Genomic DNA, 72,089 nt, shown 5'->3' with positions numbered 1-72,089 from the left:
ATATACTTCTGCTTCATTGATTATGCTAAAACTTTTCATTGTGTGGACCACAGCAAACTGGAGAAAATGTCCATCTTTTCAAAGGATGGTAATACCAGACCACCATACATGCCTCCTGAGAAGTCTGTCTGCAGGTCAAGAAGCAACAGTTAGAACTGAATGTGAAACAATGGACTGGTTTCAAATTGGGAAAGGAGTACATCAAGGCTGTATATTGTCATCTTGCTTATTTAACTTATATGCAGAGTATATCATGTGAAATGCTAGACTGGATGAAGCACAAGTTGAAATCAAGATTTCAAGAAGAAATATCAATAACCTCAGATATGCAGATGACACCACCCATATGGCAGAAAGTGAAGAAGAATTAAAGAGCCTCTTGATAAAAGTTAAAGAGGAGAGTGATAAAGCTGGCTTAAAACTCAACATTCAAAAAACGAAGATCATGGCAAATAGATGGGGAAACAATGGAAACACTTTACATTGAGGGGCTCCAAAATCACTGCAGATGGTGATTGCAGCCATGAAATTAAAAGATGCATGCTCCTTGGAAAAAAAGCTATGACAAACCTAGACAGTGTATTAAAAAGCAGAGACATACTTTATCGACAAGGTCCATGTATTCAAAGCTATGGATTTTCCAGTAGTAATGTATGGATGTGAAAGTTGAACTATAAAGAAAGCTGAGCACCAAAGAAGTGATGCTTTTGCACTGTGGTGAAGTTTGGAGAAGACTCTTGAGGGTCCCTTGGACTGCAAGGAGATCCAACCAATCAATCGTAAAGGAAATCAGTCTTGAATATTCATTGGAAGGGTTGATGCTGAAGATAAAGTTCCCATACTTTGGCCACCTGATGGGAACAATCAACTCATTGGAAAAGACCCTGATGCTGGGAAAGCTTGAAGGCAGGAGGAGAAGTGGATGACAGAGGATGAAATGGCTGGATGGCATCACCGACTCAATGGCCATGAGTTTGAGCAAGCTCTGGGAGTTGAGGATGGACAAGGAAGCCTGGCATGCTGCAGTCCATGGGGTCACAAAGAGTTGGACAGGAATTAGCGACTGAACTGAACTGATCCATAATGCAGGACACTCTACAATAAAATGGACCTAGACTCTTTAATAAATGAATGCAGTGATAAAACAAGGAAGAGTAGATGGACAATTCTTTAATAAAAGACACCAAAATAATGTTAAAAACAAGTAAACAAGACTCCAAATGGATTCACTTGCGCTAAGTCCTATGTCACTAAACCAAGATTTAATTACACTTTAGTCTCTCTCGGAATTGAAGTTTTAAACAAGTTAATCAGAAACTTTTTGATCAGCACTAATAAGGTCATCTGCCTGAGAGTTGCCTGTCATCCATTAAAGCTAAGTAGCTTTCAATAACCAATCGGCTTTTATGCCTACAACAAATTCCTTGTTCCCGCTCCCTTCTGCCTAATAAAAATTATTCATTTTGCAAAGCACGCAGGAGTTCCTTTCTATTCGCTAGATTGGAAACTGCCTGATTTGAATCAATTTTTGCTCAAATTAACTCTTAAGGATTTTTAAATATTCCTCATTTTCTCTTTAAACAAGGACAGTAACTCAATGAAATGTGCAAACTTTCATTAGCTCCTGCATTGGGGAGGCAAGGGATTTTAAACATTTTGGGAAGACTTGTCAAATATATCTTCAGTTCAGTTGTTCAGTCGTGTCTGACTCTTTGTGATCCCATGTATCACAGCACACCAGGCCTCTCGGTCCATCAACATCTCCCAGAGTTCACTCAGACTCACGTCCATCGAGTTGGTGATGCCATCCAGCCATCTCATCCTCTGTTGTCCCCTTCTCCTCCTGCCCCCAATCCCTCCCAGCATCAGAGTCCTTTCCAATGAGTCAACTCTTCGCATGAGGTTGCCAAAGTACTGGAGTTTCAGCTTTAGCATCATTCTTTTCAAAGAACACCCAGGGCTGATCTCCTTCAGAATGGACTGGTTGGATCTCCTTGCAGTCCAAGGGACTCTGAAGAGTCTTCTCCAACACCGCAGTTCAAAAGCATCAATTCTTCGGCACTCAGCTTTCTTCACAGTCCAACTCTCACATCCATACATGACTACTGGAAAAAACATGGCCTTGGCTAGATGGACCTTTGTTTGTAAAGTAATGTCTCCACTTTTGAATATGCTATCTAGGTTGGTTATAACTTTCCTTCCAAGGAGTAAGCGTCTTTTAATTTCATGGCTGCAGTCACCATCTACCATGATTTGGGAGCCCCCCAAAATAAAGTCTGACACTGTTTCCCCTGTTTCCCCATCAATTTCCCATGAAAGGATGGAACCGGATGCCATGATCTTAATTTTCTGAATGTTGAGCATTAAGCCAACATTTTCACTCTCCACTTTCACTTTCATCAAGAGGCTTTTTAGCTCCTCTTCACTTTCTGCCATAAGGGTGGTGTCATCTGCATATCTGAGGTTATTGATATTTCTCCTAGCAATCTTGATACCAGCTTGTGCTTCTTTCAGCCCAGTGTTTCTCATGATGTACTCTGCATAGAAGTTAAATAAGCAGGGTGACAATACACAGCCTTGGCGTACTCCTTTTCCTATTTGGTACCAGTCTGTTGTTCCATGTCTAGTTCTAACTGTTGCTTCCTTCCTTGCATATACGTTTCTCAAGAGGCAGGTCAGGTGGTCTGGTATTCCCATCTCTTTCAGAATTTTCCACAGTTTATTGTGATTCACACAGTCAAAGTCTTTGGCATAGTCAATAAAGCAGAAATTGACGTATTTCTGGAACTCTCTTACTTTTTCAAGAATCCAGCGGATGTTGGCAATTTAATCTCTGGTTCCTCTGCCTTTTCTAAAACCAGCTTGAACATCTAGAAGTTCATTGTTCACATACTGCTGAAGCCTGGCTTGGAGAATTTTATGCATTAGTTTATTAGCGTGTGAGATGAGTGCAATTGTGCGGTAGTTTGAGTACTCTTTGGTATTGCCTTTCTTTGGGATTGGAATGGAAACTGATCTTTTCCAGTCCTGTGGCCACTGCTGAGTTTTCCGAATTTGCTGGCCTATTGAGTGAAGCACTTTCACAGCATCATCTTTCACAATTTGAAATAGCTCCACTGGAATTCCATCACCTCCACTGGGTTTGTTCATAGCGGGCTTTCTAAGGCCCACTTGACTTCACATTCCACGATGTCTGGCTCTAGGTGAGTGATCACACCATCGTGATTATCTGGGTCGTGAAGCTCTTTTTTGTACAGTTCTTCTGTGTATTCTTGCCACCTCTTCTTAATATCGCCTGCTTCTGTTAGGTCCATACCATTTCTGTCCCTTATCAGCCCATCTTTGCATGAAATGTTCCCTTGGTATCTCTAAATTTCTTGAAGAGATCTCTAGTCTTTCCCATTGTTTTGTTTGCCTCCTGTTTACATGACCACATGAAAATCTATAGCCTTAACTAGTTGGCAAAGTAATGTCTCTGCTTTTGAATATACTATCTAGGTTGGTCATAACTTTTCTTCCTAGGAGTAAGCGTCTTTTAATTTCATGGCTGCAATCACCATCTGCAAGTTATCCCATTTGCAAAACAGAAATAGAGACACAGACATAGAGAACAAATGTAAGGATAGGAAAGGAGAAATGGGGTGGTGGGAGAAATTGGGGGATTTGATTGGTACATATAGACTATTGATACTATGTACAGATATATAAAATAGATAACTAATGAGAACATACTGTATAACATGGGTCCCCAATTTCCCATATCTAATGCCTGATGATCTGAGATGGAGCTGATATAATGATAATAGAAATAAATGAACAAATGTGCAATGAATGTAATGCGCTTGAATCATCCTGAAACCATAAGCCCCTCCCTGATTGGTGGAAAAATTGTCCTCCCGAAATTGATCACGTATGGATGTGAGAGCTGGACTGTGAAGAAGGCTGAGCACCGAAGAATTGATGCTTTTGAACTGTGGTGTTGGAGAAGACTCTTGAGAGTCCCTTGGACTGCAAGGAGATCCAACCAGTCCATTCTGAAGGAGATCAGCCCTGGGATTTGTTTGGAAGGAATGATGCTAAAGCTGAAACTACAGTACTTTGGCAACCTCATGTGAAGAGTTGACTCATTGAAAAAGACTCTGATGCTGGGAGGGATTGGGGGCAGGAGGAGAAGGGGACGACAGAGGATGAGATGGCTGGATGGCATCACTGACTCGATGGACGCGAGTCTGAGTGAACTCCAGGAGTTAGTGATGGACAGGGAGGCCTGGTGTGCTGCAATTCATGGGGTCACAAAGAGTCAGACACGACTGAGCGACTGAACTGAACTGAATGCCCCAAAGAAATTGGTACCTGGTGCCCAGTGCATATAGCACATGGAACACTAATTAATGCACTATGGGAAGGAAGTCCTAAAGGGAGGAGATGCATGCATATGTAAGACTGGTTCAATTCGCTGTACAGTAGAAACTAACACAACATTATAAGGCAATTTTATGCCAATAAAATTAATTTTTGAAGAACCAAGGATACAATTAAAATGGGAAGAACTTTACAATGATGGGGAAGAGTTAAGTTCCCTTCCTCAAATTCCTTTAGTAATGAAGCTCTGATATAAGAATCAAGAGAATGGAGTTTAATCAATGCTCTGCCACAAAGCATAGAAACAAAAAGAATAGAGGCTGTGGAAGAAGCAGAAAACTTTAGAAATGTTGACTAAAAGGTTTTGGAGTTGAGATAAGGCACAGAGGGGGGATGGATGAGAGCTGCAGGATTAGAAACCATTCCCCTTAGCTGGTCTGGACTTTTATACATAGTGCACCACTGTCTCTTAAAATGAGACTTTTCATTAGAGTATAGCTATTTAACAGTGTTGTGTTAGCTTCTGCTGTACAATGAAATGAATCAGCTATAAGTACACATATATCCCCTCCTTCCTGAGCCTCCCGCCTGCCTCCTTACCCATCCAACTCCTCTAGGTCATCACAGAGCACTGAGATCAGTTCCCTGTGCTATATAGCAGCTTCCCACTAGCTATCCACTTTACATATGGTCGTGTATTTATGTCAAAGCTAACACATCCGTCAGAATGATCATCATGAAAAAATCTACAAACAAGAAATGCTGGAGAGGGTGTAGAGGAAAGGGAGCCCTCCTACACTATTGGTGGGAATGTAAATTGATACAGCCACTATGGAGAATGGTATGGCAGTTCTATAAAAAAACTAAAAAATAGGACTATCATATGATACAGCGATCCGACTCCTGGGCACATGCCCTGAGATATCTTTTCTTTAGGTATATGTTTTCTCAACATGCCCTGAGACATCTTTTTTTAGGTATATAATTTATCAGTTACTCAGTGAGGGGCTTAGACATGAACTTATATAAAATTCACAAAAATTAGAATTCTCAGTGTGTGTTCACAAAATGTGCATGGAGCCACTATGCCAATATATACGGTTAAAATGACAGAAATCTGAAGTGGAAATTAAAGAGATGGAGAGGATGGCTAGTCAACTGGAAAAACATACTACTTTATTTCTGACAGGTATTAGTTCTTTTTGGCAGATCAGTCTATTCTCTGCAGCACAGGTTTCAGAAATAAATTGTGTCCTTGATATGCAAACGCAGCTATCTTCTTTAGAATCACCAGAAACTGGTAATCTGCAGAGCAAAAGAAAAGACTCTTTTTAGAGTTCATGATTTTCTCACATAATTCTCCTCATCCAGCCAGTATTTTCTGTAGCTCTCAGGAAACAACGAGATGCTCAGTTATTAAGCATTGGGTAAGTAAACAGTCTGTGGCAGAAAGAGAAGAGGAACTAAAAACCGTCTGAAGGAGGGTGAAAGAGGAGAGTGAAAAAGCTGGCTTGAAACTCAACATTCGAAAACTAAGATTTTAGCATCTGGTCCTATCACTTCATGGCAAATAGAAGGGGAAAAAATGCAAGCAGTGACAGACTTTGTTTGCTCGGGCTCCAAAATCTCTACAGACAATGACTAATGCCCTGAAATTAAAAGACACTTGCTCGTGGGAATGGCTACCCACTCCAGTATTCTTGTCTGGAGAAATTCCATTTCCGTGGACAGAGGAACCTGGCAGGATACAGTCCATAGGGTGGGAAAGAATCAGACAGGACTGAGGGAGTAACACTTTCACTTTTTGTCACTGCTCCTTGGAAAGAAAGCTATGACAAACCTAGACAACATATTCAAAAGCAAAGACATCACTTTGTCAGCAAATGTCAGTATAGTCAAAGCTATGGCTTTTCCATTACTCATGCACTGATGTGAAATTTATACCATAAAGAGAGTAAGTGCCGAAGAATTGATGCTTTCAAATTGTGGTGCTGGAGACGATTCTTGAGAGTCCCTTGGACTGCATGCAAATCAGGCCAGTCAATCCTAAAAGAAATCAATCCTGAATATTCCTTGGAAGGACTGATGCTCCAATACTTTGACCACCTGATGGGAAAAGCCAACTCATTGGAAAAGACCCTGATGCTGGGAAAGACTGAGGCCAAAGGAGAAGGCGGGGCGGGGGGTGGCGGCAGAGGATGACATAGTTAGATAGCATCACTGCCTCAAATGGACATGAACTTGAGCAAACTGGGAGACACTGGAGGACAGAGGAACCTGGGGAGCTTCAGTCCCTGGGGGTCACAAAGGGTTGGACATGACTTAGCAACTGAACAATGATAACTACACAGTCAGTCACAAATATAAACTTTTAATAGGAAGCTAATATAAACATCTGGAACTTGCAAGTTCATCTTCACCGGAAGAGAAGCATTCTAAACAGAAATGTTATCATGATATATACAAAATGAAGCTTTGAAAATTGGAAACTGAATCTCCTATTAACATGTCACATGAAAAACTTCTTCCTTTCATTGAACTTTAATTTTCTTAAATATTTAGGATATAATGACCTAGTATTTGGGGAGGTATTGAGATGATACCTATAGAAGTGTGATCAGGCTTAAAAAGAGTATGTGCTCCGGAAATATAGCAAGTAAGAATAGATACACAGGGTCTCAGAATTTGAATGTGGCCAGAAAAGGAGGCTCAGTTCATGTTGTGTGTAGTAGAAGGTTCCTTTTTTCCCATTCCAAATAGTTTATGAGTGATCAGTGTTTTATTAGTTCCAAAGACGCAGGAGTCTTGTGGCTTATTGCAAATGTGGTGTGAGTAGCAGTCAAAGAATGGGATGGCAATGCAGAGCTGGCATGCTAGGAAGGGATATGCGTAAGACGTTCACTTGCTTGTCCTAAACTGAAAGTGAAGTAGTACAGTGGGCAGGACTCCATCACAGATTCTCTTTGTTCCTTTGTTCCAGTTCTTCATAAGGGCCCTTGACCCTGAGAAGTCCACCTGATTCCCTCCTAGTGCCTGACACTCTAGTCACATCAGCATTTCTTTCAAGCGAGTAATAGCAAAAGTCCCCTGTGTTTTATCTCTTCCACCCTTCTGGTCCCCTTCTTGAACTTTCAAAGTAACTTTTTTAATGCTCAACTGACCAAGCCCATTTCCAAAAGGCCCTTGGGTGACTTGTCAGGCTCGCTTTGACCAGATCTCTGCCTAGTTCCTTAGTGTTATCTTCTTTAACCCCAAAGGGGTTTTGTTAAAAAATTATTATCCCTCTTTATGTTTTTCTTTACTTGAAAACCAGGGTTCAGTTCAGTTCAGTTCAGTCACTCAGTCATGTCTGACTCTTTCTGAACTCATGGACTGCAGCATGCCAGGCCTCTCTGTCCAGCACCAACTCCCAGAGTTTACTGAAACTCATGTCCACTGAGTTGGTGATGCCATCCATCCATGTCATCCTCTGTCATCCTTCTCCTCCGGCCTTCGATCTTTCCCAGCATCAGGGTCTTTTCAAATTAGTCAGTTCTTCACATCAGATGGACAAAATATTGGAGTTTCAGCTTCAACATCAGTCCTACCAATGAACACCCAGGACTGATTTCCTTTAGGATGGACTGGTTGGATCTCCTTGCAGTCCAAGGGATTCTCAAGAGTCTTTTCCAACACCACGGCTCAAAACCTTCAATTCTTTGGTGCTCAGCTTTCTTTATAGTCCAACTCTCACATCCACACATGACCACTGGAAAAATCATAGCCTTGACTAGACGGACCTTTGTTGGCAAAGTAATGTCTCTGCTTTATAATATGCTGTCTAGTTTAGAGCACTAAATAAAAGTGGTATCTAACTGCTGCTCTTTTCACTATCATATGATACCTTCCAGACTTACCTGATCACAGTCTTAATAAAACCATTACTCTTCAGAATAAAGTAGAATGTTCACTCACATTTAATCTGTCAACTATGCCTGTATTTCTTGTCATAAACATCTCAGAGATTTCCAACTTTATAATAAACCTTAATAAAATAAACATAATGCCCCAGTAAGAAACATACACACAGGTAACCAAAATTAACCTTTCCTAATGACAAAGAAATAAAAGTAAGCTAATATCAGAGTTGCATTTATATGTCAATGAAGTATAGATAATAATCCCTGTGAAACAAATAAAAATTCAGAATAAATTTTATTTAACAAAATACATTTGCCATTTAATATGTTTATTCTAGTTCAGAACACTTTATTTAAAAATAATATTCATGTGTGGCAAAACCAATACAGTATTGTAAAGTAAAATAAAAAAATAACATTCGTTTTAAAATACTTAAAAAAATACTGTATTTTAGAATGAGTCAAATAAATGAAAACTTGGTCATTAAACCAACATATCTCAAGTTTGGTAACTTTCCACACAAGAAAGTAATACTATATTTTGGATGAACTTGAATATGCTCCTGCGTCTTAAACTTCAATGTCTTGGTGTTTTGAATGAGAGAAAGAATTGATTTTAACTGTAATTTATACAAATGTCAATAAATCTTTTGCAGACTCCAAAAAGCATAACACAATGTCATGTGTGCTGAAAAACTGAACAAAAATTCTTTTCAGAAGCTGGGTTGGATGCCTGCACACTTTCATTTTCTAGGGAAAAATAGTGCCCTGCCCTTTGATGTACAAAAATGATGAAGTCCATTAAAGATTTGTAATTTAATTTGTAACATCAATCCTAAAACACTCACGGTTATCCTGACCATGTTGCAGTAAGAGACTATAGTGAGACAACCAGAAAGAAATTGCAAGGGCTTCCCTAACGACTCAGTGAAGAAGCCACCTGCCAAAGCAGGAGACACAGGTTCGATCCCTAATCTGTGAAGATCCTACATGCTGTGGAGCAACTAATCCTGTGCAACACAACTGTCGTGTCTGTGTTCTAGAGCCCGTACACCGCAACTACTGAAGCCCGAGTGCCCTAGAAGCTGTGCTCTGCAGCAAGAGCAACTACCACAGTGAGAAGCCCGCACACCACAGCTAGACAGTGGCCCCCACTCTGAGCCACTAAAGAAAACTCTGAGCAGCAATGAACACCCAGCACAGACAAAAATAAATCAATAAAATGGAAGAAAAAGCAATGGCAAATAGCTCTGTTGTGGCTTATGCAGGTTTATTACATCTCCTCAAACAACTCTTTTTCTACACTACTGGTTAAAATAGGCTCCAATATTTATCACAGTTTGGCTAGTTCCCAAATATCTGGATTCCACATACTCTGATATGTGCTGTATTTTTCTTCTTGTATTTATCATTCTAGCATGGCCCACTAAGGTATGTGGTCCCACGGGTTGAAAAACTATTTAACAATTCTTTGTGTCAGTATCTTCTAGCTAGAAATTTCTTTATTTTTAAATTTTATTCTTTGAAAAACTTTTTTGTGTGTGCCCCTCCCAAAGGAATTGGTCTATTCCTCCTTGTCTCCTAAAACTCCATTTCAGATAAAATATATGTTGTGACACAAAGTGTTGCTGTGTTTTCATATATAGAACTTTTTAACCAACTTCAGAATCATTCTTCTTTCAGGCTGTTAACTATAAATCTCAGTCTTCAATAGCAATGTTACTATCTTGCCAATTGATGTAAATGCTGTGAATTGAATATTAAAGTTAGCTTATCTAATACTCACATATTAGAGTTTAAAAGGATCCATTTATCCACTTCCAGTTCTTCTTTGATAATGTAAAGTTTAATCCAATCCAAAACAGAATTGCTTCTTTGTTTATCAGGTTTTGTATGAGTCTCTGTAAATGAAACAGAAGAAATGACTGAATATTGAATCTGTTTATCTGTTGCTGGTTTGCATTCTTATGCTCATCCTCTGAAACCCAGTTCAAGTATCACCTCTTCTATGAGGCCTTTTCTGACTCCCTGTTGGCGTTAATTAATCCTTATTTGTGATATTTCTATTTGTTCATTTATATATTAATATATACAATGTTTATGTTTATAATATTGTATCCATTAAATTATATTTATTTTGTTTACATGTCTATTTGGTCTCTCAGATTGTGAGCTGCTTGAAGTCAAGGTTGATATTTTCATCTGCATAGAACCCTTAAGGCTAAAGCACAAAGATCTTGATGTGGCTAGAAGTCAGTGCTAAGTTGTATTAAAGTATTTTACTTAATTATTTACCAGTTCTTCCTTATCTTGAATAAGCAGCAGACTGGATTCTCTTGTGGAATAGTCAGCTTGACTGTCATTCCAAGGTTTGGAAGTTTCATGAAAATACAAGCATTTATCTCAGATTTGTTGCCAATGCATTGGGCACGTTAACAGAACTGGTCTCTCTAAAGTAAGAAAGAAGGGGAACAATTAAGTAAGAAAGAGGAAGAAGAAATAAATGTTATGTTTTAACCTGTCCCCACCCCACTAACACTAACCATGCATGCACTAGTCATCATAAATTCAGGAAAGACTTTGCTCATCACTGTGAGGACAATTATGTATTTAGATTTTAATATAACTGTGAGGCTTTTGAGACCATTGTTCATTCTACTACTAAGATTTGAGAAATAGTGACCCATTAAAACACTAACAGACAGAATAACTTGTTCAAGTCCACACAAGCAGATGGTGATAGACACAATACTCTTTTTAGGATTCCTTAAATTCCTCACCAGTGCTCTTTCTACTGCATGGACAACAATATCAAAATCATCTTAAAAATACACTTGAAACAATATACTTGGAAACAAATAATAATTCATAAGTTAATGACAAATACCATGGAGAAAAATCATGAAAAAATTTCCGGTGCTAAATTATATATTTGCCTGTTCAGTTCAACTCAGTTACTCAATCTTGTCCAACTCTGTGAACCTATGGATGGCAGCATGGGGCTTCCTTGTCCATCACCAACTCCCAGAGCTAGCTCAAATTCATGTCCATCAAGTTGGTGATGCCATCCAACCATCTCAACCTCCGTCATCCCCTTCTCCTCCTGCCTTCAATCTTTCCCAGCATCAGGGTCTTTTCCAATGAGTCAGCTCTTTGCATCACTTGGCCAAAGTATTGGAGCTTCAGCTTCAGCATCAGTTCTTTCAATGAATATTCAGGATTGATTTCCTTTGGATTGACTGGTTTGATATTCTTGCAGTCTAAGAGATTCTCAGGAGTCTTCTCCAACACCATAGTTCAAAAACATCAATTCTGAAGCACTCAGCTATCTTTATGGTTTGAGTCTCACATCCATACAACACCACTGGAAAAACCATAGATTTGATTAGAAGGACCTCTGTTGGCAAAGTAATGTCTTGGATTTTTAATATGTTGTCTAAGATGGTCACAGCTTTTCTTCCAAGAGGCACATGTCTTAATTTCATGGCTGTAGTCACCATCTGCAGTGATTTGGGAGCCCTAGAAAATAAAGTCTGTCACTGTTCCCATTGTCTCCCCATCTATTTGCCATGAAGTCACCTCATGCGAAGAGCTGACTCATTGGAAATGACTCTGATGCTGGGAGGGATTGGGGGCAGGAGGGAAGGGGATGACAGAGGATGAGATGGCTGGATTGCATCACTGACTCGATGGACATGAGTCTGAGTGAATTCCAGCAGCTTGTGATGGACAGGGAAGCCTGGCGTGCTGCGATTCACGGGGTCACAAAGAGTTGGACACGACTGAGTGACTGAACTGAACTGAAATGATGGGACCAGATGCCAAGATCTTAATTTTTTGAATGTTGAGTTTTAAGCCAACTTTTTCGCTCTCCTCTTTCACTTTCATCAAGAGGCTCTTTAGTTCTTCTTCACTTTTTGCCATAAGGGTGGTGTCATCTGCATATCTAAGATTACTGATATCTCTCCCAGTAATCTTGATTCCAGCTTGTGCTTCATCTAGCCCGGCATTCACATGATGTACTCTGCACATAAGTTAAATAAGCAGAATGACAACATACAGCCTTGATGTACTCCTTTCCCAAATTGGAATCAGTCCATTGTTTTTTGCATTTCTGCTTCTTAGGGATGGGTTATTAACAGGATCTATTGGATAGCATTTCCTGAAGGATTTCCCAAGTTTCTTAACATTTCTGTTCTGTACAAGGTATATAATAAATGATCACTTTCTGCTGCAGTCACTCATCAATAGTGTATTAACACATACTACTTAGAAACTATAAGAACATGATCAATGTCTTAATGATTAATACAATAAATTTAAAGAATTCATTTCACATTTGTGTTTCATTAATTAACTTCAGGCAAAAGTTAACTGCTTGACATATTCATTGAAATCACCAAATAGCCCATGTAAGTGAATATTTGACTATAGCTCGGTTTTTGACTATTTAATAATTCTTGACTCTCCTGGCAGGAGCATTCATTAAGACAGTATTATCTGGTTAAGATCATAGGCTCTGAATACAGACCACCAAAGTCTCAGTGTCACCTCGTAGGACCTGTATGACTCTGATGAGTGGCTTAATCTTTCCATGTCTCAGTTTAGTCAAAAGTAAATTCAGAGTGATAATACTAACTTTATGTATTGGTTGCTACTTGTCTTAACTAAGATAAGGCAATGGTATCTGTCAAAATTTAGCCATTATTCTTAGGAAATTCAAGGCACAAAATATACCTGTTGTTTCCTTCCTGTTTTCTTGGGAATCCACACTGCTTTTTTCCTTTGGTGAGTTTAGTATTAAGGATATCATTGGTAAATAAAGAGAAACTATTAAAAACATTAATGCTAAAAGCTGCAGTGAAATGGATACACTATGTTTATCATTCTGGAAATGATTTCAGCAAGCTTGAAATGAACAGAAGATAAAAGTAATAGTAATGTAGTAACAGAGAGTGCACTTAGAAAACAATGTAAACAAACACATAACAAGTAAACCCACAGAAAGATTGAGTTACTTGCTTCTACTATAAATAAGACTTTACTTATTTACTGAAACTTTCTTTGCTTGCTTATCAGCCTGCAATGCAGGGGCCCCGATTGGATTCCAGGGTGGCAAAGATCCGCTGGAGAAGGGATAGGCTACCTACTCCAGTATTCTTGGGCTTCCCTGTGGCTCAGCTGGCAAAGAATCCAAGAGGCCCTGGAGAAGGAAAAGGCTACTCATTCCAGTATTCTGACCTGGAGAATTCCATGGACTATATAGGCCATGGGGTTCCAAAGAGTCAGACACCGCTGAGCGACTTTCACTTTCACATGTTTTTACTTGCTTTCAGTAACCCGGTGTTACTTAAACTTTTGTATTGCTTCCACTCGGGTCTGCATGCTCCATCTTCAGAATGAGTATAATTGTGCCTATCCTATATGAGACATTGCCCAGGATAATCTGAAATTTCGTAGGCACTTAAGAAACTGTAGGGACTTCCTAAGCCATCCAGTGTTAAGCCTGCCTTCCAGTGCATGGGCAGTAGGTGTGATCCCTGGTTGGAAAACTGAGATCCCACAAGCGTCTTGGCCAAAAACAAAGAACAAAAAGAAGTACCCAGAACATAGGAACAACAGAAGCAATATTGTAACAAGTTCAATAAAGACTTTAAAACTGTAAGCTTTACAAAATCTAAGTACAAATCAAGTATTTCTGATGAATCAGTTCAGTTCAGTTCAGTCGCTCAGTAGTGTCTAACTCTTCTAACTCTTTGCAACCCCATGAATCACAGCACTCCAGGCCTCCCTGTCCATCACCAACTCCCGGAGTTCACTCAAACTCATGTCCATCAGGTCAGTGATGCCATGAGCCATCTCATCCTCTGTCGTCCCCTTCTCCTCCCATCCCCAGTCCCTCCCAGCATCAGGGTCTTTTCCAAAGATCAACTCTTTGCATGAGGTGGCCAAATTATTGGAGTTTCAGCTTCAGCATCAGTCCTTTCAAAGAACATCCAGGACTGATCCCCTTTAGGATGGACTGGTTGGACCTCCTTGCAGCCCAAGGAACTCTCAAGAGTCTTCTCCAACACCACAGTTCAAAAGCATCAAGTCTTCAGTGCTCAGATTTCTTTATAGTCCAACTCACATCCATACATGACTACTGGAAAAACCATAGCTTTGACTAGAAGGAGCTTTGTTGGCAAAGTAATATCTCTGCTTTTTAATATGCTATCTAGGTTGGTCATAAGTTTCCTTCCAAGGAGTAAGCGTCTTTTAATTTCATGGCTGCAATGACCATCTGAAGTGATTTTGGAGCCCCAAAAAACAAAGCCTGACACTGTTTCCACCGTTTCCACATCTATTTCCAATGAAGTGATGGGACCAGATGCCATGATCTCAGTTTTCTGAATGTTGAGCTTTAAGCCAACTTTTTCACTCTCCTCTTTCACTTTCATCAAGAGGCTTTTTAGTTCCTCTTCACTTTCTGCCATAAGGGTGGTGTCGTCTGCATATCTGAGGTTATTGATATTAGTGGCTAATTTGAAATGTACTGTAGATAATAAAAAATACACACTAGATTTCAAAGATCTAAAACAATCTGTAAAAATAATGTAAAATAGCTCAATAATTTTTGTATTAGTATGCATTGAAAAACTTGGTGTAGTACATAAAATATATTTTAAAATAAAAAATCTGTAAATAATTCTTTGTTATTGTCACCTTTTTATCGTAATTACAATTAAAAAAAAATTCTTGGAGCACATGTGAAATCTCTCGTGATGACTTCGAACAATTAGGAAGAGAAATACCAAAGGCAAAGCTTGCAGAATAAATATGGGCTGAGCACTGAGCACTGTTTTGTGACTTTTTTTATTTCACTGGTCTTCCAGTAAGTTTGGGGTAGTCATATTGATGGTACAAGTAGAATAAATGGAAAAATAAAAATAAATGATCTTGTACCACTTACCTGAAATTTTTAACCCAATCAGAGTCAAGGCAAGAAGAATAATCCCAGCACATCCAAGTTTCTGAGCAAATATATGCTGGCATGGACCCGGACAAACATCTGAGAGGTTAAGAAAATATACCAGGTTAGTTCAGTTGAGTTCATTTGGTACAAAACACAAAGGTTGTTAGGATCACATAAGAAAGAGCTAGATTTCAGATGAGGGCTAGGGGCAGGAAAGAACATTTACCAATCATCTTAAAGTAGGATTCTGAAGACTTACCTCGTGGTCCAGTGGTTAAGAATTTGCCTGCCAGTGCAAGGCCTGGGGTTGGATATCTGGTCCAGGAAGATTTCACGTGCCACAGCACAACTAAGTCCATGCTCCACAACAAGAGAAGCCACCAGAGTGAGAAGCCCACACATTGCAAGTGAAGAATAGCCCCCTCTCCACAACCAGAGAAAGGCTGCATGCAGCAACAAAGCCCTAGTGCAGCTAAAATAAACAAGCCAGAGACCAAGGGGTTGGAAATGATAAATACATATAGTTTTCTCTTTTGCACTTCATAGCATCCAAGACATAATATACTTATTCATTTATATGTATGTCTTCCTAGCAGTATAATATAAACACAAGAATAGAAAAAAATTTTTCACTATTTTGTTCACTTACAGTCGCCCCGACACCAGGGCACATCTGCCTCAGGTGCTTATTTTTGGATGAAAAGATAAACACTAGAGGCATTTTGCCAACACTTAGCTAGTTTTATAAGAAATTATAAACTAAATAATTCACAACTCACATCGCTGTCTGGTTTTCCCGAATGTTTTTTTTTTTTTTAATTTTTTATTTTTTTTTTTAAATTTTAAAATCTTTAATTCTTACATGCATTCCCAAACATGAACCCCCCTCCCACCTTCCTCCCCACAACATCTCTCTGGGTCATCCCCATGCACCAGCCCCAAGCAAGCTGCACCCTACGTCAGACATGGACTGGCGATTCAATTCTTACATGACAGTATACATGTTAGAATTCCCATTCTCCCAAATCATCCTACCCTCTCCCTCTCCCTCTGAGTCCAAAAGTCTGGTATACACATCTGTGTCTTTTTTCCTGTCTTGCATACAGGGTCGTCATTGCCATCTTCCTAAATTCCATATATATGTGTTAGTATACTGTATTGGTGTTTTTCTTTCTGGCTTACTTCACTCTGTATAATTGGCTCCAGTTTCACCCATCTCATCAGAACTGATTCAAATGAATTCTTTTTAATGGCTGAGTAATACTCCATTGTGTATATGTACCACAGCTTTCTTATCCATTCATCTGCTGATGGACATCTAGGTTGTTTCCATGTCCTGGCTATTATAAACAGTGCTGCGATGAACATTGGGGTACATGTGTCTCTTTCAATTCTGGTTTCCTCAGTGTGTATGCCCAGAAGTGGGATTGCTGGGTCATAAGGTAGTTCTATTTGCAATTTTTTAAGGAATCTCCACACTGTTCTCCATAGTGGCTGTACTAGTTTATCCCAGAGATGCAAGGATTCTTCAATATCCGCAAATCAATCAATGTAATTCACCACATTAACAAATTGAAAAATAAAAACCATATGATTATCTCAATAGATGCAGAGAAGGCCTTTGACAAAATTCAACATCCATTTATGATAAAAACTCTCCAGAAAGCAGGAATAGAAGGAACATACCTCAACATAATAAAAGCTATATATGACAAACCCACAGCAAACATTATCCTCAATGGTGAAAAATTGAAAGCATTTCCCCTAAAGTCAGGAACAAGACAAGGGTGTCCACTTTCACCGCTACTATTCAACATAGTTCTGGAAGTTTTGGCCACAGCAATCAGAGCAGAAAAAGAAATCAAAGGAATCCAAATGGGAAAAGAAGAAGTAAAACTCTCACTGTTTGCAGATGACATGATCCTCTACATGGAAAACCCTAAAGACTCCACCAGAAAATTACTAGAGCTAATCAATGAATATAGTAAAGTTGCAGGATATAAAATCAACACTCAGAAATCCCTTGCATTCCTATACACGAATAATGAGAAAGTAGAAAAAGAAATTAAGGAAACAATTCCATTCACCATTGCAACGAAAAGAATAAAATACTTAGGAATATATCTACCTAAAGAAACTAAAGACCTATATATAGAAAACTATAAAACACTGATGAAAGAAATCAAAGAGGACACTAATAGATGGAGAAATAGACCATGTTCATGGATCGGAAGAATCAATATAGTGAAAATGAGTATACTACCCAAAGCAATTTACAAATTCAATGCAATCCCTATCAAGCTACCAGCCACATTTTTCACAGAACTAGAACAAATAATTTCAAGATTTGTATGGAAATACAAAAAACCTCGAATAGCCAAAGCAATCTTGAGAAAGAAGAATGGAACTGGAGGAATCAACTTGCCTGACTTCAGGCTCTACTACAAAGCCACAGTCATCAAGACAGTATGGTACTGGCACAAAGACAGACATATAGATCAATGGAACAAAATAGAAAGCCCAGAGATAAATCCACACACATATGGACACCTTATCTTTGACAAAGGAGGCAAGAATATACAATGGAGTAAAGACAATCTCTTTAACAAGTGGTGCTGGGAAAACTGGTCAACCACTTGTAAAAGAATGAAACTAGATCACTTTCTATCACCGTACACAAAAATAAACTCAAAAGGGATTAAAGATCTAAATGTAAGATCAGAAACTATAAAACTCCTAGAGGAGAACATAGGCAAAACACTCTCAGACATAAATCACAGCAGGATCCTCTATGATCCACCTCCCAGAATTCTGGAAATAAAAGCAAAAATAAACAAATGAGATCTAATTAAAATTAAAAGCTTCCGAATGTCTTTAATATAATCACTATTCCACAGTTCCAACAGCCTGAACAGTTCAGCCAAAGGGCTCAGGGTTAGTTTCACAATAACTGTAATACTAGGTCAATGTGTGGAGAAAGAATGTCACCTGCCATTTCAAGAAACAAGAGATGTTGCGACCATAAAGCCATCAACCCGGGCAGCTGCCCTGATGGTGAAGCCTGAGGTGAATTCAGGATAGAGGAAAAACAGGAAAAAAGCCTGGGTATTTAAAATACATGTGGATGATTAATTTCAATAAGAATGATTGATATCTTGTGTCTTCCCACATGTAGAAAAGCACTAAAATCATTAACACTTGAGATATCTGTTTTTGTGATCAGCAGTTGTCTTTTGGTAGTCAACTACATGTCTTTCATTTTGTTTTAAGCAAAAACTCCTACAAATCCTGGCTCCTCCATCACCTTTTGGGAAAGTTCCTTTCAGTTTTCCAAGAGGCTACCTTCTTGGCTATGGTTCTCAGTAAAGTCGCCAAATATGTAATTCTCAACTTTTAGGTTGTGCATTTTTTTCAGTCAAGTGTTTTATAATCATGCATTTTGTTCTGACTTTTTTCTATTTTGTTTTTCAAATTTACTTTTAGAATGATATGTTGTGTAATAATGATTGCAATCAAAAGAGACATATTTTATGGCCCCATTGATTTGGGATCATAGATAGCAGCTTTTGAGGAAAACCTTGCCATCTTTCTGTATACTCATTCTCCAAAATGTCCTTTCAACACCATCCGCCTTTCCTGCACTTTTGCTTGATTTGAATAGGGAACAGAAAGCCTTGCTCTTTCACATCAAAAAATACCCGTAGCTTAACCAAATTCTCATTGTAGTTATCAAAATTCCGCAAATTTCCATTATTCCATGTGAAAGGATCATCAAACTCTTTGGTAACCCTAAGACTTTTTAATCTCCAATTTAGAATGTTGATAATTTAACAGTTTCATATTATACCAAATGATCTTAAAAAGATACAACCCATGTGCTAAGTACACTATGAAATGAATATCATGTGGGATAAAAATTGCAATATTAGAAAATTTGGTTAGACATCAGAAGGCAGTCCTATATTATGATAATTTTATACATTTTTCTTCTTAGTTTCTAGTTTCTTTTCATCCATCCCCAGCCCACGGAATCCATTACCTCATGTTAGAATCCCTATCTCCTCCACTCAGAATACTAGATCACACTCACACAAAATTGCCAACTTCAGCAAATGTCAAATAGTTTCATCAGTGATATTCTCCCATGTCCTGTGGCTTACCTCCTTCTAAGCGGATATACATTTTAATTTAAAAAACATCAGATTGTGATTATATTCAAGTCTTTGATCTTGAATATCATTTTTTTTCAGAACATTTTTTCCCTTCCTGTTGTAGAGTGAAAGATGTCAATCATTATGACTACACTCCAGTGTTTTGAAGGGAACATCATGGATGCAAATGCATTGGAACTTACAGTAATTATATAAAGGAATTTGGAATAAAGTAGGTTACTATTACAGCAAGGTAGTAAAGTATCTCTAAACATACTCCTTTGTTAAAAAACAAACAAACTAAAAAACAAAAGAGGACTTTCTGGTGGTTCAGTGGTTAAGCCTCCAAGCTTCCTCTGCAGGGAGCATAGATTTGAACCCTGGTCTGGGAACAGAGATCATGCATCGTGCATGGTGAAGCAAAAAAAAAAAAAAAAAAAAAAAAAGACAAAGAAAAATACTTCTTTGTTCATATATTCATAGATGTAGAATATTTCTTAAAGAATCTTTTTGCCAAGGTTCAGTGATAAGAGTGAGGTTCACTTTTCACAAAATTAGCTTGATAAAAAGCAAACCTACAAGATGTGGGTTTTTTCCCATATCTGTGATTACCTATAGACAGGCCATGCTATATTTATTTAACATTAGCATACGACTGCTGCTCATCTTCAAAGTCATGATTTAAAACTACAAATCTAAGAGAAAAATATAAGTATTGGAAGATATACCAATGCCAGACGGAAAATTAAAGTCACTTACTCTGATGAAGAGAAGAGGGTGATGACCTTTCCATGGCAGAATCCCTGGGTAGGATTGAATTTACATAAATCGACTGATTGTCCATTGCAAATGGCAAAATGTGGCACTAATGTTGTATAAAAGAAAAAAACTCTAAGTTCTATGAGGCAAGATCAGCTAAAAGAAGTGCGCCCATTCTTGAAAAGCTCTATTGTCTTCCTATGTTATCACCTACTCACACCTACCCACACAGCTGTGGGTTTTCTATGAATTAGTGAGAAAACCCACTTACTGGGTGTCAAGCATACTTAGACACGCGATATTGGGATAGCCAAAAAGTTCATTTGAGTTAAAATGCAAATGAATTTTTTGGCCAACCCAATATCTACTTTTTTTTTAATTAACTGTCCTGTTTGACAAATTCTAAGAAGGTTTGCTGTTGTCTTCACAGCCATCTTTTTGAATACCTTTCTCTGTGCTGGGACCAGAGTGAAGGAAATGAAGCACTCTAATTTGGCTCAAAAAAAGTTAGAATTAAGATTAATAATATTTAATACAAGGTTGTAAAACCTAAACACTAATGCAAAAACCAAATCAAACCAAAACCCTGCAGGACACCTTTCAAAATCTCTAAAATCTTCTTTAAATATTTGTCCTCTGCCCTCCAGGATGTGAAATGTGGAAAATGAAGTTATAATCGTGGAAAGGCCACTGAGTAATAGAACAGAGAAAACAAAGAGCCAAACATCCAGACTATGCTTAGCTTAAAAGCATGCTGTGTTTCAATGCCATCGTCCCAAATCATCCCGCCCTCTCCCTCTCCCACAGAGTCAAAAAGTCTGTTCTGTACATGGGAACTTATGTACACACGTGGTGGATTCATGTTGATGTATGGCAAAACCAATACAGTATTGCAAAATAAAAAAAATAAAAATATTTTTAAAAAAAGACAGAAGAAAAAAGAATGCTGTGCACTGAAGTTTAATTTCAAGTTATGTAGGATGACTATGACCGCATGGAATCCACAATGGCCACATTAAAAAGAGTTGATGAGGAAAAAGTATTCTTTTGATCGAGAATCTTGCAAAATTATGTGAGCTTCAAAAGTATAAACTGGCCAGAAATATAAACCAAAGGAGAGTCTTCATTTGTCCATATGTAGTGTGAAGCATATTGATGGATCTTTCTGTTTCACCATTTTCACAACTATGTAATTGAAAAGACCCTTATTATTCAATTACCTTTATATACATATAAAATAAATTCCTCAAGAGAACTTACATTTGGAGACTTTTTTAGTTGTGATATTGAATTCATTGATCATCTAATCTCCTCTGTAACCCTTTCCACAGCTTCTTAGAAATTAGAAATTTACTGCCACTAGTAGAGGTAGAAAGATAAATGCAGATCACACACACACACACAGCAGAGAACCATGACCAAAATGACAAAACATAGCACATAAAGCAAGAAAAGAGAAACTCCAGGAGCTGATTCCAAAAGAGTCAGATCAATGAGCTACCCGGCAAAGAATTTAAAATAATTGATGAGGATATAGGGATATATTAAAGAAGAGAATATTATGAATAATTGAATACCAACAAGTTGGATAATCTAGAAGAAATGGATATAGCTCTAGAAATGTACTAAGATGAAAACAGGAAGAAACTGAAAATGTCAACAATTCAACAATGGGTAAGATTTAAACACTATTTAAGAAGTAAATAGTATTTTTAAATCTCATAGCAAAGAAAAGATCAATTGGTTGGAAACGTCTACCTAACATTTAAATAAAAATTAACACTAATTCTCATGAAATCTGAAGATGATGGAACACGTCCAGCTCTAGGAGAACAGCATTGCCCTGATACCAAAGCCATATAAAGACACTAGAGGAAGACTATACTAATATTCCTGATGAACATTGATAAAAATTGCAGCAACCTACAAATGCACCGAGTTCAACAGCACAATGAAAAGATTATATATCATGACTAAGTGGATTTATTTCTGGGATAGTTGAATGGTTTAACATAGGAAAATCAGCCAATGTAATAAACCATATTAATAAAATGAGGGACAAAAACCACATGAATTTTTTAATTGATGGAGAAAAAACCATTTGAAAAATTCCATACGTGTTTATGACAAAAACACTCAACAAACTAGGAACAGAACAGAATAAAGATCACTTATGAAAAGGCCACAGCTGACAGCACAAGAATACATAGAAGAACTGTACAAAAAAGGATCTCCTAACCCAGATAACCATGATGCTGTGATCTCTCACCTAGAGCCAGACATCCTGGAGTGTGAAGTAAAGAGGGCCTTAGGAAGTATTACTTCAAACAAAGCTAGTACAGGTGATGGGATTCCAGTTGAGCTATTTCAAATCCTAAAAGATGATGCTGTGAAAGTGCTGCACTCAATATGCCAGCAAATTTGGAAAACTCAGCAGTGGCCACAGGACTGAAAAATATCTGTTTTCATTCCAATCCCAAAGAAAGGTAATGCCAAAGAATGTCCAAACCACACAATTGCACTCATTTCACATGCTAGCAAGGTTACTCTCAAAATCATCCAAGTTAGGCTTTGGCAGTATGCAAACAGAATTTTCAGGTATACAGGCTGGATTTAGAAAAGGCAGAGGAGGGGTGCTCCTAAAATGACTGAGGAATAGGACGGGAAGACCACTTTCTCCCTCACAAATTCCTCAAAAGAACATTTCGACGCCGAGCAAACTCCACAAAACAACTTCTGTAGGCTGGCAGAGGACATCAGGCAACCAGAAAAGCAGACCATTGTCTTCAAAAACAGCTAGGAAAAAATATAAAAGATGAGAATGGAGACAAAGGAGGTGGGGAGGGAGCTCCGTCCTGGGAAGGGAAGCCCGTCCTAGGAAGGGAATTTTAAGAAGAGAGGTTTCCAAACACCAGGAAACACTCTCCCTGCCGAGTCTGTGGCGAGCCTTGGAAACACAGAGGGCAACATAACAGGAAGGAAAAATAAATAAATAATTAATTAAAACCAACAGATTACAAGCCCAACAGTAACTACCCCAGCGGAAAAGCAGCACAGACGCCTGCATCCGCCACTAGGAAGTGGGGGCAGGGCAGGGAAGCGCGGGAGGCGCAGGCTGCAGTGCTTTGTAAGAATCAGGCAGGAACGCCCCACACTCAACCAGAATGATCTAACTTGGGCTAGCAAACCAGACCGTGGGATAGCTACCACGCGAAAAGCTCGAGTGTAAAACACCGCCAGGACCGCGCACAGAACAAAGAATAGAACTGAAAAAGCCGGCTGCAGACCATCCCCTGCCAGGGACAGGCAGCCAGAGCCATAAGGGCTGGAAAGGGGCAATTGCAGACCCGGAGAGACTCTACCTACCAAACTGCAAGCAGGCTTCTTTGCTAAGATTTCTGAGGGTGCTGGACAGTCACCATCTGCCTCACAAGGGGCACCAGCGGTCCACCCAGAAAATTGAGCAGCAGCGGCAGAAAAGGCGACAAGTCCTAGCGATCGCGCTCGCCAAACACCTGAGCTACTCGGACCTGGGAAGGGCACAAAGCACAGTCCCAACTGAATCTGTGCCTCTGAGGGCTACCTGAGCGCCAAACCTGAGTGGCTTAGACCGGGGAAGTGCACACAGCCTAGGGCCTGCCTCAGACAGTTCCCGGCTGAGCATCGTAGAGTTGGAGCAGTTTGTGTGCCGTGAGAAGGGACAGGTCCAGCGGGGCTGAGACACTGTGTGCACACGACAATGCTATTTGTTTGCAGCATCCCCCCTCCCCACAGCGCGACTGAACTAGTGAGCCTGAAAAACCAGCAAACAGAAGAAGTTAAACAGAGGTAACCGCCTTGGAAGTGACCCCACACTGCCCACAACGTCAGAGGAGGGTCAGAAATATTTTTACTATTTTTAAAATCATTCCTATTTTTTTTCCTTTTTTTTTTGTTTTTCTAACTCTTTTTTTAAATTGTTAAGTCTTCTATTTCTCCTCTAAGTTTTATTTATATAACCTGCTATTACTATTCAAAAAAAAAAAAGACTTTTTTTTTTAAGGCAAACACCATATATAGTCTTTGGGTGGTTGTTGGTGTTTTTTTTTAAATAATTCTTGTGACTTTTTTTTTCCCCTTTTTTCCTTTTTCCTTCTTCTTCTTTTCTTTAATATTGTATTTTTGAAAATCCAACCTCTTCTCTAGATTTTTAATCTTTGCTTTTTGTTTTTTGTTGGCAATTTTGTACTTTTAAAAACCCAAACTTCACTCCCCAATTTTACCTGAGAGTGAGATTACTGGCTTGACCAGTCTCTCCTCCTTTGGACTCTCCTTTTTCTCCACCAGGTGGCCTCTGTCTCTTTCCTCCCCCATCTCTTCACTATCCAACTCTGTGAATCTCTGTGTGTTCCAGGTGTGGAGAACACTTAAGGAACTGGTTACTGGCAGGATTTGTCTCACTCCTTCTCATTCCTCTCTCTTATCCTCCTGGCCACCTCTATCTACTTCCTCCCTCTCCTCTTCCCTGTATAACTCCGTAAATACCTCTGAGCAGTCCAGACTATGGAGCGCACATAAGGAAGTGACTACTGGCTAGCTTGCTCTCTCCTCTTTTGATCTCACCACATCTCATTCCTGTCACCTCTAACTACCCCCTCCCTCTTCTCTTCTCCTTGGAACTCAGTGAACCTCTCTGGGTGTCCCTCAATGTGGAGAAACTTTTCATCTTTAACCTAAATGTTTTATCATCAGTGCTGGATAGATGCAGAAGTCTAGAGGCTACTGTAAAAGTAAAACTGAAAACCAGAAGCAGGAGGCTTAAGTCCAAAGCCTGAAAACATCAGAGAACTCCTGAATTCAGGGAACATTAAGCAATAGGAGCTCATCAAATGCCTCCATACCTACACTGAAACCAAGCTCCACCCAAAGGGCCAACAAGTTCCAGAACAAGACATACCACGCAAATTCTCCAGCAATACAGGAACACACCCCTGAGCTTCAATATACAGGCAACTCAAAGTTACTCTGAAACCTTTGACGTCTCATAACCCGTTACTGGTCACTCCACTGCACTCCAGAGAAGAAACCCAGCTCCACCCACCAGAACTCCAACACAAGCCTTCCTAACCAGGAAACCTTGACAAGCCACTGATACAACCCCACCCACAGTGAGGAAGCTCCATAATAAAGAGAACTCCACAAATTACCAGAATATTAAAAGGCCACCCCAAACGCAGCAATATAACCAAGATGAAGAGACAGAGGAATACTCAGCAGGTAAAGGAACAGGAGAGTTGCCCACCAAGCCAAACAAAAGAGGAAGAGGTAGGGAATCTACCTGAGAAAGAATTCCGAATATTGATAGTGAAAATGATCCAAAATCTTGAAATCAAAATGGAATCACAGATAAATAGCCTAGAGACAAGCATTGAGAAGATGCAAGAAAGGTTTAACAAGGACCTAGAAGAATTAAAAAAGAGTCAATATATAATGAATAATGCAATAAATGAGATCAGAAACACTCTGGAGGCAACAAATAGTAGAATAACGGAGGCAGAAGATAGGATTAGTGAAATAGAAGATAGAATGGTAGAAATAAATGAATCAGAGAGGAAACAAGAAAAATGAATTAAAAGAAATGAGGACAATCTCAGAGACCTCCAGGACAATACGAAACGCTCCAACATTCTAATTATAGGAGTCCCAGAAAAAGAAGACAAAAAGAAAGATCATGAGAAAATCCTTGAGGAGATAATAGTTGAAAACGTCCCTAAAATGGGGAAGGAAATAATCACCCAAGTGCAAGAAACACAGAGAGTTCCAAATAGGATAAACCCAAGGCGAAACACCCCAAGACACATATTAATCCAATTAACAAAGATCAAACACAAAGAACAAATATTAAAAGCAGCAAGGGAAAAACAACAAATAACACACAAGGGGATTCCCATAAGGATAATAGCTGATCTTTCAATAGAAACTCTTCAGGCCAGGAGGGAATGGCAAGACATACTTAAAGTGATGAAAGAAAATAAACTACAGCCCAGATTACTGTACCCAGCAAGGATCTCATTCAAATTCGAAGGAGAAATCAAAAGCTTTACAGACAAGCAAAAGCTGAGAGAATTCAGCACCACCAAACCAGCTCTCCAACAAATTCTAAAGGATATTCTCTAGACAGGAAACAAAAAAAAGGGTGTATAAACCCAAACCCCAAACAATAAAGTAAATGGTAACGGGATTATACTTATCAATAATTACCTTAAACGCAAATGGGTTGAATGCCCCAACCAAAAGGCAAAGACTGGCCAAAGGGATACAAAAACAAGACCCCTCTATATGTTGCTTACAAGAGACCCACCTCAAAACAAGGGACACATACAGACTGAAAGTGAAGGGCTGGAAAAAGATATACCACGCAAATAGAGACCAAAAGAAAGCAAGAGTGGCAATACTCATATCCGATAAAATAGACTTTAAAACAAAGGCTGTGAAAAGAGACAAAGAAGGTCACTACATAATGATCAAGGGATCAATCCAAGAGGAAGATATAACAATTATAAATATATATGCACTCAAAATAGGAGCACCGCAATATGTAAGACAAATGCTAACAAGTATGAAAGGGGAAATTAACAATAACACAATAATAGTGGGAGACATTAATATCCAACTCACACCTATGGACAGATCAACTAAACAGAAAATTAACAAAGAAACGCAAACTTTAAATGATACATTAGACCAGTTAGACCTAATTGATATCTATAGGACATTTCACCCCAAAACAATGAATTTCACCTTTTTCTCAAGTGCTCATGGAACCTTCTCCAGGATAGATCACATCCTGGGCCATAAATCTAAACTTGATAAATTCAAAAAAATCGAAATCATTCCAAGCATCTTTTCTGACCATAATGCATTAAGATTAGATCTCAATTACAGGAGAAAAACTATTAAAAATTCCAACATATGGAGGTTGAACAACACATTTCTGAATGACCAACAAATCACAGAAGAAATCAAAAAAGAAATCAAAATATGCATAGAAACTAATGAAAATGAAAACACAACAATCCAAAACCTGTGGGACACTATAAAAGCAGTGCTAAGAGGAAAGTTCATAGCAATACAGGCATACCTCAAGAAACAAGAAAAAAGTCAAATAAATAACCTAACTCTACACCTAAAGCAACTAGAAAAGGAAGAATTGGAGAACCCCAGAGTTAGTAGAAGGAAAGAAATCTTAAAAATTAGGGCAGAAAAAATGCAAAAGAAACAAAAGAGACCATAGCAAAAATCAACAAAGCCAAAAGCTGGTTCTTTGAAAGGATAAATAAAATTGACAAACCATTAGCCAGACTCATCAAAAAGCAAAGAGAAAAAAATCAATTCAATAAAATTAGAAATGAAAATGGAGAGATCACAACAGACAACACAGAAATACAAAGGATCATAAGAGACTACTATCAGCAATTATATGCCAATAAAATGGACAACGTGGAAGAAATGGACAAATTCTTAGAAAAGTGCAATTTTCCAAAACTAAGTGAGGAAGAAATAGAAAATCTTAACAGACCCATCACAAGCACGGAAATTGAAACTGTAATCAGAAATCTTCCAGCAAACAAAAGCCCAGGTCCAGACGGCTTCACAGCTGAATTCTACCAAAAATTTTGAGAAGAGCTAACACCTATCCTCCTCAAACTCTTCCAGAAAATTGCAGAGAAAGGTAAACCTCCAAACTCATTCTATGAGGCCACCATTACCCTAATACCAAAACCTGACAAAGATACTACAAAAAAAGAAAACTACAGGCCAATATCACTGATGAACATAGATGCAAAAATCCTCAATAAAATTCTAGCAATCAGAATCCAACAACACATTAAAAAGATCATACACCATGACCAAGTGGGCTTTATCCCAGGGATGCAAGGATTCTTCAATATCCACAAATCAATCAATGTAATTCACGACATTAACAAAGTGAAAAATAAAAGGCATATGATTATCTCAATAGATGCAGAGAAAGTCTTTGACAAAATTCAACATCCATTTATGATAAAAACTCTCCAGAAAGCAGGAATAGAAGGAACATACCTCAACATAATAAAAGCTATATATGACAAACCCACAGCATACATTATCCACAATGGTGAAAAATTGAAAGCATTTCCCCTAAAGTCAGAAACAGGAAAAGGGTGCCCACTTTCACCGCTACTATTCAACATAGTTCTGGAAGTTTTGGCCACAGCAATCAGAACAGAAAAAGAAATAAAAGGAATCCAAATTGGTAAAGAAGTAAAACTCTCACTGTTTGCAGATGACATGATCCTCTACATAGAAAACCCTAAAGACTCCACCAGAAAATTACTAGAGCTAATCAATGAATATAGTAAAGTTGCAGGATATAAAATCAACACTCAGAAATCCCTTGCATTCCTATACACTAATAATGAGAAAGTAGAAAAAGAAATTAAGGAAACAATTCCATTCACCATTGCAACGAAAAGAATAAAATACTTAGGAATATATCTACCTAAAGAAACTTAAGACCTATATATAGAAAACTATAAAACACTGATGAAAGAGATCAAACAGGACACTAATAGATGGAGAAATATACCATGTTCATGGATTGGAAGAATCAATATAGTGAAAATGAGTATACTACCCAAAGCAATTTACAAATTCAATGCAATCCCTATCAAGCTACCAGCAATATTTTTCACAGAACTAGAACAAATAATTTCAAGATTTGTATGGAAATTAAAAAAAAAAAAAAAACCTCGAATAGCCAAAGCAATCTTGAGAAAGAAGAATGGAACTGGAGGAATCAACTTGCCTGACTTCAGGCTCTACTACAAAGCCACAGTCATCAAGATAGCATGGTACTGGCACAAAGACAGAAATATAGATCAATGGAAAAAAATAGAAAGCCCAGAGATAAATCCACACACATATGTCTTCTCCAACACCACAGTTCAAAAGCATCAATTCTTTGGCACTCAGCCTTCTTCACAGTCCAACTCTCACATCCATACATGACCACAGGAAAAACCAGAGCCTTGACTAGATGGACCTTAGTCTGCAAAGTAATGTCTCTGCTTCTGAATATGCTATCTAGGTTGGCCATAATTTTTCTTCCAAAGAGTAAGTGTGTTTTAATTTCATGGCTGCAATCACCATCTGCAGTGATTTTGGAGCCCCCCAAAATAGAGTTTAACACTGTTTCCACTGTTTCCCCATCTATTTCCCATGAAGTGATGGGACCGGATGCCATGATCTTCGTTTTCTGAATGTTGAGCTTTAAGCCAACTTTTTCACTCTCCTCTTTCACTTTCATCAAGAGGCTTTTTAGCTCCTCTTCACTTTCTGCCATAAGGTTGGTGTCATCTGCATATCTGAGGTTATTGATATTTCTCTGGCAATCTTGATTCCAGCTTGTGTTTCTTCCAGTCCAGCCTTTCTCATGATGTACTCTGCATAGAAGCTAAATAAGCAGGGTGACAATATACAGCCTTGACATACTCCTTTTCCTTTTGGAACCAGTCTGTTGTTCTATGTCCAGTTCTAACTGTTGCTTCCTGACCTGCATACAGATTTCTCAAGAGGCAGGTCAGATGGTCTGGTATTCCCATCTCTTGAAGAATTTTCCACAGTTTATTGTGATCCACACAGTCAAAGGCTTTGGCATAGTCAAGAAAGCAGAGATCGATGTTTTTCTGGAACTCACTTGCTTTTTCGATGATCCAGTATATGTTGGCAATTTGATCTCTGGTTCCTCTGCGTTTTCTAAAACCAGCATGAACATCAGGGAGTTCACGGTTCACGTATTGCTGAAGCCTGGCTTGGAGAATTTTGAGCATTGCTTTACTAGCATGTGAGATGAGTGTAATTGTGTGGTAGTTTGAGCATTCTTTGGCATTGCCTTTCTTTGGGATTGGAATGAAAACTGACCTTTTCCAGACCTGTGGCCACTGCTGAGCTTTCCAAATATGCTGGCATATTGAGTGCAGCACTTTCAAAGCATCATCTTTCAGGATTTGAAATAGCTCCACTGGAATTCCATCACCTCCACTAGCTTTGTTTGTAGTGATGCTTTCTAAGGCCCACTTGACTTCACATTCCAGGATGTCTGGCTCTAGATGACTGATCACACTGTCGTGATTATTTGGGTCATGAAGATATTTTTTGTACAGTTCTTCTGTGTATTCTTGCCACCTCTTCTTAATAGCTTCTGCTTCTGTTAGGTCCATACCATTTCTGTCCTTTATCGAGCCCATCTTTGCATGAAATTTTCCCTTGGTAGCTCTAATTTCCTTGAAGAGATCTCTAGTCTTTTCCATAGTTATGGTCAATAAATGTGTCAGGGAACAGAGTCCTAATTTAACATTTGTCTAAAGTTCAATCACTAAAATGTGTATCAATATTCCTAAATATAACTTTCATAGTCTAGAATTGCATTTGTTTTGATGATAATACTCTAATGGCAGAAAGTGAAGAGGAACGAAAGAGCCTCTTAATGAGGGTGAAAGAGGAGAGTGGAAAAAGTTGGCTTAAAATGCAACATTTAAAAAACGAATATCATGACATCCAGTGCCATCACTTCATGGCAAGGAGAAGTGAAAAGGTGGAAACAGTGACAGATTTTCTTTTCTTGGACTCCAAAATCCCTGAAGACAGTGACTTCAGCCATGAAATTAAAAGACACTTACTCCTTGGAAGGGAAGCTATAACAAACTGAGACAGCATATTAAAAATCTGAAACATCACTTTGCCGGCAAAGGTCCAGGTCATCAAAGCTATGGTTTTTCAGGTAGTCATGTAAGATGTGAAAGATGGATTATAGAGAAGGTTGAGCAGAGAAGCACTGATGCTTTTGAGCTGTGGTGCTGGAGAAGAATCTTGAGAGTCCCTTGGACTGCAGAGAAATCAAACCAGGCAATCCTAAAGGAGGTTAACCCTGAATATTCACTGGAAGGACTGATGCTGAAGCTGAAGCCTCAATACTTTGGCCACCATATGCGAAGAGCTGTGTCTTTGGAAAAGACCCTGATGCTTGGAAAGATTGAGAGTGGGAAGAGAAGTGGGCAACAGAGGGTGTGATGGCTAGATAGCATTGCTCAGTCTGAGCAAACTCTGGGAGATGTTGAAAGACAAGGAAACCGGGTAAGGTTGCAATGAGTCAGACACAACAATAACAAGGGAAAATATAAAGAGTTTCCATTTGTTTTTGAAAATTTTGACCTTGAATGCTAGACTCAACCAAGTTATCAAGCTGTCAATAGACTTAATAAAGTATGCTATATAACATCTTTCCTGGAAAAAAAAAATCATCATTTGATGCACTTCCTTCCTCTTGGTAACACTTCTTCACTTGCCCAGCAGGACACTGGCCTCTATGGTTTTCCTTCTCCTCAGTGTTGTCTTATCCACAGTCTTTTTTGTTGATCCCTGCAATTCTCCCCAATTTTGCAGTATTGGGGGTACCACCAGGGCTAAGTCCAATGCCCCTTGTCCATCAATATTCTCTCTTTATGATCTCATTTAGTTCCTTAGTTTTATATGCTATTGAAGTGAAGTGAAGTGTAAGTCACTCAGTCGTTTCTGGCTCTTTGTAACCCCAGGGACTGTTGCCAGCCAGGCTCCTCTGTCCATGGAATTCTCCAGGCTAGAACACCGGAGTGGGTAGTCGTTCCCTTCTCCAGGGAATCTTCTCAAGCCAGCCAGGCTTGAACCCGGTCTCTGGCATTGCAGGCAGATTCTTTACCATCTGAGCCACCAGGGAAGCCCAGAATACTGAAGTGGGTAGTTTATCCCTTCTCCAGTGGATTTTCCTGACCCAAGAATTGAATCGGGATTTCCTGTATTGCAGAAGGATTCTTTACCAGTTGCGCTATGTTAACCCCCAGAAACTCAGCTGTAGCCCAAAGCTTTCTCCCTAACTGCAAACTCATGCACTGAGTTATGTCCTAGGAATCTGGAGTTGCGTATCTAATGGATATCTTGATTTCATTCAAACGAATGAATGGAGGTGCTAAAGTATCTCCAAAACTGGTTTATCCAAAGCCTTCCCACATTTCACTTGATAAGTCTCCCTTTCTCCTGCTCCATAACATCTGGAGTCACTCTCAGCTGTCCATTATCTCTCATATCCCACACCAGTCTGTCAGCAAATGCTGTTAATTTTGCCTTCAAAATACATCTGTAACCCAAGAACCTCTGATGATCCCCAAGGCTATCACACTGCTTGGAACCTCAATCATCTCCTCCTTATTTTATTATTATTGCACCATAAACTTCATCTTGATTTTTTTTTTTTTTTTTTTGGTTTGGTCCATGCCATGTAGCATGTGGGATCTTAGTTCCTCAGAAGGGTTGGAACCCTTATACTTGTGGTGGGACCACAGAGTATTAACACTGGACCCCCTGGGAAGTTCCTAGAGAAGGGAAAGCCTAAAGTAAAATTTCCCCCCTTAAACCCAACTTTGCCCTCCGCAGTCTTTTGTCAACACAGAAACCAAACTGATCCTCTAAATCTAAAATACAAGCCAGATCAAGTTCTTACTGTGTTCTTCGGCCCCACCTGGGTTTCCCATTCTCTTCAGAGGAAAAGCCGAAGTCCTTACAATAACCTACAGGTATTATATGGTCTGACCTTGTCGCCTTGCTGTGTCATTTACTCAGCTCCAGTGGTTTTCACCTTCTCCCTGCTTCTGGAACATACCAGCCATATTTTTATTTTTGTTGGCTCATCTTTCTCCCTAAAACTCTCTTTCATAGGGGGATATTGCCTAACTCACTTATCTTTTTGATATTCTGTTGGCTAAATCTCTCACCCACTCCTAGTCCTTGCTTGCTATGTCTGATCTTCACCATTTTACTTAGTACAGCAGTCCACACCCCCATCCTTCACATCTTTCACCTTTTCTTACCTTTTTTTTTCTGTCCTTCGTACTTATTTGGAGAAGGAAATGGCAACCCCCTTCAGTACTTCTGCCTGGAAAATTCCACGGATGGAGGAGCCTTGTATGCTACAGTCCCTGGTGTCACAAAGAGTCAGACACAACTGAGCGACTTCACTTTCACTTTCATACTTACTACCTTTAACACGTTTACTTATTGTTATTATTTATTGTTACTCTGTTTGAGAATGTAAACTCTATGAAACCTGGGATCTTCATATATTATCTTCACTGATATATCCCAAGAGACAAAAATATTGGTGTTAATTTTATGTCAATAGCTATTCAATGAATAATTGCTTCTGAACTTCAATGGAACACACGTATAGAGTAAGAATATCTACAGAAATGTTGTTCTAAAATATATGTGGAAGATTCGGGGACAAAATTATGGTGGGAAGCTTTGCTCTAGCACACGTTATACTTGTGAGTTTCACTTGATAAAAGATTTACTAGGATCAGTTCAGTTAAACTTAGTTCAGTCACTCAGTCATGTCCGACTCTTTGCCACCCCATGGATCGCAGCACACCAGGCCTCCCTGTCCAACACCATCTTCTGGAGTTCACTCAAACTCACATCCGTGGAGTCAGTGATGCCATCCAGCCATCTCATCCTCTGTCGTCCCCTTCTCCTCCTGACCCCAATCCGTCCCAGCATCAGAGTCTTTTCCAATGAGTCAACTCTACACATGGGTGGCCAAAGTCCTGGAGTTTCAGCTTCAGCATCATTCCTTCCAAAGAACACCCAGGGCTGATCTCCTTCAGAATGTACTGGTTGGATCTCCTTGCAGTCCAAGGGACTCTCAAGAGTCTTCTCCAATACCACAGTTCAAAAGCATCAATTCTTTGGCGCTCAGCTTTCTTCAGAGTCCAACTCTCACATCCATACATGACCACTGGAAAAAACCATAGCCTTGACTAGATGGACCTAGGATATAACAGACCAAACAAATATTTATGAGCTTTGTGAATTGTGCACTTTTATGAGCACAGTTATGAGCAAATTTATGAGCTTTGTGAATTGTGCACCTCATAGAGCACATAATTTCTTTCAAATATAGACAAATATTTTGTAATTATTTTAGAAATTACTAAAACAGTTGAAATAAAAACCTCAGTAGTTGGAAGAAAGAAAAATCACTCCTCTAAATATTTCTTGAACTGAGAAGAATTTCAAATGATAAGTACGGAGTACGTCAAGGCTGTATTTTGTCACCCTGCTTATTTAACTTTTATGCAGAGTACATTATGAGAAATGCTGGACTGGAAGAAACACAAGCTGGTATCAAGATTTCTGGGAGGAATATCAATAAACTCAGATATGAAGATGACACCACCTTTATGGCAGAAAGTGCTGAGGAACTAAAAAGCCTCTTGATAAAAGTGAAAGAGGAGAGTGAGAAAGTTGGCTTCAAGCTCAACACTCAGAAAAAGAAGATCATGGAGTCCAGTTCCATCACTTCATGGGAAATAGATGGGGTAACAGTGGAAAGAGAGTCAGACTTTATTTTTTGGGGCTCCAAAATCACTGCAGATGGTGACTACAGCCATGAAATTAAAAGACGCTTACCACTTAGAAGAAAAGTTATGACCAACCTAGACAGTATATTCAAAAGCAGAGACATTTCTTTGCCGACTAAGGTCCATCTAGTCAAGGCTGTGGTTTTTCCAGTAGTCATGTATGGATGTGAGAGTTGGACTGTGAAGAAGGCTGAGTGCCAAAGAATTGATGCGTTTGAACTGTGGTGTTGGAGAAGACTCTAGAGAGTCCCTTGGACTGCAAGGAGATCCAACCATTCCATTCTAAAGCAGATCAGCCCTGGGATTTCTTTGGACGGAATGATGCTGAAGCTGAAACTCTAGTACTTTGGCCACCTCATGCGAAGAGTTGACTCATCGGAAAAGACTCTGATGCTGGGAGGGATTGGAGGTAGGAGGAGAAGGGGACGACAGAGGATGAGATGGCTGGATGGCATCACTGACTCGATGGACATGAGTTTGAGCGAACTTCGGGATGAAGGACAGGGAGGCTTGGCGTGCTGCGATTTATGGTGTCGCAAAGAGTTGGATACGACTGAATGACTGAACTGAACTGAAACGAGTACTTATATAAAAAATGATAATGTCAGCATAATCTAAATGTGTCCCTTGTGACCTACATCTACCCAGAACAAACATCACTGTCTCAAATGATTTTATTATTGATGAGCAAACTAAATTTCTAAGATATCTACATACCTATTTAGCATCACACAGTTCAGTTGGCTGGATTAGGACTTGAACCTACTTATTTTCTCATTTTGTTGAGAAAAGTCAGTAAAGAGACAAGGTTTGTTGAAAAGGAAGTTTGCTTTATTTCAGGGGCCAGCTACCAGGCAGCGGGGTGGAGGTGGGGTTGGGGGTGGGGGTGGGGAGACTCGTGTTCAAAGGCTGACTCCTTGTTGCTGACGATCACTTGACAAGGGCTTTTATAGATGGAGGGAAGGTACTACATGCAGGAACAGTGCAGTCAGTTCTGATGGTCATCATGAAATCCGTCATTGCAGTCTGACCAGTGTCACCTTGATTGTTTCAAAGACCATCCATCTTCAGTTCCAGGGTTGGATTGTTTCCATTTCCTTGAGGCCATTTTTCAGAACTGTGCCTGCTTATGTCGTGACTACAGTCTGCTCCTCATGTAGTTCACTTCTCCACTTGGGGTTTCAGGGTATGTAACATAGCTCACGGTATACGGCTCAGAATAACATCTATAGCCTTGGAGGAGGAGCTAAGGGTCCTGGAAGAGGAGGACGATAGGGCCCTGCTCCATTTCAGCCTTGCTTATAAGCTTAGAGGCTGACTTCCAACAGCAAGCCTCCCAGGAACTTCTCAGTGGAAGTTGAAGCAATACTTATTTTCATGATCTAGCAAGAGATGTTATGTTGGTTGAAAACACATTCAAGGGCAGTGCGCACAGACCTCTATTTTCAATGGCAAATGTCAAAGAAACTGGAGGTTTCATTTTAAAATTGATGCTAACATTTAAAGAAACAATCAAATCACTATCCATAATGCAATAATGCATTTTTATTTTGATGCAGTTTTATTGACAATAATGTTGACCTCGACTCCTTAATAAATGAATTCCAAGGTAAAACGAGCAAGAGTAGAGGGACAATTCTTTAATAAAACACACCAAAGTGATGTTGGAGACAAGTAAAGAAAAATCCAAATGGATTCACTTGTGTTAAGCACGATGTCACTAAACCAAGATTTAATTACTGTTTTTTCCTAGGTTTCTTTTAAACAGTGACAGTAACCAAATGCAAAGTGTAAACTTTGATTAGCTCCTGCATTGAGGAGGAAAGGGGTTCTAAAAAACATTTTGGAAGGACTAGGATATAAAATATATATTAGAATATATATTAGAATATTTTGATTTCCTTGTAAAGTGAAGTTGCGCAGTCGTGTCCGACTCTTTGCGACCATGTGGACTGTAGCCCACCAGGCTCCTCTGTCCATGGGATTCTCCAGGCAAGAATACTGGAGTGGGTTGCCATTTCCTTCCCCACGGGATTTTGCTCACCCAGGGATTGAACCCAGGTCTCCTGCATTGCAGGCAGATGCTTTAACCTCTGAGCCACCAGGGAATTTTATGTATATATGCAACTTACTAATCATCACATTCAGAAAAAAAGGTAATAGAAAGCAAGTGAGAAGAGGTAAAGGCTATACGGGAAAACTGTAATAATTGTTCAATCTAGGTGAGGAAAGCATTGGTATTGAACAAAATATTCTTGAACCTTTTTGTGCACATGAAACTGCTTCTACGGTTACAGAAACACTCCTGTGAAAGGAGAGTCCAGAAAGAAATATTTCTCAACATAACATCCTTAAATGCTGGCTCTACGAGGAGAAATGTGAAAATCCCAGAAGGCAAAAATCATGGAGAAAATTCACGCCTTATTTGAGTAGTTAACATTGAATTAAGTGCTGGAAAGTAGAAGAAACCCTGAAGTAGGAAGAAGGGATACTTGCTTCAGAGAAAACCTAGTCTCTAGTCATGGCTTCATTAATGTCTCATTCTGTGGCCTTACTCAAGTCGGAAATGAGTAGCTGTCATGTGGAACATGAGGGACATATCTGAAGAAAAACTTGGAGAATGACTTCAGTTAGAATTGGAATTGCCTTTGAAAATTATGCTTATTAGAGGACTTTGCTTAGAAATTTTTAGCCACATAGCAGTTACCTAATTCTTAAAGTGTAACATTGACAATTTCTCATGAATCACAGAGAGTAAATCCAAAGCACATTGTGATTATGCAGCCTTCTAAGTTTATTTTGAAAGGACCCTTACAGATTGTTCTGATAGAGAGTGCAGTTGGATCCATACATCTGGGTGGTTGTATTTGGGTTCTAACCCTGTTAGTGCCTCAGCTCCTGTGCTCACATCCTCAGTTGTGTCAGACTGTTTGCAGCTTCATGGAATGTAGTCTCCAGGCACCTCTGTCCATGGAAATTTTGCAGGCAAGAATATTGGGGTGGGTGGCCATTTCCTCCTCCAGGGTGTCTTCCTGACCCAGGGATCAAACCCTCATCTCTTGCATCTTCTGCGTTGGCAGGTGGATTCTTCACCACCTGGAGAGACTCAGATCACCTCCTAAATGCTGATGCATCATTCTATGCTGCTTATTATTTGAAAAATGATCCTTTCAGAAAACTGCTCTTGTAACTCAGTCAAGTAATCAGTCACCACATATACAAGCAACACAGACTTTGAACTAACCCCAGTCCAGTAACCATCTTACACCCGTTGCACAAGAGACCTCAAGCAAGAATCACCTAGGAGCGCTCATTCAGTAAACAAATTCCATCTGATAATTATGTGTTTGTCATTCAGGAAATATTTACTGAACAACTACTATGTGCCAAAACCATGCATTGACTTACAATACTACAAAGGTACTTGATCTCATGGAGCTCAAATAGCAATAGTGGTATGCAATAATAACAATAGTAAAATGAGATATAAATAAATTATCAAATTTCATATGTGGTGAAGGAAATAAATGAGCTGTGCAAAAGGACAAAACAGAGTCAGTTCAGTTCAGTCACTCAGTCGTGTCCGACTCTTTGCGACTCCATGAATCGCAGCATGCCAGGCCTCCATGTCCTTGCTGTTTATTTTACATATAATAGTGTATATATGTTAACCATGATACTTGCTTGAACACAGACTGTGTACATTGAGGAGCTCTGTCAATGGGTAGAACATGAAGGTAAAATAGTGGGAAATGAATTTCAAATTCAAATACATGGCATAGAAAATAAACGGAAGATATATCACTGGTCCAGTCTCAAGGGTGATTCAATGCAGCATAGACAGACCATTGTTATGCCCTTAGTCTTGTAATTGAATCAGAGACCTCCCTTCATTGTTCTATCATGATATTTGTCCAACTTTAGCCAGGAAAGAAGCAGAGCCAGTCTTACAATCATAAAATGAACTAACTATAATATGGCAAAAGTGAAAGGAAAGTGAAAGTGAAGTCGCTCAGGTGTGTCCGACTCTTTTCGACCCCATGGACTGTAGCCTACCAGACTCCTCTGTGCACGGGATTTTCCAAGCAATAGTACTGAAGTGGATTGCCATTTGCTTCTCCAGCAGATCTTCCCAACCCAGGGATGGAACCCAGGTCTCCCACAGTGTAGACAGACGCCTTACTGTCTGAGCCACCAGGGAAGTCCATATAACAGGGCAAACAAGAAGCTAAATCCTGTTTTAGAAAAGTAGGGAGAAAAATATTAAAAATGGTGAGAACCAGGGAGATTTGAGGAAAAGTTCAGAAAGAAATGAACCTTCGATTCACGCTTTCTACAGTTCCTAGGCTTTTTCTAGGCAAAGAATCAAAGGATTATATGAAAGGAGTCTGTCACACATATGGGGCAAAAGTGAGATCCTCAAACATCGGGATCTGTTTGGAGAGTGGTCAGGAGCCTGCTTCTGAAGCATGGGCTCCACAGAGGAAGTGTAGATGGCCGATCCTGAATGACGTAATAGGTTGACATGACTTGGCTTTGCAGTGAGTTTATTGTCCGGAAACGTTGACTCAATACTGCAAACAAAAACAGGTTCTCTTAGCTGATATTTTTTAATCTGTCTATAATATTGGACTTCCCTAGTGGCTCAGATAGTAAAAGCATCTGGCTACAATCCAGGAGACCTGGGTTCGATCCCTGGGTCGGGAAGATACCCTGGAGAAGGAAATGGCAACCCACTCCAGTAGTCTTGTCTGGAAAATCGCATGGACAGAGGGGCCTGGTGGGCTTCAGTCCATGTGGTCACAAAGAGTCAGACACGACCGAGCAACTTCACTTCACTTCATAATATGGTTTAGACTTGCCTTCCTCCTGGAATTGCATCTTTATAGTTTGAGTTTTAGACATGACCTCAGACTTAATATATCCAAGAATGAATTCACGTGATTATCTAATAGTGCAATAGCAAATGACAGAGCAAGAACCTAACTTCTTGGGCTTCGTTTCATTGTAAAAGGTTCGTACAGATGTGTGCTTTAGGGGTGCTTGATTTCAAATCTCAGAAGTATAGGAGAATGAACTCAGCTTTATCCTGATCTACTTTAGAAGGTTGCTTTGAACGTCATTCCAAGGAGGTAGGAATGTATATTGTCAATTGTGGGAACATTTTTTCTAAAGTATCTGTTCTTTACAGATCTTTTCCCTCAAAGTATCAGACACTTCAAAAATCTCACTTTTTATCATATATTACTTTGTAATGATACTCTTGTCTAGAATCTGTTGCTAAAAGCTTATTGATATTCCCTAAGTAATTGGCACCAAATGAATTATACTTTGAACTTTTGATGTGTTCAAAATTTTATATGAATAATTATTATAAATCAACATGCATGGAAAGCAGAAACTCAAATTTTATTTTGGTCATTATACTATTATTTGAATTTATATGATTCAGGTTGGCACTGACTTATCAGAGTAAGGAGATATCTATTTTTCAGGAATTTTATTATGAGTCTCCTTAAAGGGTAAATTCAATATTACCATTTATTTGGTTTCCATAGAAAATTTGACATGTGTCTTTTTAAAACAGAATACTCGAGAGATCTATCAGAATAAACATGTCTTTTCTGTAACTTTATCTTCCCCAACTGTGGAGTTGGAAAAAAGTCACATTTTCCACGATAGCAATGAAATTTTTGATTACATACTTCCTATATCATGAACCATAGAAAGAAGTAAACAAACAAACAAACACAAGAAAGAAAGAAGTAAACATAGAAGAAAAATAAACAAGCATTGAAGAGAAAATCATAATTGAAAAAGACACATGCAGTACAATGTGTACAGCAGCACTATTTACAGTAGTGAGGACACAGAAACAACCCAAATGTTCATCAGCAGAAGTGTGAATAAAGAAGATGCGGTGCATATCTACAATGGACTATTACTCCGTCATATAAAGGAATAAAGGTGGGTTGCTTGTAGAGACGTGGATGGACCTAGAGACTGTCATACAAAGCGAAGTAAGTCAGAAAGAGAAACATAAATTTTGTATTATTGCATACATGTGGAATCTAGAAAAATGGTACAGGTGATCATATTTACAAAACAGAAGTAGAGACACAGACATAGAGAACAAACGTTTGGACACCAAAGGAGAAAGGGGATGGTGGGAGGAAATGAGGGATTTGATTGACATATACCCACTATTGATACTATGTAGAAAACAGATAACTAATGTGGATGTACAGTATGGCAGGTCCTCAACATCCTGGATCTAATGCCTGATGATCTGATGTAAAACCAGGTGGAGCTGATATAATAATATAGAAGTAAATAAACAAATGAACAATAAAAACCATGCACTTGAATCATCCTGAAACATAGCCCCTTCCCTGGTTGGTGGAAAAAATGTCTTCTCGAAATTGGTCCCTGATGCGAAAACGGTATAGCACAGTGCATAGCACATGGAACAGTACTTAATGCACTGTTGGAAGGAAGTCCTAAAGGGAGGGGATATATGTATATGTATGGTTGGTTCATTTTCCTGTATAGTAAAAAAACTAATACTGTACAGAAAAGATCTTCATGACCCAGATAACCATGATGGTGTGATCGCTCACCTAGAGCTAGAGATCCTGGAATGCAAAGTCAAGTGGGCCTTAGGAAGCATTGCTATGAACAAAGCTAGTGGAGGTGGTGGATTTCCAGCTGAGCTATTTCAAATCCTAAAAATGATGCTGTGAAAGTGCTGCACTCAATATGCCAGCAAATTTGGACAACTCAGCAGTGGCCACAGGACTGGAAAAGGTCCGTTTTTATTTCAATCCCAAAAAAGGCATGCCAAAAATTCCTCAAACTACCACACAATTGCGCTAAGCTCACAACACTTGCAAAGTAATGCTCAAAAGTCTCCAAGCCAGACTTCAATAGCACATGAACCAAGAACTTGCAGATGTTCAAGCTGTATTTAGAAACGGCAAAGAAACCAGAGATCTGTTGCATAATCCAAAAGCAAGAGAATTAGAGAAAAACATCTACTTCTGCTTTATTGACTATGCCAAAGCCTTTGACTGTGTGGATCACAACAAACTGTGAAAAATTGTGAAAGAGATGGGAATACCAGACCACCTGACCTGCCTCCTGTGAAGTCTGTTTGCAGGTCAAGAAGCAACCGTTAAAACTGGACATGGAACAATGGACTGATTCCATATTGGGAAAGGAGTACGTCAAGGCTGTATATTGTCACCCAGTTTATTTAACTTATGTACAGATTACATCATGCGAAATGCTGAACTGGATGAAGCAAAAGCTGGAAAGAAGATTGCAAGAAGAAATATCAATAACCTCAGATATGCAGATGACTTCAGCCTCATGGCACAAAGTGAAGAAGAACTAAAGAGCCTCTTGATGAAAGTGAAAGAGAAGAGTGAAAAAGTTGACTGAACTCAACATTCAGAAAACCAAGATAATGACATCCAGTCCCATGATATAGCCACTGTGGAGAACGGTATGGCAGTTCCTTAAAAAACATATCAATAGAACTACCATATGATCCACCTATCCGACTCAGCACATGCCCTGAGACATCTTTTCTTTAGGTATATGTTGTCTCAGTTATTTAATAAGGAGGTTAGACATGAACTTTTGTAAAATTCACAAAAATTAGAATTCTCAGTGTGTGTTCACTTTGTACCACAAAATGTGCATGGAGCCACTATGACAATATATACAGTTAAAATGGTAGAGATCTGAAATGGAAATTAAACAGATGGAGGGGGATGTCTAGTCAATTGAAAGAACATATTGCTCTATTTCTGACAGGTTTTAGTTCTTTTTGGCAGATCCATCTATTTTCTGCAGCACAGTGATCAGAAATAAATTGTGTCCTTGATAGGCAAACACAGTCATCTTCTATAGCATTACCAGAAACGGGCAATCTGCGGAGTAAAAGAAAAGACTCTCTTTAGTGTTCATGATTTTCTCACATAATTCTCCTCATCCAGCCAGTATTTTCTTTAACTTTCAGGAACAACGAGATGCTCAGTTATTAAGCATTGGATAAGTAAACAGTCTAATGGTAGAAAGTGAAGAGGAACTAAGAAGCGTCTGAAAGAGGGTGAAAGAGGAGAGTGAAAAAGTTGGCTTGCAACTCAGCATTCGAAACTAAGATTTTAGCATCCAGTTCCATCACTTCATGGCAAATAGCAGGGGAAAAAATGCAAGCAGTGACAGACTTTGTTTGCTTGGGCTCCAAAATCTTTGTAGACAATGACTAAAGCCATGAAATTAAAGTCACTTGCTCGTGGGAATGGCTACCCACTCCAGTATTCTTGTCTGAAGAATTCCATTTCCATGGACAGAGGAACCTGGAGGGATACATCCATAGCGTGGGAAAGAGTCAGACCGGACTGAGGGACTAACACTTCCACTTTCATTTTCTTTTCACTTGCTCCTTGGAAGGAAAGCTATGACAAACCTAGACAGCATATTCAAAAGCAAAGACATCACTTTGCCAGCAAATGTCAGTATAGTCAAAGCTACGGCTTTTCCATTACTCATGACTGATGTGAAATTTATACCATAAAGAGAGTAAGTGCCGAAGAGTTGATGCTTTCAAATCGTGGTGCTGGAGAAGATTCTTGAGAGTCCCTTGGACTGCATGCAAATCAAGTCAGTCAATCCTAAAAGAAATCAACACTGAATATTCCTTGGAAGGACTGATGCCAAAGCTTTGGAAGGACTGATGCTCCAATACTTTGACCACCTGATGGGAAAAGCCAACTCATTGGAAAAGACCCTGATGCTGGGAAAGACTGAGGCCAAAGGCAAAGGGGGAGGCAGAGGATGAGATGGTTAGATAGCATCACTGCCTCAAATGGACATGAATTTGAGCAAACTGGGAGACACTGGAGGACAGAGGAACCTGGAGAGCTGTAGTCCATGGGGGTCACAAAGGGTGGGACACGACTTAGCAACTGAACAGTGATAACTACACAGTCAGTCATAAATATAAACTTTTAATAGAAAGCTCATATAAACATCTGGAACTTGCAAGTTCATCTTCACTGGAAGCGAAGCATTCCAAACAGAAATGTCATCCTGATATATACAAAATGAAGCTTTGAAAACTGGAAACTGAATCTCCTATTAACATACCACATGAAAAACTGATTGCTTTCACTGAACTTTGATTTTCTTAAATATTTAGGATATAACAACCTAGTATTTTGGGAGGCATTGAGATGATACCTATAGAAGTGTGATCAGACTTAAACAGAGTATGTGCTCAGGAAATGTAGTAAGTAGGTACAGACACACAAATTCTGCAGACTTTGAATGTGGCCAGAAAAGGAGGTTCAGTTCATGTTGTATGTAGTGGAAGGTTCCTTTTTTCCCGTTCCAAACAGTTCATGAGTGTCTGCTGTGATCAATGTTGTATTATTTCCAAAGATGCAGGAGTGTTGTGGCTCATTGCAGATGTGGTGTGAGTAGCCGTCAAAGAATGGGATGGCAACACAGAACTGGCATGCCAGGATGGAGTATGCACAAGATGTTCACCTGCTTGTCCTAAATTGCAAGTGAAGTGGTATGGTGGGCAGGGCTCCATCACAGATTTTCTTTGTTCCTTAGTTCCAGTTCTTCATAAGGCCCCTTGGCCCTGAGCAGTCCACCTGATTCCCTCCTAGTGCCTGACATTGTCACCTCAGCATTTCTTTCAAGAGAATAATAGAAAAAGTCTCTTTTGCTATTTTATCTCTTTCACCTTTCTGGTCCCTTCAACTTTCAAGATAACTTTTTTAATGCTCAACTGATCAAGCCCATTTCCAAAAGGCCCTTGGTGACTTCCCAGGCTCGCTTTGACCAGATCTCTGCCTAGTTCTTTAGTGTTAACTTCTTTAATCCCAAAAGCAGTCCTGTGAAAAAAATTATCACTCTGTGTTTTACTTTACTTGAAAACCAGGGTTCAGTTCAATTCAGTTCAGTCACTCAGTCATGTCCGACTCTTTGTGACCCCATGGACTGCAGCACTCCAGGCCTCCCTGTTCATCACCAACTCCCGGAGTTTACTCAAACTCATGTCTGCTGAACTGATGATGTCATTCAACCATCTCATCTGTCTTCCCCTTCTCCTCCTTCCTTCTACCCTTCCCAGCATCAGGGTCTTTTCAAATGAGTCAGTTCTTCACATCAGGTGGACAAAATTTTGGAGTTTCAAGTTTAGCATCAGTCCTTCCAATGAATATTCAGGACTTATTTCCTTAAGATAGATTAGTTGGATCTCACCACTGTTCAAAAGCATCAATTCTTCTGCACTCAGCGTTCTTTATAGTCCAACTCTCACATCCATACATGAGTACTGGAAAGATATAGCTTTGACTAGATGGACATTTGTTGGTAAAGTAATGTCTCTACTTTATAATATGCTGTCTAGTTTAGGGCACTGAATAAAAGCAGTGTCTAACTGCTGCTCTTTTTACTATCATATGATACCTTCCAGATTTACCTGACCACAGTCTTAATAAAACCATTACTTTACTCTTCAAAATAAAATAGAATGTTCAATCACATTTAATCTATCAACTATGCCTGTATTTCTTCTCATAAACACCTCAGAGTTTTCCAATTTTATAATAACCTTAATAAAATAGGAAATGGCAACCCACTCAAGTATTCTTGCCTAGAGAATCCCGTGGACAGAGGAGCCTGGTGCGCTGCTCTCCATGGAGTAGCACAGAGTCGGACACGACTGAAGTGACTTAGCATGCATGCATGCCTGCATGCATTCATGCAAGCATTAATAAAATAAACATAATTTTTATTTTATTTTATTTTATTTTATTTTTATTTTTTAGTTTTTTATTTTTTAAATTTTAAAATCTTTAATTCTTACATGCGTTCCCAAACATGAACCCCCCTCCCACCTCCCTCTCCATAACATCTCTCTGGGTCATCCCCATGCACCAGCCCCAAGCATGCTGTATCCTGCGTCAGACATACACTGGCGATTCAATTCTTACATGATAGTATACATGTTAGAATGCCATTCTCCCAAATCATCCCACCCTCTCCCTCTCCCTCTGAGTCCAAATGTCCGTTATACACAGCTGTGTCTTTTTTCCTGTCTTGCATACAGGGTCGTCATTGCCATCTTCCTAAATTCCATATATATGTGTTAGTATACTGTATTGGTGTTTTTCTTTCTGGCTTACTTCACTCTGTATGATCGGCTCCAGTTTCATCCATCTCATCAGAACTGATTCAAATGTATTCTTTTTAATGGCTGAGTAATACTCCATTGTGTATATGTACCACAGCTTTCTTATCCATTCATCTGCTGATGGACATCTAGGTTGTTTCCATGTCCTGGCTATTATAAACAGTGCTGCGATGAACATTGGGGTACATGTGTCTCTTTCAATTCTGGTTTCCTCAGTGTGTATGCCCAGCAGTGGGATTGCTGGGTCATAAGGTAGTTCTATTTGAAATTTTTTAAGGAATCTCCACACTGTTCTCCATAGGGGCTGTACTAGTTTGCATTCCCACCAACAGTGTAGGAGGGTTCCCTTTTCTCCACACCCTCTCCAGCATTTATTGCTTGCAGATCTTTGGATCACAGCCATTCTGACTGGTGTGAAGTGGTACCTCATTGTGGTTTTGATTTGCATTTCTCTAATAATGAGTGATGTTGAGCATCTTTTCATGTGTTTGTTAGCCATCCGTATGTCTTCTTTGGAGAAATGTCTATTTAGTTCTTTGGCCCATTTTTTGATTGGGTCGTTTATTTTTCTGGAATTGAGCGGCATAAGTTGCTTGTATATTTTTGAGATTAGTTGTTTGTCAGTTGCTTCATTTGCTATTATTTTCTCCCATTCAGAAGGCTGTCTTTTCACCTTGCTTATATTTTCCTTTGTTGTGCAGAAGCTTTTAATTTTAATTAGATCTCATTTGTTTATTTTTGCTTTTATTTCCAGAATTCTGGGAGGTGGATCATAGAGGATCCTGCTGTGATTTATGTCTGAGAGTGTTTTGCCTATGTTCTCCTCTAGGAGTTTTATAGTTTCTGATCTTACATTTAGATCTTTAATCCATTTTGAATTTATTTTTGTGTGCGGTGTTAGAAAGTGACCTAGTTTCATTCTTTTACAAGTGGTTGACCAGTTTTCCCAGCACCACTTATCAAAGAGATTGTCTTTACTCCACTGTATATTCTTGCCTCCTTTGTCAAAGATAAGGTGTCCATATGTGTGTGGATTTATCTCTGGGCTTTCTATTTTGTTCCATTGATCTATATGTCTATCTTTGTGCCAGTACCATACTGTCTTGATGACTGTGGCTTTGTAGTAGAGCCTGAAGTCAGGCAAGTTGATTCCTCCAGTTCCATTCTTCTTTCTCAAGATTGCTTTGGCTATTCGAGGTTTTTTGTATTTCCATACAAATCTTGAAATTATTTGTTCTAGTTCTGTGAAAAATGTGGCTGGTAGCTTGATAGGGATTGCATTGAATTTGTAAATTGCTTTGGGTAGTATACTCATTTTCACTATATTGATTCTTCCGATCCATGAACATGGTCTATTTCTCCATCTATTAGTGTCCTCTTTGATTTCTTTCATCAGTGTTTTATAGTTTTCTATATATAGGTCTTTAGTTTCTTTAGGTAGATATATTCCTAAGTATTTTATTCTTTTCGTTGCAATGGTGAATGGAATTGTTTCCTTAATTTCTTTTTCTACTTTCTCATTATTCGTGTATAGGAATGCAAGGGATTTCTGAGTGTTGATTTTATATCCTGCAACTTTACTATATTCATTGATGAGCTCTAGTAATTTTCTGGTGGAGTCTTTAGGGTTTTCTATGTAGAGGATCATGTCATCTGCAAACAGTGAGAGTTTTACTTCTTCTTTTCCCATTTGGATTCCTTTTATTTCTTTTTCTGTTCTGATTACTGTGGCCAAAACTTCCAGAACTATGTTGAATAGTAGCGGTGAAAGTGGACACCCTTGTCTTATTCCTGACTTTAGGGGAAATGCTTTCAATTTTTCACCATTGAGGAAAATGTTTGCTGTGGGTTTGTCATATATAGCTTTTATTATGCTGAGGTATGTTCCTTCTATTCCTGGTTTCTGGAGAATTTTTATCATAAATGGATGTTGAATTTTGTCAAAGGCCTTCTCTGCATCTATTGAGATAATCATATGGTTTTTATTTTTCAATTTGTTAATGTGGTGAATTACATTGATTGATTTGCGGATATTGAAGAATCCTTGCATCCCTGGGATAAAGCCCACTTGGTCATGGTGTATGATCTTTTTAATGTGTTGTTGGATTCTGAATGCTAGAATTTTGTTGAGGATTTTTGCATCTATGTTCATCAGTGATATTGGCCTGTAGTTTTCTTTTTTTGTGTGACATCTTTGTCAGGTTTTGGTATTAGGGTGATGGTGGCCTCATAGAATGAGTTTGGAAGTTTACCTTCCTCTGCAATTTCCTGGAAGAGTTTGAGGAGGATAGGTGTTAGCTCTTCTCAAAATTTTTGGTAGAATTCAGCTGTGAAGCCGTCTGGACCTGGGCTTTTGTTTGCTGGAAGATTTCTGATTACAGTTTCAATTTCCGTGCTTGTGATGGGTCTGTTAAGATTTTCTATTTCTTCCTCATTCAGTTTTGGAAAATTGCACTTTTCTAAGAATTTGTCCATTTCCTCCACGTTGTCCATTTTATTGGCATACAACTGCTGATAGTAGTCTCTTATGATCCTTTGTATTTCTGTGTTGTCTATTGTGATCTCTCCACTTTCATTTCTAATTTTATTGATTTGATTTTTCTCCCTTTGCTTCTTGATGAGTCTGGCTAATGGTTTGTCAATTTTATTTATCCTTTCAAAGAACCAGCTTTTGGCTTTGTTGATTTTTGCTATGGTCTCTTTTGTTTCTTTTGCATTTATTTCTGCCCTAATTTTTAAGATTTCTTTCCTTCTACTAACTCTGGGGTTCTCCAATTCTTCCTTTTCTAGTTGCTTTAGGTGTAGAGTTAGGTTATTTATTTGACTTTTTTTGTTGTTTCTTGAGGTATGCCTGTATTGCTATGAACTTTCCTCTTAGCACTGCTTTTATAGTGTCCCACAGGTTTTGGATTGTTGTGTTTTCATTTTCATTAGTTTCTATGCATATTTTGATTTCTTTTTTGATTTCTTCTGTGATTTGTTGGTCATTCAGAAATGTGTTGTTCAACCTCCATATGTTGGAATTTTTAATAGTTTTTCTCCTGTAATTGAGATCTAATCTTAATGCATTATGGTCAGAAAAGATGCTTGGAATGATTTCGATTTTTTTGAATTTATCAAGTTTAGATTTATGGCCCAGGATGTGATCTATCCTGGAGAAGGTTCCATAAGCACTTGAAAAAAAGGTGAAATTCTTTGTTTTGGGGTGAAATGTCCTATAGATGTCAATTAGGTCTAACTGATCTAATGTATCATTTAAAGTTTGCGTTTCTTTGTTAATTTTCTGTTTAGTTGATCTGTCCATAGGTGTGAGTGGGGTATTAAAGTCTCCCACTATTATTATGTTATTGTTGATTTCCCCTTTCATAGCATTTGTTCCCCTTTGTTAGCATTTGTCTTACATATTGCGGTGCTCCTATATTGGGTGCATATATATTTATAATTGTTATATCTTCTTCTTGGATTGTTCCTTTGATCATTATGTAGTGGCCTTCTTTGTCTCTTTTCGCAGCCTTTGTTTTAAAGTCTATTATATCGGATATGAGTATTGCCACTCCTGCTTTCTTTTGGTCTCTATTAGAGTGGTATATCTTTTTCCAGCCCTTCACTTTCAGTCTGTATGTGTCCCTTGTTTTGAGGTGGGTCTCTTGTAAGCAACATATAGAGGGGTCTTGTTTTTGTATCCATTTGGCCAGTCTTTGTCTTTTGGTTGGGGCGTTCAACCCATTTACGTTTCAGGTAATTATTGATAAGTATGATCCCGTTACCATTTACTTTATTGTTTGGGGTTCGGGTTTATACACCCTTTTTGTGTTTCCTGTCTAGAGAATATCCTTTAGAATTTGTTGGAGAGCTGGTTTGGTGGTGCTGAATTCTCTTAGCTTTTGCTTGTCTGTAAAGCTTTTGATTTCTCCTTCGCATTTGAATGAGATCCTTGCTGGGTACAGTAATCTGGGCTGTAGGTTATTGTCTTTCATCACCTTAAATATGTCTTGCCATTCCCTCCTGGCCTGAAGAGTTTCTATTGAAAGATCAGCTGTTATCCTTATGGGAATCCCCTTGTGTGTTATTTGTTGTTTTTCCCTTGCTGCTTTTAATATTTGTTCTTTGTGTTTGATCTTTGTTAATTGGATTAATACGTGTCTTGGGGTGTTTCGCCTTGGGTTTATCCTATTTGGAACTCTCTGTGTTTCTTGGACTTGGGTGATTATTTCCTTCCCCATTTTAGGGACGTTTTCAACTATTATCTCCTCAAGGATTTTCTCATGATCTTTCTTTCTGTCTTCTTCTTCTGGGACTCCTATAATTCGAATGTTGGAGCGTTTCATATTGTCCTGGAGGTCTCTGAGATCGTCCTCGTTTCTTTTAATTCGTTTTTCTTGTTTCCTCTCTGATTCATTTATTTCTACCATTCTATCTTCTATTTCACTAATCCTATCTTCTGCCTCCGTTATTCTACTATTTGTTGCCTCCAGAGTGTTTCTGATCTCATTTATTGCATTATTCATTATATTTTGACTCTTTTTTATTTCTTCTAGGTCCTTGTTAAAGCTTTCTTGCATCTTCCCAATCCTTGTCTCTAGGCTATTTATCTGTGATTCCATTTTGATTTCAAGATTTTGGATCATTTTCACTATCAATATTCGGAATTCCTTCTCCGGTAGATTCCCTACTTCTTCCTCTTTTGTTTGGTTTGAGGGCAACTCTCCTGTTCCTTTACCTGCTGAGTATTCCTCTGTCTCTTCATCTTGGTTATATTGCTGCATTTGGGGTGGCCTTTTAATATTCTGGTAATTTGTGGAGTTCTCTTTATTATGGAGCTTCCTCACTGTGGGTGGGGTTGTATCAGTGGCTTGTCAAGGCTTGCTGGTTAGGGAGGCTTGTGTTGGAGTTTTGGTGGGTGGAGCTGGGTTTCTTCTCTCTGGAGTGCAGTGGAGTGACCCGTAATGGGTTATGAGACATCAAAGGTTTTGGGATAATTTTGAACTGCCTGTATATTGAAGCTCAGGGGTGTGTTCCTGTATTGCTGGAGAATTTACGTGGTATGTCTTGTTCTGGAACTTGTTGGCCCTTGGGTGGAGCTTGGTTTCGGTGTAGGTATGAAGGCATTTGATGAGCTCCTATTGCTTAATGTTCCCTGAATTCAAGCGTTCTCTATCGTTTTCAGGCTTTGGATTTAAGCCTCCTGCTTCTGGTTTTCAGTTTTATTTTTACAGTAGCCTCTAGACTTCTCCATCTATACAGCACTGATGATAAAACATCTAGGTTAAAGATGAAAAGTTTCTCCACATTAAGGGACACTCAGAGAGGTTCACTGAGTTACAAGGAGAAGAGAAGAGGGAGGCGGTAGTTAGAGGTAACTGGAATGAGATGCAGTGAGATCAAAAGAGGAGAGAGCAAGCTAGCCAGTAGTCACTTCCTTATGTGCGCTCTATAGTCTGGACCACTCAGAGGTATTTACAGAGTTATATGGGGCAGAGGAGAGGGAGGAAGTAGACAGAGGTGACCAGGAGGATAAGAGAGAGGAATGAGTAGGAGAGAGACAAATCCTGCCAGTTACCAGTTCCTTAGGTGTTCTCCACCGTCTGGAACACACAGAGATTCACAGAGTTGGTTAGAGAAGAGATGAGAGAGAAAAGAGACAGAGGCCACCTGGTGGAGAAAAAGGAGAGTCCAGAAGAGGAGAGAGTGGTCAAGCCAGTAATCTCGCTCTCAGGTAAACTTGGGTAGTGAAGTTTGGGTTTTTAAATGTACAAAATTGACAACAAAAACCTAAGAGCAAAGATTAAAAATCTAGAGTAGAGGTTGGATTTTCAAAGATACAATATTAAAGAAAAGCAGAAGGAAAAAGGAAGAAAGAAAAAAAAGGAATTATTAAAAAACAAACAAACAAACAAACAAACAAACAAAACCACCAACAACCATCCAAGGACTATATATGGTGTTTGCCTTAAAAGAAAAAAAGTCTTTTTTTTTTTTAAATAGTAATAATAGGTTATAGAAATAAAAATCAGAGGAGAAATAGAAGACTTAACAATTTAAAAAAGTCAGAAAAAAAAAGAAAAAAGAAAAAAACAAACAAAAAAAGGCAAAAAAAAAAAAAAAAGGAATGATTTTAAAAATAGTCAAAAATATATCTGGCCCTTCTCTGATGTTATAGGCCATGTGGGATCACTTCCAAGGTGGTTCCCTCTGTTTAACTTCTTCTGTTTGCTGGTTTTTTAGGCTCACTGGTTCAGTCGCGCTGTGGGGAGGGGGGATGCTGCAAACAAATAGCACTGTTGTGTGCACACAGTATCTCAGCCCCGCTTGACCTGTCCTTTCTCGCAGCGCACAAACCACTCCGGCTCTACGATGCTCAGCCGGGAACCGTCTGGGGCCGGCCGTAGGCTGCGTGCATTTCCCCGGTCCAAGCCGCTCAGGTTCGGCGCTCAGGCAGCCCTCAGAGGCACAGATTCGGCTATGACTGCGCTTTGTGCCTTTCCCGGGTCCGAGCGGCTTGTCACCTTTTCTGCCGCTGCTGCTCAGCTTTCTGGGTGGACCGCTGGTGTCCCCCGTGAGGCAGATTGTGACTGTCCAGCACCCCCAGAAGTCTTAGCAAAGGAGCCTGCTTGCAGTTAGGTAAGTAAAGTCTCTCCAGGTCTGCAATTGCCCCTTTCCAGTCCTTTCAGCTCTGGCTGCCTGTTCCCGGCAGGGGATGGTCTGCAGCCGGCTTTTTCCATTCGGTCCTTTGTTCTGTGCTCGGTCCTGGCGGTGTCTTATGTTCGAGGTTTTCGCGTGGTAGCTATCCCACAGTCTGGTTTGCTAGCCCAAGTTAGATCGTTCTGGTTGCGCGTGGGGCATTCCTGCCCGATTCTTACAAAGCTCTGCAGCCGGCGCCTCCCGCGCGTCCCTGCCCTGCCCCCACTTCCCAATGGCGGATGCAGGCGTCTGTGCTGCTTTTCCGCTGGGGGAGTTACTGTTGGGCTTGTAATCTGTTGGTTTTAATTATTTATCTATTTTTCCTTCCTGTTATGTTGCCCTCTGTGTTTCCAAGGCTCGCCACAGACTCGGCAGGGAGAGTGTTTCCTGGTGTTTGGAAACCTCTCTTCTTAAAATTCCCTTCCCGGGACGGGCTTCCCTTCCCGGGACAGAGCTCCCTCCCCACCTCCTTTGTCTCCTTTCTGGTCTTTTATATTTTTTCCTAGCTGTTTTTGAAGACAATGGTCTGCTTTTCTGGTTGCCTGATGTCCTCTGCCAGCCTACAGAAGTTGTTTTGTGGAGTTTGCTTGGCGTTGAAATGTTCTTTTGAGGAATTTGTGAGGGAGAAAGTGGTCTTCCCGTCCTATTCCTCCGCCATCTTTCCCTCCCTCCTAAAATAAACATAATGCCCCAGTAAGAAACATACACACATGTAACCAAAATTAATCTTTTCTAATGACAAAGAAAGTAAGCTAATATCAGAGTTGCATTTATATGTCAATAATAATCCCTGTAAAACAAATAAAAATTCATAACAGATTTTATTTAACAAAATACACTTGCCTTTTAATATGTTTATTCTAGTCCAGAACACTTATTTAAAAATAATATTCATGTGTGGCAAAACCAATACAGTATTGTAAAGCAAAACTTAAAAAAAATTCATTTTAAAGTACTGCACTTAAAAAAATACTATATTTTAGAATGAGTCAAACAAATGAAAACTTGGTCATTAAACCAACATAACTCAGTGTTTGGTAACTTTCCACACAATAAAGTATTACTATATTTTGGGTAAACTTGAATATGCTCCTAGGTCTTAAACTTCAATGTCTTGGTGTTTTGAATGAGAAAAAGAATTGATTTTAACTGTAATTTATACAAATGTTAATAAATATTTTGCAGACTCAAAAACGCATAACACAATGTCATGTGTGCTGAAAAACTCAACAAAAATTCTTTTCAGAAACTGGGTTGGATGCCTGAACTCTTTCACTTTCTAGGGAAAAATAGTGTCCTGCCCTTTGATGTACAAAAATGATGAAGTCCATTAAAGATTTGTAATTTAATTTGTAACATCAATCCTAAAGCACTCACGGTTATCCTGGCCATCTTGCAATAAGAGACTATAGTGAGACAACCAGAAAGAAATTGCAAGGGCTTCCCTGACGACTCAGTGAAGAAGCCACCTGCCAAAGCAGGAGACACAGGTTCGATCCCTAATCTGGGAAGATCCTACATGCTGTGGAGCAACTAATCCTGTGCAACACAACTGTCGTGTCTGTGCTCTAGAGCCCGTACACTGCAACTACTGAAGCCCAAGTGCCCTAGAAGCTGTGCTCTGCAGCAAGAGCAACTACCACAGTGAGAAGCCCGCACACCACAGCTAGACAGTGGCCCCTACTCTGAGCCACTAAAGGAAACTCTGAGCAGCAATGAACACCCAGCACAGACAAAAATAAATCAATAAAATGGAAGAAAAAGCAATGGCAAATAGCTCTGTTGTGGCTTATGCAGGTTTATTACATCTCCTCAAACAACCCTTTTTCTACACTACTGGTTAAAATAGGCTCCAATATTTATCACAGTTTGGCTAGTTCCCAAATATCTGGATTCCACATACTCTGATACGTGCTATATTTTTCTTCTCGTATTTATCGTTCCAGCATGGCCCACTATGGTATGTGGTCCCACAGGTTGAAAAACTATTTAACAATTCTTTGTGTCAGTATCTTCTAGCTAGAAATTTCTTTCTTTTTAAATTTTATTCTTTGAAAAACTTTTTTGTGTGTGTCCCTCCCAAAGGAATTGGTCTATTCCTTGTATCCTAAAACTCCATTTCAGATAAAATATATGTTGTGACAAAGGGTTGGTGTGTTTTCATATATAGAACTTTTTAACCAACTTCAGAATCATTCTTCTTCTCAGGCTATTAACTATAAATCTCAGTCTTCAATAGCAATGTTACTATCTTGCCAATTGATGTAAATGCTGTGAATTGAATATCAAAGTTAGCTTATCTAATATTCACATATTAGAGTTTAAAAAGGATCCATTTATCCACTTCCAGTTCTTTTCTAGTAATGTAAAATTTAATCCAATCCAAAACAGAATTCCTTTTTCGTTTTTCAGGTTTTGTATGAGTCTTTGTAAATGAAACAGAAGAAATGACTGAATATTGAATCTGTTCATCTGTTGCTGGTTTACATTCTTATGCTCATCCTCTGAAACCCAGTTCAAGTATCACCTCTGCTATGAGGCCTTTCTTGACTCCCTGTTGGCATTAATTAATCCTTATTTGTGATATTTCTATTTGTTCACTTATATATTAATATATACAAATGTTTATGTTTATATTGTTGTATTCATTACATTATATTTATTTTGTTTACGTGTCTATTTAGTCTCTACGATTGTGAGCTTCTTGAAGTCAAGGTTGATATTTTCATCTGCATAGGACCCTTAAGGCTAAAGCACAAAGATCTTGATATGGCTAGAAGTCAGTGCTAAGTTGTATTAAAGTATTTTACTTAATTATTTACGAGTTCTTCCTTACCTTGGATTCTCTTGTGGAACAGTCAGCTAGACTGTCATTCCAAGGTTTGGAAGCTTTATGAAATACAAGCATTCATCTCGGATTTGTTGCCAAGGCATTGGGCACATTGACAGAACTGGTCTCTCTAAAGTAAGAAAGAAGGGGAACAATTAAGCAAGAAAGAGGAAGAAGAAATAAATGTTATGTTTTTAACCTGTCCCCACCCCACTAACACTAACCATACATGCACTAGTCGTCATATATTCAGGAAAGACTTTGCTCATCGCTGTCAGGACAATTATGTATTTAGCATTTAATATAACTGTGAAGATTTTGAGACCATTGTTCATTCTGCTACCAAGATTTGAAAAATAGTGACCTGTTAAAACACTAACAGACAGAATAACTTGTTCGAGTCCACACAAGCAGATGGTGAGAGAGACAAAACTCTTTCTAGGATTCGTTAAATTCCTCACCAGTGCTCTTTCTACTCCATGGACAACAATATCAAAATCATCTAAAAAATACACTTGAAACAATATACTTGAAAGCGAATAATAATTCATAAGTTAATGGCAAATACTATGGAGAAAAGTTATAAAAAATTCTAATGCTAAATTATATATTTGCCTATTCAGTTCAACTCAGTTACTCAGTCTTGTCTGACTCTGTGAACCCATGGATTGCAGCATGGGGCTTCCTTGTCCATCAGCAACTCCGAGAGCTAGCTCAAACTCATGTCCATCAAGTCAGTGATGCCATCCAACCATCTCAACCTCTGTCATCCCCTTCTCCTCCTGCCTTCAATCTTTCCCAACATCAGGGTCTTTTCCAATGAGCCAGCTCTTTGCATCATGTGGCCAAAGTATTGGAACTTCAGCTTTAGCATCCGTCTTTCCAGTGAATATTCAGGACTGATTTCCTTTAGGATTAATTGGTTTAATCTCCTTGCAGTCCAAGAGATTTTCAGGAGTCTTCTCCAACACCACAGTTCAAAAACATCAATTCTTCAGCACTCAGCTATCTTTAGGGTCCGAGTCTCACATCCATATGGGACTACTGGAAAAACCATAGCTTCGACTAGAAGGACCTCTGTTGGCAAAGTAATGTCTTGGATTTTTATTATGCTGTCTGGGTTGGTCACAGCTTTTCTTCCAAGGAGCACAGGTCTTTCAATTTCATGGCTATAGTCACCATCTGCAGTGATTTGGGAGCCCGAGAAAATAAAATCTGTCACTGTTCCCATTGTTTCCCCATCTATTTGCCATGAAGTGATGGGACCAGATGCCATTATCTTCATTTTTTGAATGTTGAGTTTTAAGCCCACTTTTTCACTCTCCTCTTTCACTTTCATCACGAGGCTCTTTAGTTCTTCTTCACTTTTTGCCATAAGGGTGGTGCCATCTGCATATCTAAGATTATTGATATTTCTCCTAGCAATCTTTTCTCCAGCTTGTGCTTCATCTAGCCCGGCATTTCACATGATGTACTCTGCATATAAGTTAAATAAGCAGAGTGACAATACACAGCCTTGATGTACTCTTTTCCCAAATTGGAATCAGTCCATTTTTTGTTGCAATTCTTCTTCTTGGGGATGGGTTATTAACAGGATCTATTAGATAGCATTTCCTAGAAAGATTTCCCAAGTTTCTTAACATTTCTCTTCTGTGCAAGATATATAATAAATGATTACTTTCTGCTGCAGTCTCTCATCACTAGTATATTAAAACACACTATTTAGAAACTATAAGAACATGATCAATGTCTTCATGATTAATACAATAAATTTGAAGAATTCATTTCACATTTATGTTTCATTATTTAACTTCAGGCAAAAGTTAACTGCTTGACATATTCATTGAAATTACCAAATAGCCCATGCAAATGAATATATGACTGTAGCTTGGTTTTTGACTACTAATTAATTCTTGACTCTCCTGGCAGGAGTATTCATTAAGACAGTATTATCTGGTTAAAATCATAAGCTCTGAATATAGACCACCAAAGTCTCAGTGTCACTTCATAGGACTTGTATGACTCTGAATGAGTGGCTTAATCTTTCCATGTCTCAGTTTAGTCAAAGGTAAAATCAGAGCGATAAGACTATATTAATGTATTGGTTGTTATTAGCCTTAACTAAGATAAGGCAATGGTATCTATCAAATTGTAGCCATTATTCTTAGGAAATTCAAGGCACAAAATATACCTGTTGTTTCTTTCCTGTTTTCTTGGGACTCCACACTGTTTTTTTTTTTTTTTTTCCTTTGATGAGTGTTGTGTTAAGGATATCACTGGTAAATAAAGAGAAACTATTAAAAAGGTTAATACTAAAAGCTGCAGTGAAATGGATACGTTATATTTATCACTTCTGGAAATGATTTCAACAAGCTTGAAATGAACAGAAGATAAAAGCAATAGAAATGTAGCAACAGACAGTCCATTTAGAAGACAGTGTAAACAAACACATAACAAGTAAACCCACAGAAAGATTGAGTTACTTGCTTCTACTATAAATAAGACTTTACTTATTTACTGAAACTTTCTTTGCTTGCTTATCAGCCCGCAATGCAGGGGGCCCCGGTTGGATTCCTGGGTCGCACAGATCCACTGGAGAAGGGATAGGCTACCTACTCCAGTATTCTTGGGCTTTCCTGTGGCTCAGCTGGCAAAGAATCCAAGAGCCCCTGGAGAAGGAAAAGACTACCCATTCCAGTATTCTGACCTGGAGAATTCCATGGACTGTATAGTCCATGGGGTTCCAAAGAGTCAGACACCGCTGAGCGACTTTCACTTTCACATTTTTTTTTACTTGCTTTCAGTAACTCGGTGTTACTTAAACTTTTTATTGCTTCCACTCCTGTCTGTATGCTCCATCTTCAGAATGAGTGTAATTGTGCCTATCCTATGTGAGACATTGCCCAGGACAACCTGAAATTTCGTAGGCACTTAAGAAACTATAGGGACTTCCTAAGCCATCCAGTGTTAAGCCTGCCTTCCAGTGCATAGGGAGTAGGTGTGATCCCTGGTTGGAAAACTGAGATCCCGCAAGCGTCTTGGCCAAAAACAAAGAACAAAAACAAGTACCCAGAACACAGGAACAACAGATGCAATATTGCAACAAGTTCAATAAAGACTTTAAAACTGTAAGCTTTACAAAATCTAAATACAAATCAAGTATTTCTGATGAATCAGTTCAGTTCAGTTCAGTTCAGTCACTCAGTCGTGTCCGACTCTTTGCGACCCCATGAATCACAGCACTCCAGGCCTCCCTGTCCATCACCAACTCCTGGAGTTCACCCACTCATGTCCATCAGGTCAGTGATGCCATCCAGCCATCTCATCCTCTCTTGTTCCCTTCTCCTCCTGCCCCCAATCCCTCCCAGCATCAGGGTCTTTTCCAATGATCAACTCTTTGCATGAGGTGGCCAAATTAATGGAGTTTCAGCTTTAGCATCAGTCCTTTCAAAGAACATCCAGGACTGATCTCCTTTAGGATGGACTGGTTGGACCTCCTTGCAGCCCAAGGAACTCTCAAGAGCCTTCTCCAATACCACTGTTCAAAAGCATCAATTCTTCAGTGCTCAGCTTTCTTTATAGTCCAACTCTCACATCCATACATGACTACTGGAAAAACCATAGCTTTGACTAGAAGGAGCTTTGTTGGCAAAGTAATATCTCTGCTTTTTAATATGCTATCTAGACTGGTCATAAGTTTCCTTCCAAGGAGTAAGCGTCTTTTAATTTCATGGCTGCAATGACCATCTGCAGTGATTTTGGAGCCCCCAAAAACAAAGCCTGACACTGTTTCCACCATTTCCCCATCTATTTCCAATGAAGTGATGGGACCAGATGCCATGATCTTCGTTTTCTGAATGTTTAGCTTTAAGCCAACTTTTTCACTCTCCTCTTTCGCTTTCATCAAGAGGCTTTTTAGTTCCTCTTCACTTTCTGCCATAAGGGAGGTGTCATCTGCATATCTGAGGTTATTAATATTAGTGGCTAATTTGAAATGTACTGTAGATATAAAACATACTCGCTAGATTTCAAAGATCTAAAACAATCTGTAAAAAGAATGTAAAATAGCTCAATAATTTTTGTATTACTGTATGTTGAAATATTTTGGTATAGTACATAAAATATATTTTAAAATAAAAAATCTGTAAATAATTGGAAGTTTTCTTTTATTGTCACCCTTTTATCATAATTACAAGTTTAAAAAAATTCTTGGAGCACATGTGAAATCTCTTGCGATGACTCTGAGAACAATTAGGAAGAGAAATACCAGAGACCAAAGCTTTCAGAATGAATATGGGCTGAGCACTATTAGAGCACTGTTTTATGACTCTTTTTATTTCATTGGTCTTCCAGTAAGTTTGGGGTAGTCATATTGATGGTACAAGTTGAATAAATGGAAAAATAAAAATAAATGATCTTGTACCACTTATCTGAAATTGTTAACCCAATCAGAATCAAGGCAAGAAGAATAATCGCAGCACATCCAAGTTTCAGAGAAAATCTATGCTGACATGGACCCCGACAAACATCTGAGAAGTTAAGAAAATATACCAGGTTAACTCATTTGAGTTCATTTGGTAAAAAACGCAAAGGTTGTTTGGATCACATAAGAAAGAGCTAGATTTAGAATGAGGGGTAGGGGCAGGAAAGAACATTTACCAATCATCTTAAAGTAGGATTCTGAAGACTTCCCTGGTGGCCCAGTGGTTAAGAATTTGCCTGCCAATGCAGGGCCTGGAGTTGGATCTCTGGTCCAGGAAGATTTCACGTGCCACAGCACAACTAAGTCCATGCTCCACAACAAAAGAAGCCACCACAGTGAGAAGGCCACGCATTGCAAGTGAAGAATAGCCCCCCTCACCACAACCAGAGAAAGGCTGCATGCAGCAACAAAGCCCAGTGCAGCTAAAATAAACAAGCCAGAGACCAAGGGGGTGGAAATGATAAATACATATATAAAGTTTTTTCTTTTGCACTTCATAGCATCCCAGACATAATATACTTATTCATTTATATGTATGTCTTCCTAGCAGTGTAATATAAACACAAAAATAGAAAATATTTTTTTTTACTATTTTGTTCACTTACAGTAACCCCAGCACCTGGGCACATCTGCCTCAGGTGATTATTTTTGGATGAAAAGATAAGCACTAGAGGCATTTTGCCAACACTTATCTAGTTTTATAAGAAATTATAAACTAAATAATTCACAACTCACATCTCTGTCTGGTTTTCCGAAACGTCTTTAATATAATCACTATTCCACAGCTCCCACAGCCTGAACAGTTCAGCCAAAGAGCTCAGGGGTAGTTTCACAATAACTGTAATACCAGGTGAATGTGCAGAGAAAGAATGTCATCTGCCGTTTCAAGAAACAGAGATGTTGCGACCATAAAGCCATCAACCCGGGCGGCTGCCCTGATGGTGAAGCCTGAGGGGAATTCAGGATAGAGGGAAAATAGGATAAAAGCCTGGGTATTTAAAATACATGTGAATGATTGATTTCAATAAGAATGATTGATTTCTTGTGTCTTCCCACATGTAGAAAAGCACTAAAATCGTTAACACTTGAGACATCTGTTTTTGTGATCGGCAGTCATCTTTTGGTAGTCAACTACATGTTTTTCATTTTGTTTTAAGCAAAAACTCCTATAAATCCTGGATCCTCCATCACCTTTTGGGAAAGTTCCTTAGAGTTATTTAAGAGGCCAACTTCTTGGCTATGGTCCTCAATAAAGTCACCAAAAACATAATTCTCAACTTTTAGGTTATGCATTGATTTCAGTCAAGTGTTTTATAATCATGCATTTTGTTCTGACTTTATTCTATTTTGTTTTTCAAATTTGCTTTTAGAATGATATGTTGTGGAATAATGATTGCAATCAAAAGAGACATATTTTATGGCCCCATTGATTTGGGATCATAGATAGCAGCTTTTGAGGAAAATCTTGCCATCTATCTGTATACTCATTCTCCAAAATGTCCTTTCAGCACCATCCACCTTTCTTGCACTTTTGCTTGATTTGAATAGGGAACAGAAACCTTGCTCTTTCACATCAAGAAATACCCGTAGCTTAACCAAACTCTCATTGTAGTTATCAAAATTCTCCAAATTTCCATTACTCCATATGAAAGTATCATCAAACTCTTTTGTAACCCTAAGACTTTTTAATCTCCAATTTAGAATGTTGATAATTTAATAGTTTCAAATTATACCAAATGATCTTAAAAAGATACAACCCATGTGCTAAGTACACTGTGAAATGAATATTATGTGGGATAAAAATTGCAATATTAGTAAATTTGGTTAGACATCAGAAGACAGTCCTATATTATGATAATTTTATATATTTTTCTTCTTAGTTTCTAGTTTCTTTTCATCCATCCCCAGCCCACGGAATCCATTACCTCATGTTAGAATCCCTATCTCCTTCACTCAGTATACTAGATCACACTCACACAAAATTGCCAACTTCAGCAAATGTCAAATAGTTTCATCAGTGATATTCTCCCATGTCCTGTGGCTTACCTCCTTCTAAGCGGATATACATTTTAATTTAAAAAACATCAGATTGTGATTATATTCAACTCTTTGATCTTGAATATCATTTTTTTTTCAGAACATTTTTTCCCTTCCTGTTGTAGAGTGAAAGATGTCAATCATTAAGACTACACTCCAGTGTTTTGAAGGGAACATCATGGATGCAAATGCGTTGGAACTTACAGTAATTATATAAAGGAATTTGGGATAAAGTAGGTTACTATTACAGCAAGGTAGTAAAGTATCTCTAAACATACTCCTTTGTTAAAAAACAAACAAACTAAAAAACAAAAGAGGACTTTCTGGTGGTTCAGTGGTTAAGCTTCCAAGCCTCCACTTCAGGGAGCATAGATTTGAACCCTGGTCTGGGAACAAAGATCATGCATCATGCATTGTGAAGCGAAAAAAAAAAAAACCAAAAAGACAAAGAAAAATACTTCTTTGTTCATATGTTCACAGATGTAGAATGTTTCTTACAGAATATTTCTGCAGAGGTTCAGTGATAAAAGTGAGGTTCACTTTTCACAAAATTATCTTGATAACAAACCTACAAGAGGTGGGATTTTTCCTATATCTGTGATTACCTACAGATAGGCCATGCTATATTTATTTAACATTAGCATATGACTGCTGCTCATCTTCAAAGTCATGATTTAAAACCACAAATTTAAGTGAAAAATCTAAGTATTGGAAGATATACCAATGCCAGAAGGAAAATTAAAGTCACTTACTCTGACGAAGAGAAGAGGGTGATGACCCTTCCATGGCAGAATCCCTGGGTAGGGTTGAATTTTCATAAATTGACTGATTGTCCATTGCAAATGGCAGAATGTGGCACTAATGTTGTATAAAAGAAAAAACTCTAAGTTCTATGAGGCAAGATCAGCTAAAAGAAGTGTGCCCATTCTTGAAAAGCTTTGTTGTCTTCCTATGTTATCACTTACCCACACCTACCCACACATATGTGGGTTTTCTATGAATTAGTGAGAAAACCCACTTACTGGGTGTCAAGCATACTTAGACACGTGATATTGGGATAGCCAAAAAGTTCATTTGAGTTAAAATGCAAACAAATTTTTTGGCCAACCCAATATCTACTTTCTTTAATTAACTGGCCTGTTTGACAAATTCTAAGAAGGTTTGCTGTTGTCTTCATAGCCATCTTTTTGAATACCTTTCTCTGTGCTGGGACCAGAGTGAAGGAAATGAAGCACTCTAATTTGGCTCAAAAAAAGTTAGAATTAAGATTAATAATATTTAATACAAGGTTGTAAAACATAAATACAAATGCAAAAAAAAAAAAAAAAAAACAAACCAAAACCCTGCAAGACACCTTTCAAAACCTCTAAAATCTTCTTTAAATATTTGTCCTCTCTGCTCAAGAATGTGAAATGTGGAAAATGAAGTTTTAAATGTGGAAAAGGCCAGTGAGTAATAGAACAGAGAAAACAAAGAGCCAAACATCGAGACTATTCTTAGCTTAAAAAAATGCTGTGCACTGAAGTTTAATTTCAAGTTATGCAGCATGACTATGACCACAAGGAATCCACAATGGCCACGTTAAAAACAGCTGATGTGGAAAGAGTATTCTTTTGAACCAGAATATTGCAAAATTATGTTAGCTTTAAAAGCATAAACTGGCCAGAAATATAAACCAAAGAAGAGTCTTCATTTGTCCATATGTAGTGTGAAGCATATTGATGGATCTTTTTGTTCAACCATCTTCACAATTATGCAATTGAAAAGACCCTTATTATTCAATTACCTTTATATACATATAAAATAAATTCCTCAAGAGAACTTACATTTGGAGACTTTTTTAGATGTGTTATTGAATTCATTGATCATCTAATCCCCTCTGCAACCCTTTCCACAGTTTCTTAGAAATTAGAAATTTACTATCACTATTAGAGGTAGAAAGATAAATACAGATGATATACACACACAGAGCAGAGAACCATGACAAACATGACAAAACATAACACATAAAGCAAGAAAAGAGAAACTCCAGGAGCGTATTCCAAAAGAGTCAGATCAATGAGCTACTTGGCAAAGAGTTTAAAATAACTGATGAGGATATAGGGATACATTAAAAAAGAGAATATTATGAATAATTGAATACCAACAAGTTGGATAATCTAGAAGAAATGAATATAGCTCTGGAAATGTACTAAGACCAAAACAGGAAGAAACCGAAAATTTGAACATTCAACAATGGGTAAGATTTAAACACTATTTAAGTAGTAAATAGCATTTTAAAATCTCATAGCAAAGAAAAGATCAATTGGTTGGAAACGTCTACCTATCATTTAAATAAAAATTGACTCTAATTCTCCTGATATCTGAAGAAGATGGAACACGTCCAGCTCTATGAGAACAGCATTGCCCTCATACCAAAGCCATATAAAGACACTAAAGGAAGACTATGGTGCTGGAGAAGACTCTTGAGAGTCCCTTGGCCTGCAAGGAGATCTAACCAGTCCATTCTGAAGGAGATCAACCCTGGGATTTCTTTGGAAGGAATGATGCTAAAACTGAAGCTCCAGTCCTTTGGCCACCTCATGCGAAGAGTTGACTCATTGAAAAAGACTCTGATGCTGGGAGGGATTGGGGGCAAGAGGAGAAGGGGATGACCGAGGATGAGATGGCTGGATGGCATCACGGACTCGATGGATGTGAATCTGAGTGAACTCCGGGAGATGGTGATGGACAGGGAGGCCTGGCGTGCTGCGATTCATGGGGTCGCAAAGAGTCAGGCATGACTGAGCAACTGAACTGAACTGAACTGAAAGAAAGACTATACTAATATTCCTGATGAACCCTGATAAAAATTGCAGCAACGTACACATGCATTGAGTTCAACAGCACAATATATATATATCATATATATATATTGATATATCATGAAACTAAGTGGATATATCACAATATATATCATGAAACTAAGTGGATTTATTTCTGGGATAGTTGAATTGTTTAACATAGGAAAATCAGCCAATGTAATACACCATATTAATAAAATGAGGGACAAAAACCACATGATTTTTTTTTAATTGATGGAGGAAGAAAACCATTTGAAAAATTCCATACGTGTTCATGACAAAAACACTCAACAAACTAGGAACAGAAGGGAATTACCTCAACAGAATAAAGATCACTTATGAAAAGGCCACAGCTGACAGCACAAGAATACACAGAAGAACTGTACAAAAAAGGATCTCCTAACCCAGATAACCATGATGCTGTGATCTCTCACCTAGAGCCAGACATCCTGGAGTGTGAAGTAAAGAGGGCCTTAGGAAGTATTACTTCGAACAAAGCTAGGTGATGGGATTCCAGCTGAGCTATTTCAAATCCTAAAAGATGATGCTGTGAAAGTGCTGCACTCAATATGCCAGCAAATTTGGAAAACTCAGCAGTGGCCACAGGACTGGAAAATATCTGTTTTCATTCCAATCCCAAAGAAAGGTAATGCCAAAGAATGTCCAAACCACACAATTGCACTCATTTCACATGCTAGCAAGGTTACTCTCAAAATCCTCCAAGTTAGGCTGTGACAGTATGCGAACTGAGAATTTTCAGGTGTACAAGCTGGACTTAGAAAAGGCAGAGCAACCAGAGATCAAATTGCCAACATCCATTAGATCATAGAAAAAGCAAGAGAATTCCAGGAAAACATCTACTTCTGCTTCATTGACTAAGCTAATGACTTTGACTGTGTGGATCACAACAAACTGTGGAAAATTCTTCAAGAGATGGGAATACCAGACTGCTTTACCTGCCTCCTATGAAATCTGTATGCAGGTCAAGAAGCAGCAGTTAAAACCGGACATGGAGCAATGGACTGGTTGTAAATTGGGAGAGAAGTATGTCAAGGCTATATATTGTCACTCTGCTTATTTAATGTAAATGCAAAGTGTATCATGTGAAATGCCAAGCTGGATGAATCTTAAGCTGGAATCAAGATTGCCAGGAGAAATATCAGTAACCTCAGATATGCAGATGATATCACCCCAATGACAGAAAGTGAAGAAGAACTAAAGAGCCTCTTGAAGAAGATGAAAGAGGAGAGTGAAAAATCTCCCTTAAAACTCGACATTCAAAAGACTAAGTTCATGGCATCTGGTTCCATCACTTCATGGCAAATGGATGGGGAAACAATGGAAACAGTGACGGATTTTATTTTCTTGGGCTCCCAAATCTGCAAATAGTGGCTGCAGCTATGAAATTAAAAGATGCTTGCTCCTTGGAAGAAAAGCTATGATCAGCCTAGACAGTGTATTAAGAAACAGAGACATCATTTTGCCAACAGAGGTCCATATAGTCAAAGCTATGGTTTTTCCTGTAGTCATATACAGATGTGAGAGTTGGACCATAAAGAAGGCTGAACACTGAATTGATTCTTTTGAACTGTGGTGCTGGAGAAGATTTTTGAGAGTCCCTTGATTTGCAAGGAGGTCAAAACAGTCACACCTAAAAGAAATCAACCCTGAATACTCATTCCAAGGACTGATGCTGAAGCTCCAATGCTTTGCCCACCTGATGCAAAGAGCTGACTCATTGGAAAAGATCCTGAGGCTGGGAAAGATTGAAAAGAGGAGAAGGGGCCAACAGAGGATGAGATGGTTTGGTGGCATCATCGACTCAATGAACATCAGTTTGAGCAAACTCCGGTAGTTTGTGAAGGACAGGGAAGTTCTGCGTGCTGTAGTCCATTGGTTGGCAAAAAGTCAGAGATGACTAAGTGACTGAGCAACAAATGACAGCACAATCAATGGTATAAAACTGAGAACTTTTTCTCTGGGGTCTAGAACAAAACGAGGATGCCTGCTCTCACCGCTTCTCTTCAACCTAGTATTGGAAGTACCAGACAAGAACAGCAAATAAAGGCATGTAAGTTAAAAAAAGAATAACTTTTTTTTTTAACTTACAGGACAGGAAGCCCTTAAGTTACAAGAAAAGGACAGGATCTCCTTGTCTGACATGCCACACTCCCCCATGAGTACAACTCCTCTGTGCACATGGGCTCCGATGTGGAGCAGGATCCTGAGAAGAAGGCCACGTCCAGCCACTGCAGCACCAGTGAAGAGTCCATGGACTTCCTGGACAAGAGCACAGCTTCACCAGGCTCCACCAAGACAGGACAAGCGGGGAGTTTATCTGGCAGCCCCAAACCTTTGTCTCTTCAAGGATCAATGCCAGTCACCACAAAAATGGACAAGACATCCACCACGGGAAGCATCCTGAATCTTAACCAGGATCGAAGCAAGGCCGAGATGGACCTGAAGGAGCTGAGTGAGTCTGTCCAGCAGCAGTCTGCTCCTGTTCCTCTCATCTCTCCCAAGCGACAGATTCACAGCAGATTCCAGCTAAATCTCGACAAGACGATTGAGAGTTGCAAAGCACAATTAGGCATAAATGAAATCTTGGAAGATGTTTATAGGGCTGTCGAGCATACCGATTTGGAGGATTCTGAGAAGTCAGATAGTAGCGGTAGTGACTCTATCAGTGATGAGGAACAGAGGTCCAAGAACGAGCCAGAAGATGCCAAAGACAAAGAGGGGGCTTGGATGGACAAAGAGCCATCTGCTGTCAAGAAAAACCCAAAATTGCCGAACCCAGTGGAGACGAAAGAGTAGCTGAAAGTCAGCACGTCACCAGCCAGCGAGAAAGTGGACCCAAGGTCGGTCAAGAAGAAGATGAGCCCCCAGCCTAAGAAGGACTTTTCAGACAAAGCAAAACCCTCGCCTCATCCGACAAAGGATAAGCTGAAGGGAAAAGATGAGACGGATTCCCCAACAGTGCATTTGGGCCTGGACTCCGAATCAGAGAGTGAACTTGTCATAGATTTAGGAGAAGACCATTCTGGGCGGGAGGGTCGAAAAAATAAGAAGGAACCCAAAGAACCATCTCCCAAGCAGGAGGTCATAGGTAAAGCTCCACCATTCATGACAGCGGGAAGCCAGTCTCCCCCCGAAACGCCAGTCCTCACCCGCTCATCCTCCCAAACTCCCACGGCTGGGGTCACGGCTAGCACCACGACCACGCTCACGGCCCTGGCCGCCACCACTGCCACCACCACCATGGGAAGCCCGGTGAAAAAGCAGAGGCTGCTTTTACTGAAACAGACTGCCCTGGCCGTGCAGCGGGTCATGTGGAACTCATCAAGTAAGTTTCAAACGTCCTCCAAAAAGTGGCACATGCAGAAGATGCAGCGCCAGCAGCAGCAGCAGCAGCAGCAGCAAAGCCAGCAGCAGCCTCAGTCTTCCCAGGGGATGAGATATCAGACCAGAAAGGCTGTGAAAGCTCTCCAGCAGAAAGAGATCACACAGAGCCCATCCACCTCCACCATCATCCTGGTGATCAGCACCCAGTCGTCGCCCCTGGTCACCAGCTCAGGGACCACTAGCATGCTCGCATCTTCGGTCAGCGCAGACCTGTCCATCGCCACTGCTTCAGCTGATGTCACTGCAGACATCGCCAAGTACAGTAGCAAAATGATGGATGCAATAAAAGGCACAATGACGGAAATACATAACGATCTTTCTAAGAACACTACTGGAAGCACAATAGTGAGATCTGCAGGCTGAGGATTGAGATAGAGAAACTCCAGTGGCTGCACCAGCAGGTGCTCTCAGAAATGAAACACAACTTGGAGCTGACCATGGCAGAGATGTGGCAGAGCCTAGAGCAGGAGTGGGACCCTCTCTTTGCTGAGGTGAAGAAGCAACTGGAGCTGGAGAAGCAGCAGGCGGTGGACGAGACCAAGATGAAGCAGTGGTGCGCCAACTGCAAGGAGGAGGCCATCTTCTACTGCTGCTGGAACGCCAGCTCCTGTGATTACCTCTGCCAGCAGGCCCATTGGCCTGAGCACATGAAGTCTTGCACCCAGTCAGCTGCTGCTCCTCAGCAAGAAGCAGACCCTGAAGTGAACACAGAAACACTAAGTCATCCCAGGGCTCCTCCTCCAGTACTCAGGCAGCCCCGACAGAAAGCAGCGCCTCAAAAGAGAAGGAGACGCCAGCTGAGAAAAGCAAGGATGGTGGCTCGACCCTCGACTTCTCTGGCTCCAGGGAGACGCCCTCCTCCATTCTCTTAGGCTCCAACCAAGGCTCTGTGAGCAACAGGTGCGACAAGCAACCTACCTCTGCCCCAACCTCCACAGATCACCAGCCACACCCCAACTACCCAGCCCAGAAGTAACCAGAGCTCAGGACCACACATGTGCCTCTATCACCAGGCGATGGTAAGAGTGGTCACCCTTCTAGGCGATGATCTGGTCCTTTGCTCCCTCACTCCGATTCTGTCTCTAAGCTTGACAGCCGACTTCTTTCGATCAAATATTATCATCCCACCTCAAGAAGTTAAAAACAGCTTTGTCCCAATCTGTCTGAACTTGGTAAATGATCTAGGATATGATAGGATCTCAGTGACGTGCTGGTGGGTCTCTCAGAGTCGGCCATCCCACTGAGCCTGCAGGCTGGACTGTCTTCCAGCTGGACAGACACATCCTTTGGCTCATCCTTCAGTGTCCTCACATCTGACTCATCCACGATGTAGCTCCTTACAATGCACACGTCCTTGAAGCTCCCTTTAGGTCTCACTCTTGTTCTTGCATCCTTCAGTTGACACTTAAGCTCGTCCTTACTGGGAGCCAGTTGGTCTTAACCATTAAGCCCAGGTGGTCCTCACTCCTTTTCCTTTGGCTGGTTTAGGTGTAATTCTGTTTTTTTTTCAAGTTGTCTGTACAATGGTTAAAGAAACCCCATGAACAGAAGTGAGTAGATTGAAAAAAAAAAAAAAAAGAATAAAGAAGTTAGTGTATCTCTCTTTGGAGAGAACATAATTTCAAATGGAGAAAAACATCAGGATTCCACACACACACAAAATTATTGGACTAATAAATGAATTTGGTGAGGTTTCAGAATAAAAAGTCAATACACAGAAAGCAGTTGCATTTTTATACACTAATTAATCATCTGGAAAGGAAGTGAAATTTGTTCATTAGCAATAGCATCAAAAAGAATAAAATACTTAGGACTACTTAATTATAAGGAGGTTACAGATTGCATACTGAAAACTACAAAATATTGCTGAAAGAAATTAAGGAAGAAGTAAATAAATGAAGAGGCATCCCATGTTCATGGATTGAAAGACTTAAGATTAATAGTCTTAGTTTGTGCATAATGAATCTGCCGTATGACCCAGAAATCCTACTCCTGGGTATGTATTTATAAAAATGAAAATATTACTATGAAAAGATACATACCCCCAATGTTTTATAGCAGCATTAATGACAATTAGCAGGATGTGGAAGCAACCTGTGTCCATCAACAGATGAATGGATTAAGAAGATGTGGGGTATATATACAATGGAATACTTGTTGTTGTTCAGTCACCCAGGCGTGTCCAACTCTTTGCGACCCTGTGGACTGCAGCACACCTGACCTCCCTGTCCCTCACCATCTCCCAAGTTTTGCCCAAGTTCATGTTCATTGCACCGGTGATGCTGTTCAGACATCTCATCCTCTGACGCCTTCTTCTCCTTCTGCCCTCAATCTTTCCCAGCATCAGGGCTTTTCCAAAGAGTCATCTGTTTGCATCAGATGACCAAAATACTGGAGCTTCAGCATCAGTTCTTCCAGTGAATATTCAGGGTTGATCTCCCTTAAGATTGATTGGTTTGATCTCCTTGCTGTCCAGTGGACTTTCAGGAGTCTTCTCCAGCACCACAGTTTGAAGGCATCGATTCTTTGGGGCTCTGCTTTCTTCACAGTCTAGCTTTCACAACTGTATGTGACCACTGGGAAGATCATAGCCTCGACTATCGAGAATTTGTTATCAGAGTAATGTTTCTGCTTTTTAACACAGTGTTTAGGTTTGTCATTGCTTTCCTGCCAAGAAGCAATTGTCTTCTGATTTCATGGTGGCAGTTACCATCTGCAGTAATTTGGGAGCCCAAGAAGAGGAAATCTGTCACTCCTTCCACCTTTTTCGCTCCCAGGGAAGCCCACAATGTCTTTTCACTCAGACATAAAAAGACAAACTCTTGCCATTTGCAACAACATGGATGGCCTTGGAAGGTATTTGCTAAGTGAAATAAGTCAGAGAAAGAAAGATAAATACTGTATGAGATCACTTATAAGTGTAATCTAAAAGGTAGAGTAAACTAGTGGAAATAACAAAGAAGAAATGGACTCATAGAGGACAAACTAGTGGTTCCCAATAAGAAGAGGGAAGGAAAGAGTGGCAAGATAAGGGTAGTGGATTAAGAGGCACACATTGCTATGAATAAAATAAAAATAAGCAACAAAGATATATTTTACAATACAGAGAATATAGCCAAAAATTTAAAACTAGAAATAGAGAATGACCTTTAAAAATGTGAGTCATTATGTTGTATACGAGACATATTTTATACCAATTATACCTCAATTAAAAAAAGAAGATGTACATAGTATCCAAACTGATCTATAGATTCAGTACAATCCCTATCAATATCCCAGTGGCATCTTTAAGAAATATAAAAGAATAATTCTTAAAAAGAGTAAAAATCACACAGAATCTTTAGGAAACCTCAAATAAACAAAGCAATTCTGCACATGAAGAAGAAAGTTGGAGGACTGAACTTCCTGATTTGAAAACATCTTAGAAATTAACAGTAAACAAAACAGCATAGTACTAGCCTAGAAATAGACAAGCAGATCAATGAAACAGAATAAAGAATCCAGAAATACACCTGCATATAATGGCCATAAGATCTTTAACAGCAGTGCCAGGGATATTGGGAAAACTAGATGTCTTCATGCCAAATGATAAAGTTAACCCTCATCTTACACTATACACAAAAATTAACTCAAAATGGATCAAAGGTCTATAAGAACATAATACCTAAAGCTATAAAACTCCTACAAGAAAAGATATAGGAAAAGCTTCATGACTTGACAATAATTTCTTTTCTATGATATCCGAAACACAGACAACAAAAGCAAAAGTAGACAAATGGGGCAGCATTAAACTTACAAACTTTTGTGCGTTAAAGAACACAATCAACAGAGTGAAAAGACAGCCTACTCAACAGGAGAAAATATTTGGAAAATACACGATAAGGGATTGATATGTAACCCCATATGTTAAGAACTTCTATGACTCATCAACAAAAAAAGTCAAAGAGCCTGACTAAAAAATGAGCAAAGGATTTGAATAAATATTTCTCCAAAGA

At 39.2% G+C, this 72,089-nt stretch overlaps 3 pseudogenes; 1 reads left to right on the top strand and 2 right to left on the bottom strand.

Moving 5' to 3' along the window:
* Window positions 5,517-20,211, bottom strand: LOC102183784 (annotated as a pseudogene).
* Window positions 42,088-62,683, bottom strand: LOC102183233 (annotated as a pseudogene).
* On the top strand, window positions 64,082-69,070 carry LOC102184052 (annotated as a pseudogene).

This window comes from Capra hircus, chromosome 5 (genome assembly GCF_001704415.2).
Source record: "Capra hircus breed San Clemente chromosome 5, ASM170441v1, whole genome shotgun sequence".
NCBI classification, from domain to species: domain Eukaryota; kingdom Metazoa; phylum Chordata; class Mammalia; order Artiodactyla; family Bovidae; genus Capra; species Capra hircus.
This window is presented reverse-complemented; position numbering and strand designations above follow the sequence as displayed.